Raw genomic sequence first — 64,951 nt, forward strand, 5'->3', positions numbered from 1 at the left:
CTGAGAGAAAACTCCGCCCCTCCTCAGCATGAAGCAGCTACAGAAGGAATTCAATGTCCATTTTCCCTAAAAGAATTCCGAGCCAGGATCCTTGAGGTAATATATTAGGCAGTTAGACAGATATGAGCAGAGCAAGGACGATGGGCCAACTAGCACTACCAGGTGTAATTAAGTCTTTCCATATCTAACTATGTGAGACAAGGGGACTCCCCAGAAGCAAGAGGGAACGAGGCTGCAGATGAAGTAGCCCGGGAGGCTGCCCTAAAACCAGGCCGATGCTCTAGCCCAGTGGTTCTCAACCTTTCTAATGCCGCGACCCTTTAATACAGTTCCTCATGTTGTGGTGATCCCCAACCATAAAATTATTTTTGTTGCTACTTTATAACTGTAATTTTGCTACTGTTACGAATCGTAATGTAAATATCTGTGTTTTCCGATGGTCTTAGGCTCTACAACAGCGGTTCTCAACCTGTGGGTCACTGCTGTAGAGCCTAAGACCATCAGAAAACACATATATTTACATTACGATTCATTAACAGTAGCAAAATTACAGTTAGAAAGTAGCAACGAAAATAATTTTATGTTTGGGGGTCACCACAACATGAGGAACTGTATTAAAGGGTCGCGGCATTAGAAAGGTTGAGAACCACTGCCTAGCCACAGAGCAAAACTGACCAGGGCAAAACTGTAGTTGTTTAAAATTTTCTATTGCTTTCAAGTGGCACAACTATATTTAAAGGTAAGGACTTAGATACTTTTTTAAGTCATTAATTCCTTACTACACTTTGTCCTATATACTCGCTGTTGTTGCTTGCTGAACGAATTTTCAAAAATAAATGTTTTTCAATCATTATGGGGATTTTAAGTTAAATATATCAACTCCAGAAATATTGCTAATCTAGAACAGGTAAGGTTCTCCATATTCAAGGTTCACAACCTTCCATTGACCCATGACAATAGCATGAGGTATCTCAAGATTTTTCTAATTCTCTGTTCTGGTTTTAAATTCATTCATTGTTTAATTAATGTTCTCTCACCATGTATTGTGTGTTAAGCTCTGTACTAGGCCCTAAGGATGCAACAATGAACCAAACAAAACCCCTGCTCTAGTTTATGTCTAGTTCATTAAAGAGCTTTCCAATGATGACTCTGGTTAACTGAACCATTGTATAGAATGACAACAATTTGGTACCTGGCACCTTAACCCCATGCCTTTGCTGACATCCTTCCTTTTGCTATAACACAGGGGTTGTCTTTCATACTGAGTGCCAAAGTTTCATCTTCTACAGTATTTAGTATACTGGCCTTCTGAGTGATTTCATTTATCTAGTTACTAGAGGCCCGATACATGAAATTTGTGCAAAAGTAGGCCTTCCTTCCCTCGGCTGCCAGCACCGGCTTCCCTCTGGCACCTGGGACCCAGGCTTCCCTCGCAGCCCCGGCTTCATCCGGAAGGTTGTCTGGAAGGATGTCCAGTCTAATTAGCATATTACGCTTTTATTATTATAGATTAGTGCATATTTTCTGATATCTACTCCACTGGGTACACTGATGAAACAGAGTTGTGAATCCCCAGGCACAGCTAACCCCGGAGCAGGTGGGTCTCCCCTCTAAAGGGAAGAGTATGTGCAAAGGCACAGGATTAAGAAACCCTTCTGTAATTAGATAATAATAAGTGAAGACAAGAGCAAGGAGGATGTTTTAAGCAGACAGTGATATGAACTAATTTACATGAAAAGTGTTTCCTCTGCATGTCAGGTGAAGACAGATTGGAGGGTAGCCAGAAGTGGAAATTTGAGAATTACTTAGGGTCTATTCCAGTAGTGAGAGACGAGAGGGGCTTCAAACAGGGGACTGTGAAGGTGGATATCAAGAGATGGATTTGAAATCTACTTGGAAGCAGCACTTAGCAGTAGATAAGTTGTGAAGGTTGAAAGGAAATGAATTATTAAGGTTTTCTTCCAGCTTTCTAGCAACTGAGTGAATGGATATGCTGCTGCTTTGATGGGAGGGCAGGTCTGGTGGGAAGGTGAGAGTTTAGTCATGAACACTGGGTCCTTCAGAAGGGAATTCCATGCAGGAAGTGGACATGTGGATCCAGACCTCAGAAGAGAGGTATAGGAGGAGTTATAAATGTGGTTGTCACATGAGTGAATGAGAGTCCCAGATGTGAAGCAAATGAAGAGAGGGTCTAGAGGAGAACCCAGAGGTCCCAACATTTAGGGCCAGCCAGTGATGAGGAACAACAAAGTAGGGCAAAGAGAAGGAGCCTACGATAACAAAGAACCAGGAGAGGGAGCAGTCAGTAGACACATGGAAGGAAGAGCTTAAAGGAGGAGGAACCAGATAAACTGCATCAAATTTTACTGAGAGGTCAAGTGAGGTGAGGACTAAACTGTCCTTTTGAGTTAGCAAGATGGGGGTCACTGAGGATCTTAGCAAGAGAATGTGTATGAAATGGTGACCATGGAAGCCAATGGAAGTGGCTCAAAGAGTAAGGGGCACAACTTTTGGTTGCAAGATTGTGGCAATAAAATAGCATAGATATTTTTCTTATTAATATACTTGTTGAAGCATAGTTTACATATAATCACCCATTTTCATCATAAAACAAAGAATTTTGACAAACATATATACTTATGAAACCACCACCTCAATCAAAAGATCATACATTTTTGACACCCCAGGAATCTGCTGATTTTTTTTATGTCACTATAGATTACTTTTGTCTGTTCTAAAATTTTATATAAATGGAATCAGGCAATATGTATTTTATGTGTTTGACTTTTTTTACTTAGCATGTTTTTGAGATTCATGCATGTTGTTACATGTATCAGTTCATTCCTTCTTAATGCCAAGTAGTATTTTATTGTTATAGATATACTACACTTTAGTTATCCACTCATCTTCTAAGAGACATAATTAAGTGGAATCTATGCTGTGAAGGCAAAACCAATTCAGCATTATTACCTGTGATATATAGAGAGAACTAAATCTATAGTAATTGAAACAGTGTGGCTCTGCCTCAGAAACAGACAAATAAGTCAATAGAATAAAACAGTGTTTAATAATAACTCTGTGAGAAAATATGGGAGTTGTATGATTCCTGTGATACCTCAAATAAGGAAAAGGGATGGACTAAATAGGTGTTGGGGTAACTAGCTGTCTTCTGGGGGAAAACATGTCTCTACTTCATACCCTGAACAAATTTCAGATAGATTAAAGGCTTAAACTTAAAAAAAAAGGTAAAAATAGTGGAAGAAAACATCAGAGAACATATTTTAAATCCCTGAGTAAGAAAGGACTTATTAAACAAGACACAAGATCCAGGAGCCACAAAGAAGAAGTTTACAGATTTGATTCTATAATTTTTTTTTCTACAGTAGAAAGTATTTGCAACATACAGTATATAACAAAGGCATAGTCTCTAAGGTGTATCCCAGGAGAGCCAGTCAGTCATTTATCCAGGTGTTAGGGACAAGGACTGGGTGGATGGCCTCTCAGGGGCCTTTGGCCCTATGGCCCTGTGATTCTACAGGGACTAGGAAGGTTCCTGACCAAGACCCAAATTCCAAGTCCTCTGTCTACCTCTTCACTCAGCAGGTGGAAATGTGCACCGAAGTGTGTGCTTCTCCTTGCCCTAGATGCTAAAGATGAAAAAATACATAAGAAAAGTGATTTTTTTAGAAGGTAACTATCTATTCAGGAAGACAAGTACCATAAACAAGTCACCACTATAGAGTGAGAAGGGCGAGGCAGAGGCATAGCACTTTCAAAGAGAGAGGGACAGATTTTGCCTTGGGGTGGGAGGGGTGGGTTAATTCTGGAACCCAGTGACTTAGTCACACATTGCCATTCAGTTCTCTTTTTTGCTTTTTTTATGTTAGTTTTGTTTAATCATTGCAACCATCAATCTTCCTAACTAGGGATTACCTTTGTTTAACTGTATAGGACTTATAAAGCTCTTTTCAAATGTCTATATTTTTATGACATCTGCTAAGAATTATCTAAAAGGTTGATGAAACTTGGAGACTCAACAAGGGCTGAGTCAATATGTAATCACCTGTTGGAATGGCTGAAAGGCACTTCCCCCAAACCTGAATAGGATGATTGTTTGCTGCCAGTCAGCTCAGGCCATCTTAATCTACATGTTATTGCCTCCTACTGGCCAGACACCTGAACAGCTGTAGGCTGTTCCCCAATCTGACAAAACTTCTGTACCCTACCCTTTGAAGTATATTATCTTCACCTTGCCTTAGGACACATTGTGTTAATAAAAAGCAAGTGTCCTGAGACAAGGAGAAACTTTTAGCTCCTTTAGCTGAAGCTCCTTTGACCCCCAATGCCTTTCAAAATTTTCTTTCGTCTCTGGACTCTTATTTAATCTATGCACAGCCTTTCTCCAGATTGCTGAACCCTTTGTAATGCTGGAATAAGAACCCCAGCAGTACCTCCAATGCTTTTAAGTAGTACAGCTCAAAATGTCTCATAAAATGAGCACACTCATGCATTTAGCACCCAGAGCGAGAAATAGAATTCTCCCAGCACCCTAGAAATCAGAGACCTTTGCCACCATACGCTCTCCTCTACTTTCTACAGACCTTAGAGGAGTTGTCTCCATATACTGATGGACTTACTGTTACATTTTGAGTGTAAATGTGTGTGGAGCCCATGATGAATTTATTTTAAATGACCCATTTACCTTGTGAGGAAAGCAACATCCTTTAAGACTAAAGCTCTGGCTCTGTGTGTACACACGCTAACAAAGGATTCTGGCTCCCTTTTTTTTTTTTTCTTTTTCTCACCTGTTCTTTTCTCTTGGATGTTAAGAAAGCCTTCTAAATATTGTTAGGTGTGATAAAATCATCGAATCAATATCTATTTCCCTGGGAAACTGACCTTTACACCACTTCACAGCCAACATTCTCTTTTACTTAGACCACATCCCATTTGCTAAGACCAGGACTTGTCCTGAATCCAGACCTGCCCAGAGAATTCCCCTCCAAAAAAACCCGCCTAGAGTCCTTTAAAATATCTGACTCTTTTTCTCTGGGTGCTGGCACCATTTGGGGCCTCAGCCCATCTGGTTTCCAGATAACTAATAAATTTATAATTCTTTACCACTTTCGACCTTGTGCGTTCCTCCTTCAGCGACCCTAACAAATATGAGCATCCTGTCACCAGGTAAGCAGGACCTTTCTCTTTCTGAGATATTCAGCCAGTTTTGTAACAACAATGAATAAAACTCTTGGCAAGGCTTCTTTGCTGCTACATTTAAGAAGAAATGAAAATAAATAAAAATCAGTGCTAACACAGGAAGTCCTAGAGGGAAAAAGCCAAACAATTTGGTAATTTACATTACTGAGAACCACTAACCTAGCAACCAAGGGGCTCACACAAGAGAGTGGAAACTTCAAGGAAAAGGAAAGGTGCTTCTCCTCCCCAAACCCTGCTCCCTGCCCACGGTGGGCATTCTGAGCAGAGCCCTTCCACGTTCTCAACTGCAACCCTGGCGAGATTGTGCTGTGACAGGGTCAACAATGATATTGACATAGATCAAACTCTGAAATGAAGATAATGCCTCATGCTACAATGTGCTTACATGATACTTTTCTAAATTTGCTATGAGCTTATTTACTCCTCTCAACAATCTGATGGTGTCAATATCTTCATTTTACAGATGACAAAACTGAGAAACAGAGATCTTACGCCAAGTTGTCAAAGGTCACAAAGAGCCAGGGTTCAAGCTAGACAGTCTGGCTCCAGAGTCTGTGCTCTCAGCCACCACACTGCACTCATTATAGTAGAGGTGTTGAGAGAGCTGCAAGAATGGCACCAGGTGTTAGACCAGTGGTATCAGACCAGACCTGAGTTCAGCAACCTCGGTACTTGAGTTCTGGCTATGAAAGAATTCAGAGCCAAGACTCAAACTATAAGAGAACATTTATTTGGAGAATCACAGAGGTAGAAGAAGTAATTTTTAGAAGAAATGGGCTTAGGAAACAAGTGATAGAGGTAAAGGAAGGTCCCTTGGAGCTTAAGAGTGAGGAAGGTAATGGTAAGGTGCCTGGGGGCTCAGCCCATCTGAGGCGGAATGGGGGAAGGGGAATGCCCGGGGTGCTCCCAGGAGGGGGAGGGCACTGGGTCCTCTGTCCGAAGGTGTTTTAAAGGGTGGAGGTGTTAGGTCCAGGGGAAGATCTCAGTAGAATATTCACAGCTTTCCAGGTGTGCTCTTTCAGGGTCGGGGTCTCCATGGATTGATTGGTCAGTGCTAGAGCAGGGGGTCATTATTGAATTCAGCTGGTCCTGAGGTCAGCCTTGTCACTTATCTGGTTTTGCTGCTTTTCTGGCCCTGGAGCTGAGATACAACTGAGGCCTAGATGCTATCCTAGGGAGGAAAGGTCAGGGGGTCCAAACCACATGACCAGCAATATGCTAGGGGAGGAAAGGTCACCCTGGTGGTGAGGTCTCACCCTACAATTGTCCTTTGCTAGGTCCTTTGCTTTTGGCCCTGGTGAACTTCTGTAACTGGCCCATTGTCCTTGCTGTGCTCATGTGTGTCTAACTGCCTACCACAGAGGGATGGGGATGTGTTCAAGACAACCTCTAGGCAAGATTTACTCCTTGTCTTGAAGACCACTGCTCAGGTTGATATACAAAGGTTCCTGTGTACCAATGTATTAATGTACATGGCAGTGGCTGAGGATGGCAAGTCTTTGTAGTCAGGGAGTCCTTTAATGGAAGAAAATGACAGGATGAGCTCAGCTGCAGAGGACTCTCAACATAAGGATCAGGTCCTATTTAGAACGGCAGACTCGAAGGGCAAAAAGAGATGGGCATTGGCATATCAATCATGGAAGCCACATTCCTCATGAGGGAAAAAGAAGAATGTGAGCTCAATGTTCTGCAAATTCCTTCAAACCCTAGCATCCTGCAGTCTTCGTGTTGGTCATGGTCTTGTTTATGAAGAGGACTCACTCGCTACATGTTGGTCATCAAGCTTGCAAAACTTTTCCAGGCTGCAAAACAACATATTTGGCACAATTTGGGTAATTCCTGTTACTGCAGTTCATTGTGCTAAGTAAAAATATTATGTAGAGCTGGGGTACAACCCTAAAAAAAAAAGCCATAAAATGTTCTAGTTAGCAAGGACACTACACTCCTCAAATATGCAGAAGCCCTTATATTTATAGTATGGTCCATATTTATGGAATGAAGTGGGAGAGCTGGATCCTTGAGTTCTTCAGAAAAATATTTGCCTTAACCCACTCATGACTCAAATATTTTCTAGCTCAGACAATTATGGGCTATTATCAAAGATTACTCAAAGGTTATTATCGAATACAGCTCTATCTCTTTGACAACCAAACATGTTGCCTGGCAACTATTTCCTTGTTGACTTCATATCTCTTCTTTACATTGTTTTTATAACTTCAGCAAAGCTTCCCAATTCTGTTCCTCCTGCACAGAATAAAGTCCTTTCATGTTCTTGAATTATCAGGCAGCAGATATGGTAACAGGTTCATCAGGCTTAATTATAAGCTAGGAAGTTGACATTCACTGACATTATTGCATTTCAACTTTGATTTGAATTTGAAGCATTATGGGACAAATTCCCATTGATTTTAAAAAATACTACCTGTGAGGCCTGTGGCAGAGCATGCATTTATACTGGGGGAAAGCAATGGTGACATTTCATGTTCAGGTTCAGGTTCATGTGCTTGCTGTAAGGAGTTTGGTCAGAACTGAATTTTTCTGAAGAGCAGGAAAAAATAAAGCAACAAGGCATGTTTTATATTTCTAGCAGTTATTAACATAAAAACATTGAAACCTGTAAAGAATTTTTGTGCATTTATTTGAGCCAAACTGTCGACAATTGCCAGGAAGCCGAATCTCGACAGATTGGGATGATGCTCCAGAGAATGGCGATTTCTCATCTATTTTTATACATTGCAATCAAAGGGGACATAGGTGAGATACATGAAATCCACTGGTGATAGATTAGAGAGGCAGGAGAAAGCAAAGCGGTGAGGGGTACCTCTGGGATTGGATAAAAAGTAAAATGATAGACACATAGTGTAGGATAGGTGGGTGCAGGATAGTCAACAGTCAACAACTAACATGATAACATTAACAATGAAGGACCCCAAGGGGTCTGGAAAAGGGGAAGTTACAAGTTACCCAGACATTTCAAGGATATGTTATCACTAGAGGCCCAGTGCATAAAATTTGTAGGGTTCTCAGCAGTTGCCAGCTGCCAGCCAAGGCCTCCCTTCCCCAGCTGCAGGCTGCTGGCTGCCAGCCTGAACCTCCCTTCATTACCCTGGTGGTCAGCTCATGTCATAGCGAGCAATCAAACTCTCGGTTGGTTGAATTCTGGAGGGGACACTTTGCATATTAAGTTTTTGTATATATAGATAGATGCAAAAAGACAAATAGGCTCAGTTAAGGTAAAGGTTGACCTTCTCAATGAAGATACCAGGCTTAGGATATAACTACCCACCATAACTGCTTTTAGTTAAAGTTTAATTTCAGACCATCCTTTGTGGTTACTTTAGGTCTCTGAGTTTGCAAGACTTCCATGCAGGCCTTCCCTGAACTTGTCAGGTTAGCATGTGGCCCCTTTCGTCCACACAGTAAAAATCTTGGAAGATTCTTAACTAGTTGCAGTGCAAATTTGGAGGACACTGAGCACCTACTGTACCTGAAACCAGGTTGGTCTGAGCCAGGTAGAAATGCTGATTGTCTGCAGTGGCTCCTGAGGATACCAGCTCCACCTCCTCCAGAGACTCTTCATCCCCTGGCCAATGCCTGAAACTCCATGGCTAACCTACATCTAAGACTTAAAACTTTGTCTTCTTTAAAATAATCATGCTTACTCAGAATAATAGTCCTTAGTTATCATTTATATCTTAGTGAAGACCAGTCACTTGATCTTTCTAGGACTAAGGATCTGAGAGCAAGACATGAGTGGAAGAAAGATCTTGAAATCCCTGGGCTCTGTGGAAATGACAAACAATGAGCCCTTAACACAGACTTTGAAAAAACACTGGCCGGAGGCTGGCCCTGAGTATGGTACTCTGGTCTGGTGACCTCCATAAATACCTGAATGCACAGACATCAGACAAGTACAGATTTATTTTCATTCTTCCTTCTATATCACCAGCACTCTCATCCTCACTTACCACACAGTTGTGAAGAATTATAGATTCCCCCCCACCAGATTCATTTCTGTTTATGCATATAACAGATCAAAAGACATTGAGCAAAACTGATAAAACTGAAAGGAGAAACAGATAAACCCACTATGATAGTTAGAGGTTTGAACATGTATCACTCAGTAAGTGATAGAACAGGTAGACAGAAGATCAGTGAGAATAGCGCGCCACTATAAATCAGACCAACCTAATTGACCTCTGCAGGACATTCACCCAACAAGAGAATACACACTCTCTTCAAGAGACACGTTCTTTTATGGCCCCAATATAGGCCATATTTGGAACCATACAAGTCTCAATATATTTAAAATGATATAATCATACAAAGTTTTTTCTTCTGACTTCAATAGAATTAAATTAAAAAGATATCTGAAAAAATCTCCAAATATTTAGAAAGTAAACAGTGCACTTGAAAGTAACTCACCAGCTCTAGTAAATATAAAAAGAGAAATAAAGAAGTATGTTGAACTGGATTTTATTTATTTCGGTAAATTTTATTTTTAAAATAAAAAATAACATTAAAATATGTGGTGTGCAATTAAAGTAGTGCTTAGATAGAAATTAAAAATAGAAAAAAAAGAGTCTCAAATTGATGACCTAAGCTTCTGTCCCAAGGAACAAGAAGAGGAATAGAAAAATGAGCCCAAATTAAGCAAAAGAAAATAAATATGCTGAAATCAATCAAATAAAAAACAGAATAAATAGAGAAAATTAAAAGCCAAGAACTAGTTTTCTGAGATATAAATAAAATCGATAAACCTCTAGCCAGACTGATCAGAATAAAAAGAAAATGTGCAAATTACAAATATCAAGAATGAAACAGAAGATATCACAATAAACTCTACAGATAAGAAAATATGGAAAACTTTAAATTAAAACATTCAACAACTTTGATGAGCTAAATATATTTATTGAAATATAAAACTAGTGAAGCTCATCAAGAATAACTTGATAACCTGACTATTCTATATAAGTCACAGGAGTTGAATTTGTAGTTAAACATCTTCCCACTGAGAAAACTAAAGGTCCAGATAGCTTTCATTGTTGAAGTTTATCAAATACTTAAGGAAGAAATAATAGTAATTCTATACAAGCTCTTTCAGACAGCAAAACTAGATAAAGACTTACTATTTTTGTTTGTTTGCTTATACTAAAGCACACCATTCATGCCTTTTCTCCCTTCTAGAATGCTGATATCTACTAGTACCATCTGTACTTGTTGAAGTACCACTTAGCCTTCAAGTCCTTTATCAAATATGCCTTCTCCACTTGAATAGATATTTTCTTTTTCTCAGCAGCGCTAGCTCTCACAGTGCAAACTTTGAGTCCCACTTGACCCTCTGAGATATCCTGGAATCCTAATTGTTAGAGCTATTCAAGTAGCAGGAAGGTGCATCCTTTCGTAAAGCGATATTTTCATTTGTATCCTTGATCTTATATTGCACTTTGCTCACACCTCCTTTAACAATTACCAGATATTTCTTTGTATTATCACTGGTGTCCCCATTTTAAAGCTGCTAAGAGATGATAAACTCTTTGAGGGTGAAACCCACTACTTACTTATTTTTGTAGCTTCTTCAGATCCTAGTAATTTAAATAAAATATAAAACAGACCATAAAAAGTGTAGAGAGCAGTTACAGCATTTGGACAGGTTCAAGCCTCAGACTGACTTATGGCAAAGCCACATACAAGTCCCAGCTTGGAGGGCAAAGCCCTCCCAGTACAATTATAGCCAAAGGGCTATGGTTGTAAGCTTGACCTTATAGTCCTACCCTGCAGTCCTAGGTAGCTAAAGGATGTGGGCTGTGGGGGGTGCAGCAAGAGGTGCCTAAACAAAGTTTGATAGCGTTCAGAGAATGGCAACAACAAGAAAGAAGCATGAAACTTGCAAGAACATTGTAAACATCTTGCCCTTGTTTTGCTTTGTGTGATCTGACTATAAAATAAAGACTCAGCTTACAGGCTGTGTCACTGTTTCCTCATCCAGGCACAGTGATCCACCTGGCCCCAACTGTATTCTCTTGTCTGTTTTCTTTAATCCTTCACCGCCCCTCCTCAGGTTCACCCCTGGCTGTGCAAGACACAGTTCAGAAAAGTACTATAATACAAAAGATTCTGTACCAGCCCTGTTGGAATATAAAGAAAAGAAAGATAAATTCTAATTAAGGGACTTTGCTTACGAGATGGCATTGAACCAATCCTGACTGTTATGACTAAGTGTATTATTTCAGCAACTCTTTTACAATTACATGTGAAAGTATTTTAATTATGTGTGTACTTATTCTGACAACTTAACTTAGAAGTTCTCTTACTGATTTTTATATTCTTGACACATACATTGAATCTTTGTTAAATAAGTGAGGGAGGAAACAAAAGAATGAATGAATGAATGGATGGATGGATGGATGGATGGATGGATGGATGGATATTATTTAGAACCAGGCCCAGTGACCAAATTGATCTAAATTGAGGGGTTGTACTAGGATGTAGAAATTCTAAATTGACATGCTGATCTCCCACTTCAATTTCTACACTCAATTCAAAGGAAACCTCTTAGACCTTTCTCCAGTGAACCCAGAATCATCATAGAAAGTCTGAGGGAAGTACATTATGTCGTGGGAATTTGATTAAGTGCACAGCGTTGTCAGAGGTGTTAACTTTGTCTGTAAATCACATAGTTAAGGGATGAAGCCATTTCCCAAGTAAAACTGTCTATAAACATAAGCTACTGTTATTTTTAGGGTGTTATTATTTTTGTTTGTTTGCAGACAGTATTATCAAGATTATTAAATTAGGGAATGGTGCTTACTAGGCATATTAATGGAAAACCTTATGATTAAACATATCTCTATCAAAATTACTGTGATTTTGATCTTTTCCTTTCCCACCCTGGTCAAGTTCTGTCACATGGGCAGCGGGTGATACCTGATTACTGTAGGAGCTGGATTCAGTGAGTCAGTCCTATGATACTATCTGAGACAACTTTGGTATCTATAAGTGACCTAATCTTAGTACTGGGACAGAGACAGTCACCCAGCACTAAGATTTACTTATTTATGTTTTAGCAACACAAGGAAAAGAACAGCCAGAAGTAAATCACAGAAGAAAAGTTTGGCACACCTGGCTTCACAGGTTAAAGGAAAAGTCACACCGTACTGGTCCCAGCACATTTGCTTATACTAAAGCACACCATTCATGCCTTTTCTCCCTTCTAGAATGCTGATATCTACTAGTACCATCTGTACCTGTTGAAGTACCACTTGGCCACTTCTGGAAATACCCAGGATTAGAAAGAAAAATCTTTAGAAATGGGTAATTCACAGGGGTCTTTCAAGATTTATAATGGAACATCTTCTGTGTGCTAAGCATTTTTATAATAACAATTTTGACTCCTCCCTGGAGCTACAAGTAAATGTCATTAGCTCAGTTTTAGCAGTGAAGAGGCTGAGGTTCAGTGTGGAGATGATGAACCAGCACTCAAACCAGTCTTGACTCCAAACCCATGCTCTCGTTGCCAGCTCTCTGCACCCCTCAGTGAGCCATTGAGGTATCAGGGAAAGGAGGGGAACAGATGGACAGGCCCCGCAGGGAAGAGGGACTGGTGTTAAGAGAGGAGGAGCAGCCACCACTGGCCACTTTTGATTGAGATCTCAAAAAATTATGGGGTTTAAGGTTGTTCCAGCTGACTTCTGCAGTTCTTGGAGACAAAGATCCTCTTTTTTGCCTGTTATTGGTCTAAAAGGGTCCATTTGCCTGCACACATAAAAGTCCAGTAAGACACAAACAGGAGTTTCCAGCAAAGGAACTAATTATTTAAGGAAATGGAACCAAACCTGGAGACACAGGTGAGTTGATGCTCTAAAAACTGGCTCTGAATGGCTACCAAGAAGGACCTGGTTATCTAGGGGGGAAGTCATTAACCAAGGTGACTAAGGGAGCTGGGGTCGTGGCCTCTACTGATTGACTGGGGCAAGGGTAGAGAGTAGTTAGTCATTGTATCAGGCCCTGAGGTTAGCCCTGGCATTGTTCTTAAGACTGCTTGATGCTGACCAGAATCTAACATCAAGTTCCTGTGAAGTTACATGCCTGCATTGCAAAATAAATTTGGAGCTTTTCCAATAGGAAATCTCAAATGATCAATAAACAATGGTATGAGGTTTTGATAGCCCCCCTCCACCTGCCTTTATTCTCTACACTCCAGCTGCTCTTAAGTCACAGCTGAATAATGGCCTCCACAGGCCCTATCCCTAATCTAGCCCTTGTTAGTTATAACTCTTGGTTGCAAGTTATAGAAACTGGATTTAAACTGGATTAAGTGGAAAGAAAGGGTAGGGTTACTGAAAGCGTGACACTACCACAGAAATGGTAGTGGGGTGGCTAGCCTCAGAACTCTTCACTAAGACCTCAGATAAGCCCAGGCTTCTCTCGCTGGTTTCCTTCCCAGGGTCGGCCTTATTTCATCACGCTGTTTTTCTTCACAAAGCAGGAAACGCATTATCACCATGATCACCATGACTAAGGAGGCTTGCTCTCTGTTCCAGAAAAGAACTCATCCCAAGGATCAGAGTCTGAGGTGGGGCACCAAACAAAGCCGACTGGATGAAGTTTCCCTCCCAGCCCAGGACTGGGCCAAGTGGACTAGAGAGAAGCTCACAGCTCCCCCTGGCAACATGCACTTAGAGGAGGGGGAACATAATGTCCCTGAAGAAAGGGGTTGTTGAAATGTGTACACAAAAGTCTGAACGTCCATTGTCACTGTCACAATCTCTGCAAGTACGTCCTGCACTGCGGGAGGAGAACATCGTTGGAGGTTCCGCCAGTGGCTCTCCTTACCCAAACGTAGTTATGCAAGGACTGCAGTCCAGTAAAGGACTCTCCATGAAGTTTATGTAAAAAATGTCATTTATTTAGAAGTTATAATCACTAGCGCACAAGCCTATTTTTAAGTCTTAACAAATACTTATTTAAAGGTATTTTTCTGATGTTGAAAAAAGGTAAAGTGATGACATCTACACAAATTTTGATATAAAGGAGGAAATCATTTGAAGAAACTGGGATGAATTAACTTGAAATTACAGTGACATCTGCTTTTAAAGTGAAAAACAGCTCCCACCCAACGGCAGGTTGAGAACTGGAAGAAAACATTCTGTTAGCTGGAGCCAGGCGATGACTGAAGCATGCACACACATTGGCTTTCAAGTGGATAGCTGCTTGGTTTGTATAAATTAGAGTGAATTCATCCCTGAGTGCTCACCCTCGCTTCCCTGGCCACCAATTGTCTTCTTGAGGCCCTTCAGCATGTGCTGGGCTGGGAGTTGTGCCACAGTGTGGTGCTCCTGTGAATGCCTCTGTGCTCTGCCCTGGCTGGGAGGCATGGGCTGAAGAGGGCAGAGGAGGGAAGGGAAGAGCAGTGCTAGTGAGGACACACTCATTCTTGTTTCTAACCCAGCCGTGGGCAAACTACGGCCCGCGGGCCGGATCCAGCCTGTTCGGCTGTTCTATCCGGCCCGCGGAGCCAAAAGAGCGGAGAGTTCTCTTGCTCTCCCCTCCGCTCCTTCACCAGCAGCAGTGTTAACATGGCAACGTCGGGAAACACGGCCGCAGCTCCTTCTTCTGAGTGGGCGGATTTATATCCACCCATTCAGTAGAAGGAACAACCTCTCAATCTTCCAGAGGCTCCTTGTAATGCCCGCGGACACGTCTCCCGACATCACCCTGGGAATGCGTAGACACGTTATCATGGTGATGTAGGGAGACACGCCCCTGGAGAGCACAGTATCAGAGCATTAGCTAAAAAGGAGACCAACAACACTGTTCCCACTGAAGTTGATGTTTTAAAGTCCAAAAACCTTTCAACCCAGTCTACATTGCCATCTACATCTACGTCCCGGGCATAATTTGGAAGTTGGACTAAAGAAAATGTTTAATTTACTGTTTATACATTTTGTTCTTTTCTATTTGTTTTAGTTTTAAATAATTTTATTATATTTAAGTTTAATTTGAAAGGCTTTTGTACCTTTCCTTTGTTAGGCAATTTTATTTTGCCTTTGCCATCTTCAATATAAGGTATGTTATTGTGCTATGATTCCTCCATTTTTTGAAGTTTCAAATTATAATAATTAGTGTTTACATTCTTCTTGTTAAAATGTTTGAAATGAATAAAACTATTGAAATAAATTAAAAAAAAGACCGTACCCTTTTATGTAATGATGTTTACTTTGAATTTATATTAGTTCACACAAACACTCCATCCATGCTTTTGTTCTGGCCCTCCGGTCCAGTTTAAGAACCCATTGTGGCCCTTGAGTCAAAAAGTTTGCCCACCCCTGTTCTAACCTAAGGTTCCAGGGACAGGATTTATCTATCTCTCCTCATCACTGGGGCCACTCCCTTCTCTCCCACCCTCACCAATTTAGGGAGCCTCAGGGGCTTCTTTCTCGTCTAGAATTCAAACTCTCAGGTAAAAGGAGCAGGGAATGGGTAACACAAGCTCTGGAAAGCTGCAGGAATGGATTTTGTGTTGAGCTTCTGGGCCACAGAGCCCTGGGCCAGCTTCCTCTTGCCATTCTTTTCCTCTGAGGCCTCAACTTCTCAGCACACCCCCACAGCTCTGGGGGCTGCTGCTGCTGCTGGGCTGGGAACCCCACGGAGTACCCTGCTCCAACTGGGCTCCCTCTGTGTCCTTGCAGACAGCATACTCCACCCCACCCTGCCTTGTGCAGCACGTGGAGTTGTCCCACACACTTCTTCCCTCTTCCAGGTCCCACTATGATCTTTACTCAGAAATCCAGAAGGAATGGGAGGGCCAAAAGTAAGGAACATAGCAGGCTGTGGACAAACAAACAACTGAGTGAGGTCAGATACCTCTCTGTTGAGAGACATCCAGCCTTGGGGTGTCCTGGACCTTCCTCACAGGAAGAGATTTGAAGCTCAGAAAGAGGGGGTGTTAGAAGGGAGTGGATTTGCTCTCTGGAGACCAGGTTTGTGACTGGTGGTTGGAGGCGGGCACTGGGCAGGCAAAGGAGATGTCTGCCTCCTCCTCCTTGGTCTTTAGGACATCCAGTGCTGCCCTGCTATCTCTCTGGAACAGTGGGAAGACAAGCAAGTCTTCCAGGTGAGAGAGAAGGGAAGTCCCTGTGAGGGTCCTGAGACAGAGAAGAATCGGGAACCTGAGCAGCTGTTTCATAATACCTGTTACTGAACCACAACCCATTTCCCTAGCACCAAAGTGTCATAGAATAACAGAACTTTGGTTCTTAAAATTTATTGGGGGCGCAAACCCCTCCAGACCTCATTAAAACCCAGATTCCTGGTTCAGTGGGCTGGGGCTTGGCCTCCCTGCTGCATCCCCACAGCTCTGGGGGCTGCTGCTGCTGCTGCTGCTGCTGGGCTGGGAACCCCACTGAGTACCCTGACTTAGAAGACAGAGTCGGTTGTCCTGCAGAATCCTAGGCAATTTGTTGTCCACCCTGGAGTCAGAAAACACTCCCACTTCAAACGGTGTTACCAAGCAAAAAAGATTCTTTTGCCTATGTTCATCAAAGCCCAATAAAATGTGAACAGGAGTTTGCAACGAAGAAAGTAGAGGTTTTTAAAGGAAATGGTGCCAAGCCTGGAGACACAGGTGGGCTAGTGCTCCATAACAGGGCTTCCTGGGGATGAGTTATTTAGGGAGGAATCATTAATCATGGTAACTAAGGGAGGTGGGATTGTGGGTTCTATTGATTGGTTGGGCCAGGGTAGGGAGTATTTGATCAATGTGTCACATCCTGTGTCAGCCATGACATTGTTCTGTCTGGTTTTGTGAGGGTGTGGTCCGTAGTCATTTCACTTTCATGGACCTGGGGCTGAAACACAGCTGAAGTCAAAATTGTTTTTTTAGCTTGACTGAAACTATGTTTCTGTGGTCAACAGACCTGATGCTTTGTACTCAAGACTGATGCTGACCAGAATCTGATATCTTGAGGGCTTAGTGATTAAGGAAGTGAGTGGACATGCAAGGAAGAGGCAGGCAGATGAATCATGGTGCTACTAGAGTGGACAAGGTCAGTTTAAATTCAGAGGAAAGAAAGAAGCAAAGGTCACATTAAAGAAATGAAACCACTTTAAAGAAATGAAGTTTTTGAGCGGTTACAATACAATGTGACTTGGGAAAAGGTTTGCAAAGATTTCCTAAGCCTGGATGTTGTAACACCTTCTGTAGTCTCTTCCCAGTTCTGTGCTTCATGTTGCTGTGACATTCACCAGACAGAAGAAATTAGAAAGGAGAACTGGCCTGAGGTGTTCTATCCTTTGATCTTTCATGATTTCAACACCATCCCGTTTCCTGTTCCAGGAATGGGGGCCTAGAGATAGACAGGCTTCCAGAGATCTGGCTAGTGGCCCCAGGCAAACATGAACAAAGAGCAGGGATAGTTTTAGTCATGGCTGCTCAAGGCTGCCCTCCCTCAGGGCTGCAGGGGAAAGGAAAAGAGCGGAGCAGTTTTCTTTCTTTTCTTTTGTTCTTTTTTTTTTTAAGAGTTAGAAACATCGATGAGAGAGAAATGTCGATCAGTTTTCCATTGGAATTCCTTCTATCCATGTGTGACTATCAAGCAAGCTAATGAAAGAATCTGAGGTCCATACCATTAATTCTTCTAAAACTGCTAATATTTCTTAACACTTCCATATATAAATGGGAAAAAAAAAAAGCTAGTCCCTTGCTTTTGGATGGCACTGGAGGGTTAATATTTTCACCTAGTTATCTTACTTGATTTTCATAAGAAACTTCCAGTGTAAAAGTGGGTGTGTCAGCCACTGTTATTCTAATTTTACAGCGGAAAAAATTGAGGTCTGAACAAGTTAACTGGATTGCCAGAGACTGAGCAATGGCTTTGTCTCAAATTGCAATTTCCTAACCTTGAAGAATGCTACTGAATGACTCACCAGCAAAATGGGGAGTTTCCTTTTAGTGGTTTTATGATGTGAGTAATAACCATGTATCTTCAAACTGCAATTGAATCCTTAGAGATTATTATAATCCAACTTCCTTCAAGAGATAAGGAGACTGAAGCTTAGAGGGCCTATTTAATCTTCTGGGATCCATCACAGAATTAAGCATGTAAATTATATAATTTTAACTCCATTACAACGTCATGGGAAGGCAAAGAAAACTGACTATACAATCAGGTTATTGCTTAAATAAAGGTATTGTAAACAGACCTGGACTCTGTTTTTAGTTCAGAAGTAGAATATTCATGTCAAATCCTATACTACACAGCCATTCCACTCATCCCACAAAAGCAAGAACAAGCCAGGCTGGAAAAATGATGTTAGGACATGACTGATCCAATGCCCTGGACCAGGGTAGGCAAGACTTGTACAAGCTGAGACGGGGAGATGTCTACTCTTAAATACCACCGTCTTCTCCAGCAAGTACTAGTAAAATCAACTCAACAACTGCTGGCTGAAACCTCCAGGTGCCAGGCATTGTGAGGTTGACATGAGTATTACCACGAGTGCCCCCAGGGTTATAATTCTGTAAGATCCAAAGAGAATCTGTGTACCATTAACGGCCAATGTGATGTGAGCAGAGGATGGTTAAGTGAATACTTCATATGTTTGACAGATCTTGGGGCAAGATAAAACAACAACAGATAATGGAGGAAATGTGGGGTTCCAACCAGATACTTAAACCAAGAGTGGTCACATGAAACAGTTGAGCTGCAGTTACATAACCTCACTGCACAGTGAAGAAACAGCCCACCCAGGGCTACAGCAGGCTGCTGAGCAGAGGGGCACGGGGACTCTGGCTATCTCAGAGCCCGGAGCACACCCTCCTGGGTAACCTTCCCCGATGCACTTGTGTCTCAAGCTCCTGAGGTTCATGGTGAGGTATGAGCAGATTCTCCAGGCTCTTGGCTCAAGAACAGAGTTTTTGTTTTCGCTGGACTTGTTTGCACTAACTGTGACAGTGAGGCAGTGGCTAGGCAGGTAGAGAATTGGCAGGCTGCAATATGGAGTTCATATATTTCATTCCTCAGTAAGGAGCTAAGTGATCAAAAGAGGTATTTTCAATGGAGTTGAAAGTTCATCAAAATAGGAAGAAGCACCAAGATCAATTTACTCGGCAACCTCTTTTCTGGGGGTGCAGCCAGCCTGGGTGCCTTTGTGAGAATAAGAAAAGATGCCTTTGCTCTGATTTCAGCAGACACACCCCTGGGTATGCCGGGCTGGCACACACCAACACCCTGTTCCCCTACTCCCTTATCAGTCTCAAGTGTGGATGGCTTAATCCAGCTACATGCGGACAGAACTAGCAGCTGCTATTTGAGATGCCCAGGGATAAAATGGGGCAAGAAAGGGAGGCAGGCCCAGGTAGCATGGGGACTTTGGACAGGCCTCATGGCTTCGTAAGTCACTGAATGTTTTTGCAGTGAGAAAGTAAAGATAAATAATGTACTCAGGCAGGGAGACAGTTGCGGGGAGTGGCGGTGGGGGGGGGGGCACGGGGGGAGTGGAGACACATCTTGCAGTTTCACCCTGGGTGTGTTGTATCGCAAATCAGCGAGCTGGACAAGACGCCTAATGAGCCAATTAGTTAGGAGTCATCTTTATTTCGCGCAGGTTCAGAGCAGATTATCTCTGTCAAATGCTGAACAAACACAGGAGGGAGTATTTCCTTTTTATATCCTTCTAGTTCTTTGTGTAAGACAGCTTGTAACCTTGAGTACATATTATATCTAATCAAACACCTGTAACCTTGGATGAACAAACACTTGGTGGAATATGTGAATTAATATAGTGTATCAGCCCCTTTAGTTGGCTAGCTTGCAAGGTCAGACAGTTAAGTTTATCTTTTCTATTCAAGCAAAAAACAAAGTTATTTTACAGTCTAAAAATAACAGAGTTGACCCACGGAATAAGAGACTGTCTAAGAATAACAGAGTAGTTCAAACAGCAGTTTTTCCAAAGGAGGGACTACTATGCTTCAGGTGCCACTGGAAACTTCTTTCTAGGGTGTTGCTGACAGGCCGCACAGTGGCTCTGTGAGTGTGGTCTACACAGACCAGCAGCAGCCCCTGGGAACTTACAAAAACACAAATTCTGAGGCCCCATCGCAGAATGACTGCTCTAGGAATTCTGGGGTTTTAATTCTGGGGCCTCCAGCTACCTCTGATGCACATGAGAGTCTGAGAACTGGGCAAGGTGGTGAGCAGGTCTGCATGGGTTCCAAGCCCAGCTCCATGACCCTGGGGAAGTCATTTAAGCACTCTGAGTGCCAAAGTCCTCTTCTACATCTAAAATAGATGAAACAACAGTACTATTTCAGAGTCGTTTTGGAAACTGAGAATATAACTGTTCTTTGTCAATAGGTAGAAGCAGCACATACATTTGCAGTTATTTGATGCCAGCATGAATTAAGCATCAGGAGTCCTTGCAAGACTGCATCCTCCCACTGTCCCAGGCTGACCCTCAGAGAGCAAATGAGAGAGGATGCAGGCTTGTCATGCCTCTTGTACCACACAGTCCGGAGGGACAGAGCAATACCCAGCCAATGACCTGTAGCCCTGGGGAACCCCAAATACTCATGGAGCTCAGAGCAGAAGTGCATGGGTGGTGGGAGCATATGCTGGGCTGGGTGCTTGGCTGGGTGGGGACCTAACTGGACCTGAGGGGTTCAGAGAAGGCTTCCCTAAGAAAGTTTTGTTTGAGCTGAGATCAGGAGAGTGAGTAATGGTCATGACTAACTCTTTAGGGACACTTCCTAGGTGCCAGGCATTATTTTCAGCGATTAGATACTTCAAATCAGGTAATCCCCATGGGATTAGGTAATATTTTGACTCCCATTTTTCAGATGGGGGGTGGGGCAGGAGATGATAACTTGATCAAGGCCGCGTGGTAGGGAAATGGCACAGGTAGGATTTGAATCCAAGCAGACAGATCCCTGGACCTGAGTGGTTCATTGCGCCTAGTTGACAGGAAGAGCTGAAAGAAACATGGTGGGGATGGGGGGTGGGGGGTAGAGGGCTGAAGGCCAGGGAGGGAGGAGAGTGGTGTGAAGTGATGCTGGAGAGGTGGTCGGGCCAGATCACGCAGGTCTCAGGACTAAACTATGGACTTCTGTTCTTACACTGAGAGCAGAATGTAAAACTCCACATGAGTAGTTTAAGCAGGGGAGGAGGGGCTGCTGGTATAGGATCAGACAGTTGTCCAGGTAAGAGATAAGGACAGTCCATCCAGGGGGCTGGAAAAGGAGATGGGAGAAGTCAGATGTCTTCCCTGTTTCTAATGTGCGTATGTGAAAATTGAAAACATGCAAAATTTGTCTCTTAATGTGTGACTTAGCCCCCGCCCTCCCCCACCAGTGGCTAAGTCACACATTAAGAGACAAATTTTGGGATGTAAGAAATCATGTGGTGACATGAGAAAAAGCAGCTGTAAAAGAGATAATGCATGTTTTCAATTTTCACATACACACATTAGAAAAATATGCAAAGGACATATGTAAAAATGGTCAGAGTTATTACCACTGAGAAAAAAATATTGAAGTTGATTTTTTTGCATCCCCTCCCTTTTTTTGCAATGATAGCATATTACTTTTGTAATCAAATAAATATGCTTCTTAAAAACGGCTTACTGGTCTATGAAGTTAATCACAAATACTGAAAATCTTGGCTGCGTGGCCATCTGTTTCAGGTGGAAGCTCTGGGGAGACTTAAATAGTGGCTCATTCTGTCACGGCTAAAGCCTGCCTCCTAGTGGACAGAAGCAGCAAGGACAGACCCATTTTAAGACATCTACATAAATATCAATGCATGCTTATTTATTCACTCATTTCACTCATTTTGTCATTCAATGAATGATCACATTCTACATGCTAAGCATAATGGAATATAAACACAAATTAATGTTTATAATAAATTATGTTTATAATAAAATCATGTTTAGGAATATAGATGATTTCTACTTTGCCCAGGTTTTCTTTTGATCTCAATATGGTAGTTTCTTCATGTAGGTCCTACTCCTCAGATAGTAAGTTTAATTCTAGGCTGTTACTGAGAATGGGATTTTTAAAAAATATTTTTTAATTGATTTCAGAGAGGTAGAGAGAGGGAGAGAGGGATAGAACTTGAAACCCAAGCATATACCCTGATCTGGAATCAAACTGTGACCTCCTTGTTCATGGGTCGATGCTCAATCATTGAGATACACTAGCCAGGTGAGAATGGGATATTTTTCTTGGTACATTTTTCTGATTACAAGTAGTCCAGAAGCTACAAATTTTCATATATTGTTTCCATCTGACTATTTTCCTGGGCTATATTATTACTTTTTTAGGTTATCCTCTTTGATTCTCAAGGTAGACAATCATTAAGAAAGAATTTTGTTTCTTTCAAATTATAGTAGATATACCTCTTATTTCAAGAGATCTGGCCATACTACATATTCTTCACTTACTCCTTTGAATCTAGTTCTCCATTCTTCTCGACCTGCTCTTTAGCCAGGAAGCTTATGTAGCTTCTGCTAATGGGAGGTACAAGATCAGAGGGTAGGAGAGAGGCAGGTAGAGATAGGTAGATTTCAAGCCATCCATTTCCTTTCCTACGCCTTACTCCTCCTGCCAAGTGTGCACTGGTTGCTGAGATCATCTACCTGTACTTGAGGCCACAGTTCTTGTTGGGCCACTCATCTATTGCAGTCCCCGAGTTCCCTCTCAGCTCCATCCCCTTATCTCTCCAGGCCTCGAGGTGGAACTGCTTCCTGTGGTTGTGAGCTGTTAATATCTGCATTATCTTAAATTAAGTATCTTAAATATTAGTATAAGTGATGGATTGAACCCACATCTAATTTCATCTCCTACCAAGCCCCACCAAAACTACAGTAAAGGAGCCCTGACTGGTTTGGCTCAGTGGATAGAGCGTCGGCCTGCGGACACTAGGGTCCCAGGTTCGATTCCGGTCAAGGGCATGTACCTTGGTTGCGGGCACATCCCCAGTAGGAGGTGTGCAAGAGGCAGCTGATCGATGTTTCTCTCCCATCGATGTTTCTAACTCTCTATCCCTCTTCCTTCCTCTCTGTAACAAATCAATAAAATATATATATATAAAAAAAAAAACTACAGTAAAGGAATCTTTAAAAGCCATCAACGCTTAAGGTGGCGAGAACAAGTGAGGTAATGGCAACACAATGCTGAAGACTGGGGAGGTGATGGGCATGTGGTAACTGACTTGGCAGATCCCAGTGGGGAAAGCCAAGGACCCACCTGATCTATGTGGCAGACATCTCCAAGGCTGGGCCAGGGGCAGGTACCCTCTCCTACCCCAGGCTAGTGGAGGATCTCTGGCCCCAGTCAGAACTGGGGGCCTGGCACCATTTTATAAGAAATCAAGGGGACACACTCACTGATTCCTGTATGCTGACTGCCCTCCTTCCCTACGTGACACCCAGGATGTGGGGAGCCAGGCGTACCACCTACTTGGCAGGAGAAGAGAAGTTACTTCTGAGGCTCTCACCAGCCAAGAGGAAAGCAAAATCATGGACTTTCAGGGTTTCCAACAAATGGCTCAGCAAGGATCACAGTCCACCCCCAGACTCCCAGGCCCAAAGCTTCCACTTCGTTTTTCAGTTCTTTGTGCTTAAACACAAGCATGTCACCCAGGGTTACTGGACATCTGAGGAATAAATGACATGTAAGGTAGAGACCAAAATGAATAGAAAAAACAATTAGAGGAAAGAAGAGTATGTAGGGAGAAAATGAAAAACAAATGTATTGTCAGGGAGATAAGCAGTCACAAAATAAATAAGTAAACACAAACAACAACAAAGGAAACATTAAGAGAAAAGTGAATTCTTGGAAATTTAAAACATGATGATGGCAAAATTAAGTAATGAAATATAATGTTGAGGAAATTTCCCAGAAAGTGGAACAAAAAGACAAAAGAATGGGAAACATATACAGAGACCAGTTTGAGGAGGGCCAACCTCAGTACTGAGTTACAAAAAGAAGGACCAGAGAGGTAAGAAGAATCCATAGGTGAGAACGTGGGCTCCACATCAGATGGCCTACCTTCAAACCTCAGCTGGCTGGGCGATCCTGAGCAAAGATTAAACCTTTCTGTGCCCCAATGTCCTTACCCTAAAAATGTAAATAATAGCATTTTGCTTATTAGGTTATTGAGGATTCAAATTAGTCCATGCCAAAGCTGTTACTTGTTACATTCTCAGTAAGTGGCAGCCATCATTAAGTCCTCTTTCTTGTACTACATACAACCTGTCACCAAGTTTTACTGTATCAAACCATGTCTTACAATCTCCACTACCAGCACTTGTCCTCCATCACCTCCCTCAATACAGGAAATTCTCATTTCCCATCTCCCACCTCTGCCCTCCCTACCATCTTATCTCAACATGGCAGCAATGGTGACACTTATAAAATTCAAGTCCCATTGTGGCACTCTTTTGCTAGAAATCTGAGTAAAAGCCAAACATTTTCCCATGAACAAAATGGTTCCACATAATCCAAACCCCCATCATTTCCTGACCCCCCTCCCATGACTGGTCTCCTTACTGGACACTGTCTGCCAGGTGCCTTCCTCCCAGGGCTTTGTGCTTGTTGCTCCCTCTGCCTGGAATGACCTTCTAGATATCTGAATGGCACACTCACGTTTTCTAATTCTTGACTCAAATAACCACCTTCCTGATGAGGCCTGTCTAGGCTACTCTAATAAAACTGCAACCACACCACCTCCTGACCTTTTCTATTGCTATCCTGATTATTTTTTCCTTAGCACTTAATATTAACTGACATATTAAAATACTATTTATCCTGTTGTTTCATGAGCATAGGATTTGTCTCTTTTGTTCACTGATACATTCCCAACAAGAGTGAGCAGCATAAGGCAGACACTTAATATTATTGAATTAAAAAGAATCTATTCACCTGGCTGGTATGGCTCAGTGGTTGAGCATGAACTAGAGGCCATGGTTGGATTCCCAGTCAAAGCACATGCCCGAGTTTCAGGTTTGATCTCCAGTATGGGGCATGCAGGAGGCAGCCAATCAATATTCTCTCTCATCATTGATGTTTCCCTCCCCCTCTCTCTCTCCCTTCCTCTCTGAAATCAATAAAAACATTTAAAAGAAAAAAGAAAAAGAAACTGTCCTAGAACTAGGCACGAATTTCCAGATTGAAAGGGCCACTAAATGACCAGTAAAATTACTCCAAACTTTCCAAACATGAGGAACAGAAAGAGGATTCTATAAGCTTGCAGAAGTCATAAAATAGAATGTCTTCTAACTTGTCAACAGCAATGTGGGGAAGAGACAGACAACTGACAAATAATTTCTGACCTAGAACTTATACCCAAATTATCAGATGAGTCTGAAGATTTTGACACTCAAAAGTCTAAAAATATTTTGCCTCCCATGCCTTAAAGCTGCTATCAGGATGCGCATCACCTAAGCAGGAAGGAAAGCACAAGATCCTGCAATCAGATGTGGTACAGGTCGAACCAAAGGGTATTTCCAGGATGACAGCAAGGGGACAAGTGGGTACTAAAGCATGGCCAGTCCAGACTGAAGAGGGAGGTTCACACACAGGGCCTGGGGAGTGCCATCACACTGCCCTCCAGCCTGGTAAAGGAGAAGGCAGAGGAAGTCCCAGGACATAGCTGTGCAACATTCTAGACAGACGGAAGTGGCATGCCCAGGAGGGATCACACCCAGGGTGGAAAGAGAACCAATGGGTTACTGATGGGGCCATCTCTGTGGAAATGTGTGCAAAATAGCTATTAAGGAGTTTGAAGAGAATTAGCGTAGACACAAAGAAAACTAAGTTCTCTATGTCAGACATTTAACTTTAGGAAACACAAAAGTGAAATTCCTATATTATTTAGAAACACAGAACTGCAAGAAGAAACTGGAGGAAGCAGGGAGAAATGGAACAAACAACTGGATTTTTATAAGCAATTTAAAATTATATGTATTCCTTTAAGAAATTAAAATTTAAAAAAATACAAAGCTTTTCAATTTCACCTATGATAATTTTTCTTTTACAGTATTTACCCACAATGTGATGGTAACAAGACGTTGGAACCTAGGTATCCAAGGTGAGAAAAACAGGAGCGAACTGAAGACTACTTTGAAATAGTTTTATTGGCTCATAAGACCTTTGCATATAAAAAAAATACCCCAGAACACTATGCAGTATTAAATCACAATTACATTTTTTTACCAATTAAAACTACCCAGAATATACATTTTTTAAAGGGAAAAAAAATCCTACAGAACTGAATTCTGAAATGACATTATGATTTAAATACTATGACAAAATAGATAATTCCTTATAACATTAATTCATTGCACAAAGCTGCCAGACACTTCCATACGCATAACCATTGCAGAGTGCAAATGAACACAGTTAGCATTACACACTTAGCTGAAGTAGCTGTGCCTCCACTTAAGAAACTCTCAAATTTCTGGCACAAAAAGTTGGGCTGTTTTAACTTTTACCAGGAAACCAACTTCACAATCCATTTACTCTCTTTCTGGCCATTCCTATTAAAAAAAAGAAGAAGAAGAAGAAGAAAAAAGAAAGTAACATCCTTCTGCTGTCAGCCTCAAAGAGTCAGCATCGCCTCTGCTTGAAGAAATCCACTCCTCTCAATTCTTCGGGCAGGTATTCCTGGTCCACAGGCTCGCTGAACATGGGGTTGTATTTGTAGCCCTTGCCATAGCCTAGGTCCTTCATGAGTCGGGTTGGTGCATTCCTCAGGTGCAGTGGGACGGGGGGCAGAGGCCCCTGGTGGTTTCGCAGGCAGGCTTTGACGTTATTATAGGCGCTGTACACCTCAATAGACTTTGGGGCTCTGGCAAAATAGACTACACACTGGGCCAGAAGCACCTAGATGAAAAGGAAACATTTTGTTATTAAGGTACCAGAAAGTTTGTTTTGCAGAATACTCTATGATGCCATAAGTTAATTCTGAGAAGATTCCCACCACACTTTTATCACTCCTCTTTGTGCCTCTAGTCTGGACAACCACCTATGACAGAAAGAAGAAATTCCTACATGAGGAGAGAGGTTGAACCAGACCTGTGGTTTTCTTTTTTTAAACTGAAGAACTTTTTATTAAATGAAGTTTTTCTTAAAACCCCAATACATAAAACATAACTACGAAGCTGGTGTGTTTGTGGGTGAACTTGCACAGACCTCCTGTTCAGCTTCAACACTTCTGCCCCCAGGAATCTCTGAGCACTTCCTCTGAACCTCAGGCAACTGGAAGTAGTTTGAAACCATGACCTGTCAACACCCAAGATCCCCTCTCTCTCGAGTCTAAGCTTATAAAATGGGAGTTAAATAAGAAGCTTCTTCAGTGCGCCCACACATTAACTAATGGTGAAGGCAGAAGATAAAGGGTGTCCCCCCAAAATGTATACACACTTTGAATGATTATAAAGTCAGTGTCTATTAACATACAGTTCATTTTCAAAATTTAAAAGAATCTATAGAAATGAAGATGCCTGTTTTCAAACTAATGACTGCTGTGGTCCAGGCCCTGATGATAACATTAAGAATAATTTCGTTCAGTATTTGTATACCCTCAATTTGTTGACTGTTGCTGGTTTTATACTGTAAACTTAGTATTTTATGTATCTCCATTAAAAAAAAAAAGTCTAGTGGCACTTTAGGATAACTTTTCTTTGTTCAAAGATTAGTCTGACTTCACCAATTATTTCAAAGCAGTTAAACATACAAAGGAGTGAAAATTAAGTGAGTTATCAAGTGTTAAAATGTGTATACATTTTGGGATACCCTATATATGTAAATCCACAAGGGGACACAGTACAAGAGAAAGGAGCTGATCTGCACAGAGCTGAGCTGAAGATGTTACCTCACATTCAGGCATGCCTATGAAGTGACAGCCCTGGTAGGCAGCCACTGCTTGTGGTAATGCAGATGGGTCTGCCAGACCTGCACACAGAGAGAAAGGGAGATGTAAGTCACAATGCACACCCACCCTGATCTGTCTCCGTGCTGCCGAGACCTGAGACTGTCACTGCTTGTAGACTGCGGACCAAAAAAATCCCACTTAGCAGAATGGACAGACTTTTCTCTGATCTCATTAGCTCATTCAAGACATAGTTACTGAATGGTTACTGTGTGGTGTCAAAAATTGTTTCCTCAGGGATAAAATCTCCATTCTATCTAGTAGGAAAAATAATACATAAGGAGTGGAGACCATGAAGACAGTCACAAGGATGGATACATTAAAAATAAAAGTTACACCCTAGCTGGTTTGGCTCAGTGAATAGAGCATCAACCCACAGACTGAAGGGTCCAGGTTTGTTTCTGATCAAGGGCACATACCTCAGTTGCAGGCTCAATCACCACCTCTGGTTGGGGTGCCTGTGGGAGGCAACCAATCGATATGTCTCTCTCACATCAATGCTTCTCTCTGTCTCTTCCCCTCCCTTCAACTCTCTCTAAAAAAAAAAAAAGTCAATGGAAAAATATCCTTCAGTGAGAATTAACAACAAAAAAAGTAAAATAAAATTAAACCTTTACTAACATCAAGGAAACGTTTTTCTGATCTTTTTCTTTAAACAGTGCCCAGAATCTTCCATTTCTCTCAGCAGCAATCCAATAAAAACCTGAACACTTGACTGAAAAGCAAATTTAAAATATTTCTTAGATTTCAATACTCATGTAATAAAAATCACCAATGAAGAGGGAACAGAATGGTGACTTTAGGAACACAGACACTCAAAAGCTCACACACACATCAAGGAATACACCGAGTTCATACTTCACTCTTTTCTTACCTGTCCCACATGGTACAAACAGTACCACTTCCTCCCTCCATCCACCCTGCCCTCATGGGCTCCAGGCTCTGGGCCATCCTATCACACTCACCTATGTCTTCACTGGCAAACCTCACCAGCCTCCTTGCCACATACAGCGGGTCCTCCCCTCCTTCGAGCATGCGTGCCAGCCAGTAGAGGGAGGCGCTCGGGTCTGAGCCCCGCATCGACTTATGAAGAGCAGAGATGCAGTTGTAGTGCTCTTCTCCTGGACACCACAGAAAGCACCTGCTCAGTTACTGGCAGAAAGAGGGACTCCTCAGGGCTCAGAGGAGGGTCCACCAAGCCCTATGTTGCTCTTACTGGCTGACTTAGGAAAGCCTAAACTCCCACAGTGCCTAGGAAAGCTGAGGAGCATGTGTGGGAGGCTGTTCCGCATTGCTCAGTGAGAGGGCACATGCCACTAGTGTGGGAGTTGGAGCAGGCCTGTGCAGTAACCTGGGTAGCCCAGCCCGTCAGAGCAGGAGGCTGCTGGACACCTGTGGTTGTTCACATTGAATGGGACCCCACACTAAGCAAAGGGAGGGACATTCACTGTGAAAGGTGGTCCTCACAGACCTTGGTGGATGTGCCAGAGCCATGAGTGGGAAGAGGGTGATTGCGATGTTCTGGCTTCTTGTGCCCCACTGGCAACTGGAGGAGAACTGACCCTGGGCCTGGATGTAGCCCATAAAAAGAAGAGCCAAGTGGCAAGAACAGCTGTTACAGCCCATTTGTTCCTCAGTGTCATGTCCAGTTGCCTTTCTGATATCTGAAGCCTGTGGTCATTGAATCTGGTGTGGGACACATGTGCATGTGGCAGGATCCCAGGACTGACACGGGGACTAACAGCTCTCACCCTGAAAGCATGCAGCCCTTCTCCCTCACCACTTGGTTTTACCCATTATTTTACCCAGGACAACAAATCAGTCAAATGTGCTTTAGGAAAACATATTTAAGAAGAGAAAATTATGGCTAAACATTTACAACTGCACACATTTCACTATTTTCTAACCATCATCTCTTCCCTAAATTTGAGAAGAGGGCATGCTGCTCCTGAGAGAGAAGTGTTATTCTTATTAGAAACAGTCCTTCCAGAGAAGTATCTGGTCTGTGCTCCGCTCCTCAAGCCAAGGCGAACAAGACCATGACCTGCTCTATACAGCATCTGGGCCCAGGGAAGTCCGGGCCACGGACTCTGCTGATAAAGTGACAGCCTTCAGTTGAAGAGCACAGGACAACGAGAAAGACCTGTGAGGCCGAACGGGGGTTTAGGGGGATGACCGAACCCCTCCCACTTTTCAGAGGAGCACCGAGACAGATCCACGTTTCAGCAGAGCTGCCAGACTTCTGTGGACAAACTGAGTTGTTGCCTGTCCCAGGGCTTCCTCAACTAGGTCACAGTGGCACAGAGACTGGCTGGAAAAGTGTCCTAGTGAAACCCACATGGTTCTGCCCACCTCCTTCACAGTCCTGGACGCTGGCTCTGTGCTGAGCCTGGACATGGCAAGGGGCCAGACAGTGCATGACTCATGGACACGGAGAAGGCAGCAGCCACCTCTACTTCACTCCCTGTCAGATGTAAATAAGGAGCTGGCAATGACCCTCCCTGCCACAGAGGTTATTCACTTTCTTATATCTTTACTGAGGGTCAGCAACAAAAGGCAAGATGGTTAAGACCTGGGTTCTGGAGCCAAGCTGCCTGAGTTTGAACACCAAACGTATTAGCTATGTAACTAGGCAAGTGATTGACCCTCTATACCTCCTGGGGTTTCTCATCTGTAAAACGGGTATTATAAGACGAGCTAGCTCACAGGGTTGTGAGTATTAAATAATGAATGCCTGGTATGGAGTAAGCACTATAGAAACATGTGTTAGATCATTATTCTATGCTAGCTTCATTTTTGCTTTTAGTATATACTGCTTTATAAATTAAAATTTCATATTATTTATGCAGAACTCTGACCTTAATGCATGGCAGAGAATGTGTTCTCACTTGGAAATTTCTTCATTCTGATGCAAAATTATCTGAGCTAGTTATTGGGTCCAACAATAATAGAAGACAGTAAAAGAAATAATTATAATCCTGGGGGTAAGGGTCTTTGTTTCACCTGAGTTAAAAAAGACCCCAAAGTATAAGCCAGAAGACTTCCAGGGCAGTGCTTCAATCACCCTACTGATGGGGCAGCCTGATGCTCTAGGATCTGAATGGTGTAAGTCTCTGAATACACTGTGGAGCAGACCGTCTATACACAGTGATTTCGCATGGGGCAGGTTGGGGTGTAAGACTTGTGGATTGTGTGGGTTCTCAAGACAGGGCTCCCAGTGGCTTCCATGGGTCCAGCTCTTCCTAGGGCAGCAAAGAGCTATAGAGAAGGTGATCCCCAAGGAGCAGGACCCGAGGACTGGACATGTCTAGCATCCATTGTGTGTGTGTCCATGAGTAGGTATGTGTGAATGTGCATGAGTGTGAGCAGCATGAGTGACCTGCTCCAGCAGTGAAACTGGTGACTGTGGGGAGGGACTGACATGGAGGCAGCACTGCCAGTGGGGAAGGACATAGTCCTCCTAACCAGTCAGACCTGGAGTTGAGGATGAATTTAACCATTTGCTTTGTGAATTCAGGCAAGTTTTGCCATCTGTAAAATGAGGATATTAAGTTATCTCCTAAAGTTATCTTAAGAATTAAAACAAAGACAATGTATATAAAATACTGAGATTCAATATTAGCTAATGTTATGTTAAATGATAGCTTTCCGTTTTTTACGTGACGGACTGATAAAATATAACAATATTAGCTAATGTTATGTTAAATGGTAGCTTTCTGCTTTTTAAGTGACGGACTGAAAGAACAGTTCTAGTTGGTCTAATCAAAATAAAGTCGCTTTTATGACACCTCCAAGTAGAGAAAAAGACCACTGTTGCTGGGACCCCCAAGAAACAATGGAGAGTCCAGCATGTGGAACTATTTTTACCTCTTAAAATTTTTAATTTTGTTCACATCTCCAATGCGAAATTCTACATCCAGAATACTTTACTTTTCAGATTTTCCAAGCATTCATGACATTCAAGGCCTTTGGAGACCTTCGGGACATGAGAGAAGTACCTGGTGAGAGGCACATTCACATCATGAAGTAAAGAGGACTGTTGTTAAAGGCCTCTGATGTGTCCCACCTGCTTGTCAGCCACCCCATCCCCATTTCACCCCATTGTCCCCAATGGCTGAGGAGCTTCAGTCACTTCCCCAAGGTCACAGGTTGCTCACTCACCAGGAGGCAGTGCCTAGAACCAAAGTCCTTCTTAAACTCCCCCACCCTTCTCTACCAAATAAGAAGTCCTCTCCAACATCAAAAGGCATTTGGAAATACTACTAAAGACATGGTGCAGCCTCCATGATCTCTGGAATGTTCAATCATCAGCTCCCTTTCCAGCAGAGCTTTCCAAGGTGTGGAAATTCTATTCCTGTTACTGCAATATCCAGAATCGCACAGATACTCAAGCCTGAAACATCCAGGCTAATCTACAGTGTGCTATCTTCCTCACCCACATCTTCTATAAAAAGATACAAATGTGCTGTGCTTATGATATTTAATATTGCCAACTCACGGATTTAATAAGAGCTGGTATCAAAATTGATATCTGTAAATGTGGTTCTACAAAAACAGGTAACTGTACAAAGCAAAATTAAATTTTTTAAAAAGCTATTTCAAAATAAAAGCATCAAGATCCAAATAAAACCTAATGTTTAGTTCAGACACTAGAAATTAAGAATTTTAATTCTCATTAAATAAAATAAGTCACTTATTTCAAGAGTCCTGCTGTTATTTAATGCCATTATAAATTATCTCAAGAATTACTGTTAATTGAATGTATAGGTTTTAAAAATGCTTGTCTTCTAAAAGGTGCCATCAGCGAATAATGGAAAAATAACTACCTTAAAAGATAAGTTTGAAGCCTGCAATTTCAAACCCCAAAAGCCCTCTCAGTTCTCATCAGGACAGCTTCTGCTCTGCAACTCTCTTGAGAACGCTCAGGAAGCTGGATCTTTGAAATCAGACTCTGAGTGTAAGGTTTAGGTCTATGACCAACCTGGAGATCCCATTGAGAAACACATTCATGCTTTGGATCCAGATGAAGGTCAGAGGCCTGGAAGTGAGGGTGTGTGCACACAACTTATTTCATTCAAGTTTCATTTTTTCCACACTTCAGAGTTATTTACCTGCTCGGTCATATAAAATGTGAGACTTCTGGAGGCCTTCCTTCACATCATTCTCAGTGATCAGAACTCTATTGGGAGAATAGGCTTGCCCACTCTTTTTACAAAACATCTTCCTGGAGCTTAATCTGGCCAGCACCGCCAACTGCAGTCCATTCAGTCCAATTCGGGCATCCCCATCACTGAGATAAGCCAGAGTGTCTACCGCTTTATCCTCTATGAATACGGAGGGCCTGCAACACAACCAGCGTTAGTTTTGGTCACACTGGTATGACAGAACTTTCATTCTATAGCACTTCCTAGCAAACTCTTAGCAAGGTCACTAAAAGCTATCTTATGTTCAAGATACCTGCTCTATTTTGAACTTACATTGTTAACATGGTTAAATACTATTGATACTGAAAACTGACCTGACTTTGAGTCATGAAGGTAAGTCACTGGATAAGCACATACACAGAAGCATGTATAAAGACACAGAAGTTTTAGAAAGTTGCCGTGGACATGTGGTCTCCATGGTTCTATCCTACAGAACAGTGAAAACTACAAAAACACTAGTGCCTCATTATGATGTACAGAAAACATGCCGCACACAGGCCACATCCTGACAACATGGGCATACTCAGACCACTCCCCACACAGGGGAGAGGTGGCAACACATCAGAAAGTTAGTTCTGAAAGGCTCCAGATCACAGCTCAATTCTCTCATTTTATAAAAAACAAACCAGGTATCCAGTTATGCTGGGCTGAGCAGCACCTGGAAGCAGGTCTCTGGGATTCTGGCCTGCGGTGCACTTCCAGGTGGGTATTAATCACCTTAAGTGTGTAGAGTAGTAGAGGTCACAAAAGATTCTCCCAGGCCCTGACTGGTTTGGCTCAGTGGATAGAGCGTCGGCCTGCGGACTGAAAGGTCCCAGGTTCGATTCCAGTCAAGGGCATGTACCTTGGTTGTGGGCACATCCCCAGTGGGGGAGAGGGGGTGTGCAGGAGGCAGCTGATCAATGTTTCTCTCTCATCGATGTTTCTAAAAGAACAGGCATTCAATATCTGCACAATAATGAATAGACTAATTTTCCCACAATTTTAGAGTAAAACATTTATTTCCTTTTAAATTACAATATAGAAAGTATAGCTCCTCTCTCCCCCCAATCTATTATCTCTTCCACCTAGAGATAACAATAGCTACTATGGCCTTTGTTGAATTTCATTTTTGATCCATCCACCCCTTCAACCATAAACCTTACATCTAATTTAAAACAAATTGGGATCATACAATGTATAGTTTGCATCCTTAACAATTAAATAAATTTTTGAAAAACAATGTACTCAGAACTCTAAATATTACTTATTTATAAAATGTACATTATATTAAACTAGAGGCCTGATGCATGAAGATTTGTGCAAGAATGGGACTTCCTTCCCCTGGCTGCCGGCACCGCCTTCACTCTGGCCGGAGCCACCTTTTTGCTCCTGTCCGGAGCTGCCTTTCCGCCTCCCCACACTGCCAAGAGGCTTGGAGCGGCAGGGGCGGTGCAAAACGCCTGTGTCCTGTCCCGCCCACGGCCACTCGGCACCTGCGTACACAAATTAACCCGCCATCTTTGTTGGGTTAATCTGCATACTCACTCCTGATTAGCTGGTGGGCATCGCGAAGGTACGGTCAATTTGCATCTTACTCTTTTATTAGTGTAGACTAGAGGCCTGGTGCACAAAATTCACGCACGGGGGGGGGGGGGGGGTGTCCCTCAGCCCAGCCTGCACCCTCTCCAATCTGGGACATCCCTCTCACAATCCAGGACTGCTGGCTCCCAATAGCTCACCTGCCTGATTGCCCCTAACCACTTCTGCCTGCCAGCCTGATTGACACCTAACTGCTCCCCTGCCAGCCCAATTGCCCCCAACTGCCCTCCCCTGCTGGCCCAGTCACCCCTAACTTCTCTCCCTTGCCAGCCTGGTTGCCCCTAACTGCTCTCCCCTGCTGGCCTGGTCACCTCCAACTGCCCTCCCCTGCAGAACTGGTCGCCCCTAATTGTCTTCCCCTGCAGGCCTGGTCCCCCCCAACTGCCCTGGTCCCCCCCAACTGCCCTCCCTTGCAGGCCTGGTCCCTCCCAACTGCCCTCCCCTACTGGCCCGATCGCCCACAACTGCCCGCCCCTGCCAGCCATTGTGTCCACATGGGGGCAGCTATCTTGTGTGTTGGAGTGATGATCAATTTGTGTATTACTCTTTTATTAGATAGGACTAGAGGCCCAGTGCATGAGTTTGTGCACAGGTGGGGTCCAGCCTGCCCGCCCCAATCGGGGCAGATGGGGCCACAGGCCGAGGGGAGGGGGGGCAATTAGGGGCAGGGCCACTGAGGGGAGGGGGCTGCCAGCAGTTGGCCGGCTGGCCCTGCCCCCTGGTCAAATTTCCAGTTGAATGGTTGAGGGGACAATTTGCATATTAGCCTTTTATTATATATGATTATATAGGATTTTAAAAACAGGGGTAAAAGTCACTTCTTGCTGTATTACCTTAACATTAGTATTTTGGTAGAAATCTTTCTATGAATTTGGCCTTTGTATAGAGACAAGAATGCTCGTGGGACAGAGAAAAAAATGTGAGGCCTTTAATACTCTAGTGTCTACTATCCTGCCCCGTTTCCATGGAGTCCCCTTATAGAACCAGTGAGCAGGCCCTATTACTTATGAGAGAAGACAACTCATAGACTGTTTCATAGATTTATAGATAGCACACAATGAATAAGCCTTTGAGAATGCGCATGTATTATATGTGGCTGGAAAATAGGATGCTTCCTTCAATTTTTAAACTCTTAACCGAAGTCCACCTTTGTGAATCAGGTTTGAAGTCATGGAGAATGAGAGTGCTGCCACAATAAAGCCAGAGCTGAGTGCTTCCACCTAAGCTCCCACTCCATTCATTCCTCCTCCCTTCAATATGAACCACACTCCAAATTTCACCCAACGTTCAAAATGAGTTAGTTTAAAAAAAAAAAAAATACACAAATGAATCTTCCAGAAGTTCTGGTCAAATAATAAAAGCGATTACTGATGGCTCTCACGATGGTCAAACAAATCCCCGAGTGAAAATGTGCTACTAAGAACACTGTATAGGATGTTCAAAGGGTTCTACCTACCACCCAGTGTTTCCTGAGCCCTAGTTCATACTACCTAGGTTCTGAGGAGTAATAAAATGTATGAAAATACCTTGAGGTTTTAGGAGAGGGAGCAGATGAGAGGACTTAGGCCAAGAATGATGAAATAAGGGATATTTGTATTTATATTTGCAAAACTCCTCAGCAAACAGTAACTACTGCACAAAATATCTTGAAAGAGTGCTCCTATTCTAGAGAATTTAACATGATTTTCAAATTTAAGCATAAACTTTTAAAATGTTTTCCATTTGGAATGAACTTTTCAAAGTTACCATAGGATTAAATGAGGCACAATTTACTTTGGGGCTAGAGTGCCTGCAATCCCATAGCAAAATATAGAGAAAGAAATGAGATAGTAAATTATATTGTTATAATGTGATTAAAAAACAAACAAACCTCACCAAATCCTCAAGTGTTCCACAATAAGAAGAAAAAAAAAAGGTTGAAATAAATGCTTTGGAAAAGATCATATTTCTAGTTAGTAAGACCTAGAAATAAAGACAGCCTACTTTCTCCAACTGAAGCGAAATGCTTTGGACTTAGCAGGAATATGGGAAGCATGCTGTACATGCTGTAAAGACAGCTCTTTCCTTTCTTTTTTTCTTTCAAGGGTGTGAATCTTTCTGCCCATTGTTTTTCTGGTAAATAACATGGGATCTGAAGGCTTCTATTGAGATGGCTGGATATTTAAGGTGAAGGAGTGAGATTCTAAAAACGTACCTGTTGTTTCAAGGCAAAACAAAAGACTCAGTTAAACTCTCCCTAAATTACAAAACAATATTCTGTGAATCTCTTTCACTAAAGTAAAACATTCCATGGATAGGGTAACAACTGCTATGCAGTGGTCCTCTACCAGGAATGTGCATCAGATTACAGAGAACCTTCCCCAAGTACAGCCCGTGTATCTTACCACACATGTACTGATTCTGAAATCTCCAGGGACAGACCCTGAGCACGTCTTGTCAAGATGCATCCCTGGTCATTGTGATGTGTAGATCTGGTTAAGAGGCACTCCTGCTAAATTACAGCTGGAAATATTGCAGTCCCTAATACTTTACAAATTAATACAGTGTTGCACTTACACAAAGAAACAGAAAAAGGTTAGAATATTAATACTAACTAGCAGCAGTTTTAACTTATATTAAATAGTAAGTAACCCTTTTAACTTCATACCCTTTTAACTTCATACCCTTTTAACATCTGAGATAGTTTAGTAGTTAAACATGACTTCAAAACCTGGTTCTATTCTCTTCAAGCTGGGTGACAATGACAAATGTCTTTATAAAAAAACAGTAAAAGGGAGTATAGTGGTACACAGAGGAGGCCATGTGAAGATGGAGGCAGAGATTGGAGCAATCCTGCCACAAACCAAGGAATGCCACAAGTCACCAGAATTTGAAAGGAAGGACTCTCTCCTAGAGTCTCTGAAGAAAATGTGAACCTGCCAACAGCCTGATTTCAGATTTCAAGCCTCCCTAACTGTGAGAAAAGAAATTTCTATTCTTTTAAGGTACACTTTGTGGTAATTTGGCACAACAACCACAGGAAGAGAATACAAGGTCCCCAAGATCTCTTTCTAGTTGCCAGTGTTTTTATGTCATCATTTAATAATGTATATTAATGTAACATTTTTCTTTATATCAAAACATTTTTAAGAAAAATTATTAAAATCCACAACTCCTTCTGACCAGTACCTTTTATGCTTGTGTTGCTCTACCGTTCTTTCTATTCAATGTTAGAAAAGATTATTTTTAAAGGGCAGGCAGAATAGTTCAAACTTTTATTAAAAACAAAAAGAACCAAGAAACAATCTCACAGCCACCTTGTTTTGGGCCACCTCATTTTGGGGCCACCTTGTCTGGGATCTCCTCTCAAGATCATCAGAGAAAAGCCCCCATCTCAAAGTCAAGCCAGCACACCTTCCCTTCAGGACAGAAGCCACTTCACCTCTTTCAACCATCTCTTGGAACTCTGCCTAGTTAGACAGTAATACGGCAATTACAGACTTCCATATCACTCTCTTCATGTCCACAAACTTATGGGCTATTATCTGGCCTACAAACAATTGATTCTTTATGGGTGTTTTTGAATATGCACGTGTCCTATGATCTGGAATTTACAATCCTTCAAAACAGCAAGTAAACATTAGTTTACCGTCTCATTTTCAACAGTGCAAGCTCATCAGACAATAGACCATGGATTTTTTTCTTGGCCTCCAAAATTAACTCAAAGCACAGATAGCATGCTTTACTGTACCAAATGACAAAAATGTTTAGAGAGCAAATACATGAAAACTGATTACTCATACAAACCAAAGGCACTATGGGATAGATAATTCAACATAAATTACCACTTATCTCCATCGTTCTCTTCATAACCAAAACACAACTGAGTATACATAGAGTACTATTTTGCAGATGTCACACTAAAGCTGGAGGGTAAGCGGGAGGTGATATGCTATTTTTTGGCCACTCTTCTTTCCTGTTGTCTGGAGTGCAAATATAACAGCTAGATTTCCAGTAACCAGTTACCTTGGGGCTTGAGGTAGAAGCCCTGTGCTTAAATGGTAGAGCAGAAAGATGAGCCCATGTCCCTAAAAATACTGTGAAAGATAACTGGCTAGGAGCTGCATTTTTTACACATTCAGACAAAATATAGGAGGGAAACAGAAAAAAGAACACTTTCATCTTATGCTAATGAGAATTTATATTATACAGGTATATACTGCATAAGAATTCACAATTCCTCAAGTAAAATCAAGAATGGGCCCGGCCAGCGTGGCTTAGTGTTTGAGTGTTGACCTATGAATGAGGAGGTCATGGTTCAATTCCCAGTCAGGGCACAAGCCTGGGTTGTGGGCTTGATCCCCACTGGGGGAAGTGCAGGAGGCAGCCAATCATGATTCTCATCATTGATGTTTCTCTCTCCCCCTCTCCCTTCCTTTCTGAAATCAAACTACACTAATAAAAGAGTAAGATGCAAATTGACTGTACCACGACGCCCACTGGCCAATCAGGAGTGAGTATGCAAATTAACCCAACAAAGATGGCAAGTTAATTTGCATATGCAGGCACCAAGCAGCCAGGGGCGGGGCGGGACGCAGGAGTTCCACACCACCCCAGCAGCTCTGAGACTCTGGGCAGTGTGGGAAGGCAGAAAGGCGGCTCCGGGCAGGAGCGAAGGCGGTGCTGGCAGCCAGGGTAAGGAAGGCCCATTCTTGCATGAATCCTCATGCATCGGGCCTCTAGTCCTATCTAATAAAAGAGTAATATGCAAATTTACCATCACTCTGCTACACCCACAAGCCAATCAGGAGCGAATATGCAAATAAACCCAACCAAGATGGCTACAGCCAGAGAGCAGGAGGGAGGCTTGGGTTTCCCTGGCGATAGAGGAAGCCAAGCTTTCCACCTGCCCCTGCCGGCCTAGGCCTCCACTCAAGGCTACAAAGTTTCAATGATAGAAGATACATGAACCCAAACAGAAATGGCGGCAGCCACAGAGCTGGAAAGAGCAGGAGGCTAGGGTTGCCCCAGGTGATGGAGGAAGCCAAGCTTTCCACACACCCTGGCCGGCCCAGGGCTCTGCTTAAGGCTACAAAGTTTCAATTATAGAAGATACATAAATCCCCAAAAACATGGCTGCTGCCTCAGAGCAAGCAGAAGGCTTGGCTCCGCTCCAGGCTACAAAGTTTCAATTGTAGAAGATAAATAAACCCCAGATACCAGGGCCTCCGCTTGGGTCGCCAGGGGGTGTGGCCGGCCTGCAAACCACCACAGGCCCCTCGCCCAGGCCACCTCACGCCCCAAGGGAACCCCCACCCTGATCCGGGACACCCTTCAGGGCAAACCAGCTGGCCCCCACCCATGCACCAGGCCTCTATCCTATCTAATAAAAGTAATATGCAGATTGACCATCACTCCAACACACAAAATGGCTGCCCCCATGTGGTCAAAGATCCTGCCCCCATGTGGACACAAGATGGACACCACAAGATGGCCATCAAGGGAGGGCAGTTGGGGGCAATCAAGCCTGCAGGGGAGGGCAGTTGTGGGCGATCAGGCCAGCAGGGGAGGGAAGTTGGGAGGGACCAGGCCTACAGGGAAAGGCAGTCGAGAGGGACCCAGGCCTGCAGGGAAAGGCAGTTGGGGGCGATCAAGCCCGTAGGGGAGGGCAGTTAGGGGTGACCAAGCCGGCAGAGGAGGGAAGTTGGGGGCAACCAGGCCTGCAGGGAAAGGCAGTTGGGAGGGACCCAGGCCTGCAGGGGAGGGCAATTGGGGGAGGACCAGGCCTGCAGGGGAGAGCAGTTGGGGGGTACCAGGCCTGCAGGGGAGGGCAGTTAGGGGTGACCAGGCCTGCAGGGGAGGGCAGTTAGGTGCAAACAGGCTGGCAGGGGAGCAGTTAGGCATCAATCAGGCTGGCAGGGGAGTGGTTAGGGGGTGGGTGATCAGGCTGGCAGGCAGAAGCGGTTAGGGGCAATCAGGAAGGCAGGAAGGCAAGCAGTTGGGAGCCAGCAGTCCTGGATTGTGAGAGGGATGTCCGACTGCCCGTTTAGGCCCGATCCCCACCAGGATCGGGCTTAAACGGGCAGTCGGACATCCCTCGAGGGGTCCCAGATTGGAGAGGGTTAAGGCTGGGCTGAGGGACACCCCCCTCCCCCATGCACGAATTTCGTGCACCAGGCCTCTAGTCTATATATATAAAAGCCTAAGCAACTGGCCAATCGGCCAGTAGGTATGACATGCACTGATCACCAGGGGGCAGATGCTCAATGCAGGAGCTGCAGTGACTTGGGTGACACACCCAGAACCAGAAAGGAGGGAGCCTGATTCTGAGGTGCGTCACCCAAGAACTGCCCTCTCACAATCCAGGACCCCTTGGGGGATGTTGGAGAGCCGGTTTCAGCCCGATCTCCGCAGGCCAGGCCGAGGGACCCCACTGGTGCACAAATCCGTGCATTGGGCCTCTAGTAAAAATATGTTTTAAAAAATGGATGGTGTAAGCATCAGCTTGATTACTTTCCAGATTTGGTACCTGCTCAGCTCCTCTCAAGCACAACCTTAAATAGTCTGGGATTTCTCTGAAAATGTAGATGTTATCTGGGACACCAAAATATAAGAATACAAATGTACTCTCATAGCTTTCCAGAGAGAGAGTAATTATTTGGGGTCAAAAGTCTTTTCTTCCCACTAGTTTTAGTGTAACCAAATCTAACTTATGTCTACAATACTGTATATATAGTTAATGTCAGTTAGCAGGGATTTGAAAGTAAAATTTTACCTAAAACTTAAAGAGAACACAATCCACTATTAACGATCCATGGCAACTGAGGTGGCCAGGTACTTCTATTAGGAACTCACTAGTAATGGAATAATTCTTCCTATGGCCTATGACATCTCCCAACTTAACTTCTTGTCAGAATTTCTAACAAGCAAACCAATAAATTAAGCTTAATAATATTTAATTTCATTCTGCTTGCTGCTAGTTTGCTTGGACAGTAGTATTAAAGGGTTCTTGATACCTGGGCAATGGGGCAATTATCCCTTATGCTGGATTATACAAAAAGCAACAACAACAAAAAACCCATTAAACTATTTCTCTCATATTAAAAGGTACGATTTATTTATTCATTCACAAACCATTTATTAAACATGTATTATATGCTGTGCTGTGCTGGGTGCTGGGGATATGAACAAGAAGGAAAAGTTCCTGTCCTCCTAGCCTTCTCAGGAAGGTAAAGGATATAAGAAAGTAAACAGGAGAATGAAAAGAATTCATAGTTAGGATCAATTCTAAATGAGTGGTAATGGAGCAGTAAACGATCTACTGGAGAGAGAAGGTGTTTTCTGACTGGAAGCAATTTTAACAGATTAAGATTCACTGGCTTGCCCAGCTAGTGTGGCTTGGTGGTTGCAAACTGACCTATGAACCAGGAGGTCATGGTTCGATTCCCAGGCAGGGCACATGTCCAGGTTGCAGGGCTCCATCCCCAGTAGGGGGTGTGCAGGAGGCAACGATTCTCTTTCATTATTGATGTTTCTATATCTCCCTCTCCCTTCCTCTCTAAAATCAATAAAAAAATAGTTTTTTAAAGAAAAGGATCACCGGCTCACTTTTGTATACAGTTCTTAGTTTCACTTGCTCCTCTCAGATTTTAGTGTGCATGCAAGTGACGTGGGATTGTTAAAACACAGAAATCCTTTTTAAGATGAGCTCCATGGCTCTTTGTCCTCATTTCATTAAATATCGGCATGGCAGTGATTGGGAGAGGGAAAAACAAGTGCCCAGCATACAAAGGGCTCCTAAGTCTGAGTACACCTGACTGATACCAGCAGTTCCATATATCTTCTTGGTCACAATTCTGATGGCTATCCCATCACTATACTCTAAAATGATGTGATTTTGTTCCACTTGGAGGTCCTTGGCCACATTTTAGGTCTTTCATGAGATATAGCATAATTCTTCTCATATCTAAGACAGGAGCAAATGGGAGAGGCCAGACATATAGGGAGAGACTGCTGAAATCTAAACCCTGAGCCTATGTCTTGTACTTAATCCTCACAGAAGAGTGGCTCCAGAACTTGGCCCCAGGGCAGGCATCAGCAGCTGTGGGGTCCCCAGCATGAAGAGGCAGGCATTAGCCTCTCATCACACCAGATTAAGTTCCACTGCAATATTTCAACTGACACATGAATCAGGGACATCTGAAGAATACAGTCTAAAATTAAGAAATGAAAATCTGTAACTGAAGTAATCTAATTGATTATCCATGATATAGACCTGTGAATTAAGGACCTCATGTAGCACTCATATACAACTATAGATTACCGAGAAGAAAGGAATAGCCTCTAATGTGTCTTTTCAGTTAAAATCACTTTACTTCCATGAAATTGAGTCTGACTTTAGAGAATGCAAAAACCATTCTAAAATGATTTAAGTGATTTTATGGTACCATTTACATTAATTTTTACTTAATATTTTTAAAAGAAGTAAACTGCAAGAAAAAAATCGGAATCTGATTATAAATCTTTAAAGAATTATAAATTAAATCTATTCCATAAAAGAAAATAATCAATAAGGCTTCCCATAGTTTTCCAAGACTTTTAAAAGAAGTGTGCTAGGTAAAGAACCAAATCTCTAAGCACAAAAGCAAACACCCAAAAACTAAAATAATGGGCAAAGCAATGTTAAAGCTCGAAGAATTATAGATACAGCCATTATAAACTACAAAACATCTTAAAAGAAAGAAAATATTTGCAGAGATATACTTGCACTGCCTTCTCTTCTGTTTTCATTACTTGATCAACATTTCTTCTCTGTCCCCACTCTCTCCCTAGTGCGGTCCAGCCCTTTCTGGACCCCTGCCAGGGGATTCTCTGGGAGGTGCGTTACTCCAGGATATTGCACAGTCAACTTACTCAGAACTGCTGTTGCTGCTGTGGCTCAGAGGGTCTGTGGGACGGCTGGAATCCAGGACGTGGATGCCCAGTGAGTTGATTGCTCGCATTAAAATAGTCACCATTGCCTCTACTGGAAGCTTCTCAAGAACAATAACCCTACAGCGACTCAGAAGAGCAGCATTGACTTGGAAAGAAGGGTTTTCCGTGGTTGCCCCAATTAGAGTGATTGTCCCACATTCCACGTGAGGAAGGAACGTATCCTAATCATGGGAGGAAAACAGAAGACATTGGTTCCAGTCAGCGACAACCTTCAGAGTCCTATGTAAGTTGGCCAACCATTCCTTCCTTTTCCTAATTTTGATTTCAGGAATAGCAGCTTTACAGTCATTGAATATTGAATATGGATGCAATAGCAAGAGAACACAACTAATGCTTTTTTAAGCCTAAAACACATCTTCTGGAATACCAATGCCCAAGTCCAGTCTCTTGCTGGTAGAATAACAGCTCAAAGTAGAATTCTACTCTAGTTTCAATATAAATGATTTATTTACTTAGAAAAGTATCTTCTATCCCAAGGCCAAACTAAAATAGCTTAAATATAGCAGCTATGTAATTACAGAAGTCTAAGAGAACATAAAAACAGTATTTCCAAAATCTTCTTCCACTGCAAGTACTCAAGACATATTGTTATTCTTCCTAATAAACTTAGTAAATACACATATTATATATATATCAGTGAATACGTAACCATCAGATGCTGCTAATGGGAAATGCCAAGGTGAGTCAATGATCCAATATGAAATCTGTAGGGCTAACATCCAGTGATAACTCTAAGGGTCTATTTAGTGATAGAGTAAAATCAGGTAAAAAAGTTTAGCTAAAGAGATGGGTTGGCAACCTGTGCTTCTTTGTAGACAATTAATAATGATAACAACAGTCACTAGCATTTGTATAGTGCTTAATGCTTTTCAAAGTGATCTCACATACTTTATATTCTATTTAATTAATGTTTACAATGACCAAAAGGTAGAAAAGTTAATATACCTGCTGAGATTTATTGAACCGATGAATCTCATCGATAAAAAGTATGGTTTTCCTTTTGAAAAAGCTCTTTTCATTTTGAGCTTGTTTTATGACATCTCGTACATCATTTGTCTTGGCATTTGTTGCAGATAATGTCACAAATCTTATGCTATGTTTCTTGCTGTTGTTGGCTATGATGTGAGCCAACGTGGTCTAGAAAAGATGACACACACAGTTTGAAAAGCTGATCAGACACAGAGAAAAAAGCACCCATGGGTACAAACACAATCAACATTAAGCATATACCAAGCAACCTGACCTCTGAAAAATGATTAGCAGCAAAGACACAATCTGAAATACCACAGCACATTATCAGAAATTTAAAAAGTCATGGATCAAACAGGAAAGTAGCTAAACCTTAGGCTAATCCTGATTTTTCCTCCTTTGTACCTAACCCCATTTGATTCCTTTTTTTTTTGGGGGGGGGGGGAAGAGTCTAAGATCTTTGGAAGCCTAGCAAAAAGAACAGCTGTTTTGATTTAGTAGAGCCTGGGTGACAGCTGTGATCTCTTCCAGCCAAGAAAACATTACTGCTGAAGGACTAGGTGTGCAACTGAAGTGCAGGGACCACAGACTCCATCAATTCCACAACTGGAACCTTTTGCAGCTTAGGAGAGGAGAGTTAGCCTTTGCATTGAGATCAATGACAACTAGCTAGCATTTAATATGACTGCATGAGACTTCTGAATGTCTACTTTGGAAGGAGGTGAAACAGCACTCTGAGCATGTCAGTACTTACCAGAAAACAATGGAGATCCAAGGAAAATACTGCTCAGTGCCTGGCACTTAACGGTGCTCTACAAATTTGCATATGCTTATTAACATTATTGTTAGAAATACAGTAATATGGATGGGGATAAAGCAAAAGAGAAGATTGTTTAACCTGAGAGTCAAATTTGGCCCTGAATGGAAAGGTGGCACTTTAATTTCTAAAAAGTTGTATAGCACCAATAGATACGAGGCTGCTTCTTCAGCAAATTCCAGCCTACTGGCTCCCAAGCCACATATATATGGGCTTGTGACTAATCACCAACCACTACGTTGAGGAAAATAGCCTGCTAAATGTTTTGTCTTGAATCTTCTGAGTTCACCCTACTCATCATCTCCCTGGGGATGTTTCTTGTCATATGAGACCATCAACAGCTGATCAGCCATTCTCATGATGTTAAGACTCAAGGACAATTAATAAAATTGCTACTGCTCAGTCCCCTAAATGGAGTAACAACTAAATCCACCACCATGGTAATACATAATTTGGGTTACATCTAATTTATACCTGGCCAAAGGGAAAGTATGAATGCAAACAAGGCAACAAAAGGAACATGCATTTCAGGAACTGGGGTAAAGGGAGATGCGATTAAGTTGTGGGAGATGAAGCTGGAAAGAAAAACTGGAGAAAAATCATAGAAGTTCTGGTGTACTAAGGAGTCTGAACATGAAAGCTCTGAGAGCCCCTTTACTCTGAAACTAAATGTTACCTTTCATTCACTGGTGCTCATTCATCTCCCTCTTCCTATGGATCTTTTTTTTATTTAATCACATATTTAAACACCCAGCCTACTCCCCCCCGCCCCCTCCCCCATCTTAACACTCCACTATTTTTCAAGCACTCTTCCAATGACATGTTTTCTAGACACCAATATCCTAACTGTCCTCCTTTGGACTTGTGGTAATTCCTAACAAGGTATATAGAACTGGACACCAAAATACAGCACCGTTTTTTCTCTAAAATTCATGGCATTACGAAGGCAGTTATGGAAATTCTAAATGAAAATGACTTGCACAGGGCAAAGTGTTCATACTAGTTTTGTTAAATAGTTTCAAAGATAAATACAAATCAGTCTGATAAAATAAATTAACAGCTAGATGGAAGGGAAGGAAGCACAATAGGAATTAAAATTTTAAACACTGATTCCGTATACCTAAAAATGTAACATACAAATGAGCCTCTGCAATTTGAAGCATGCTGTTTCCTTAAGAATTTGGTCATTAATGTGGTGTTGGAACACAAAAGTAGATTAAATCTAACAGTCCATATATTCTTGTAAATTTATGAATTCACCCAATTCTCATTTTGAAAACGACAGAAAACGTGTCTTATGAATCTGGGTGGGTGTGCCTTTTTCACATCCATCACAACACGTGTGGGGCAGGCACCGCCTGGGCTCAGAGGCTACCTGACGCCCTGCGCTCTCAGGCCTCAAAGTCCAAAGACAGGCGGTTCTTCGGGGCCGGCCGACGCCGCGGCTCTCTGGCCGTTAGATCTACACCCGCCGTGGAGATCCAGGGTCGAAACCTTTCCGGCAAGGCGGCACTCACCTTGCCGCAGCCCGGCGGCCCCCACAGGATGAGCGAGGGGATTTCATTCGTCTCCAAGAGAGACCTGAGCAGGGTCTCCTGCCCCACAGCTCTGCTCTGCCCGATGTAGTCCTGCAGCGTGTCGGGGCGCATCTTGTCGGCCAGCGGCTTGCCCTCCAGCATCTGCCGGATCTCCTCGGCCGCCAGCGCCCTGGGGTGCGCGCGGCCCCCGCCGCTGGCCCCGAAGGCGGCGGCGTCTGCTTCCCAGTGGCCTGGGTCGTCCTCGCCTTCGGCATCCGCGTCCCCATCGCCATCTCCCACCGCTTCTTCCTCCTCCGGCGCCTCCGCCTCGTCCCAGCTTCGCGGAGACGCGCTCCCCGCCACGGCGGCCGCAGCGGCCGGCCTCTTCCCTGAGCCTTTCCTCGCCGGGCTGCTGGAGCGGGCCACCGGGAAGTCGGGGATGAGGCGGGCGCCGCTGGGCGTGGGCGGCGCATCGTAGCTCTCCCGGCTCTCGGTCTCGCCGCCGTCGTCGCCCTCCTCGCCCTCGCCCTCGCTGCTCTCGGCCGCCGTCGGGGTGGCCGGCTGCTTCAGCGCCGAGCTCTCGGAGAGCCGCCGCCTCTTGGTGCCGGGAGGCGAGAGCCCCTTGGGCCGCTCCCCGGGTCCATGCGGCCCGGCCGCAGGCTCCGCGTGCCCCGCGGGATTGAGCAGCAGACAACGGTCCAGGTGTGAGTTGATGTGCGCGGCGGGCATCATTTGCTGGCACACGGGGCACTGCACCTGGTGCAGCTGCGACAGGAAAGGGTCGTCTTCCGGCCCGCTCACCTCCATGGCGGCTGCTGCCCTAGCTGGCGCGCTCGCAGCGCCCCTACGCACGCCGAAGGCTCGCGATGCCCGCCTCTAGGCCCTGCACCGCGCGACCCGGGCTCGGGGAGGCGGCAGGAAGCGAGCCAGCCAAGGGAGGGCGCCGCTCATGCTTCGCGCCCGAGGCTGCCCGGGGCGGCCCGCCCTCAGCCGGCCTCCAGCGGCGTCTCGCGCTTCGCGTCGCGAAGAATCCTCCGCATCCGTTTTTCCGCAGCTGCAAGCGAGATACGTGTCCCGTTGCCTGTCGGGAATTGTAGTCTGCGCACCCACTTCTGGCCGGCCTGCGAGCCTCCTGTGAGGTCAACGAGGCCTGCGGACTGTGTGTGCACTCCAGCGCGTGGTGGACAAATCGGCACCTTTCCGCGCATCTTCGAGGCCCATGAAACCTGAGCGGTGTCCCTTGAAATGCCCCTAGATTGTGCCCTGGGAAGCGGTTTTCCACACCCGGAGCTGAGCTGGCCTGTGGGGAGGGCAGAGGAATGGGAAGAGCCCAGAGCTTATAATTAAACATCCTCACCAACACTTGTCATTTGTTGATGGTAGCCATTCTGACAGGTGTGAGATAGTACCTCATTTTAGTTTTGCAGGAAGGTAAATATATAAGGAAACTAAGGAAAGATACAGGCTAGTTTGTTATGTAGATTCCTCTGGGTTAAAAGGATTTGGAGTTGTTTCTGGCCTTTCCAGTAGAGAGGGGAGTGAGGGTGGGCACCTTTACAATGTATGTCCTGCTTTTAAGTAAATTGGGAGAGAGTAAAGAACTGTATCTGCTGCTTCTGAACTGCCTTCAACTCAAAATAACCCTTATACTAAAGTGGCATTTTGGTGTGGCCTATTCCACTGTCCTTTATGTTCTAAGGCTGCTCTCCAAACAGATTGTGAAGTATTACTAAATATGGAAATGTAATATACATTATTTTAAACATTAATAGAAATATATTGACATTTGGTCATCATGAACACAAGCAAAATACGTTAAAGTGATGACAATAATTGAGACAATTGTGAAATTTGTTGAATGTCTTTTCTCTTAATAAATGTAAGGCTTACATTTTTTTTTCTTTAGAAATGATACATGCTTATTATGGAAAATCTACTCAGAGACCATCATTGTTAATATTTTAGCACCCTATTTCAGTCTTTTTAAATGTATTTAAATATTATACTGTGTACTTACATATATATAAATATGATTCTATGTTTTTATTGTTACCTAATATGTATTTTCAAAAATATATATACTACTAGTGCACGGGTGCATGGATTCGTGCACATTGAAAGGAAATTGGGAGCCTGTGTCTGCGTGCCAAGGGAGTTTACACATTCCCTGAGCCTCCGGGAGGTTGCATGGGGAGTCTGTCCTCCTCTCTGCAGCTTCCTGAAAAAATATTTCCAAATGTCCCTTCTGCGGCCAGGGTCACGCCTTGCCAGCCAGGAGGTTCCCAGTGAACACCTTGGGCCGTGCTGAATGCTTTCCACTGCTCAGAGCCAGGTAGGAGATGCTCGGAGGTGAACAATACAAAGTTGGGGATCTTGGAGGGAGGGGGTGCTCTCTCTCCCAGGCTCCGGCCCTTCAGATCCATCTCTCTGACTTTTACCCAGATTTTTAGTCGCCACCTTGTGGCCATTTTTATATTGCTGCCTCCCTCTGTAGCTCTGGGGCAATCAGTAAGGGATGAGATTTTATCTGTATGCCCGAGGCAGAGTTCTAGGAGCCTGGCAGTGATATCAGGCTCATCCTGGTTACTCTTGAGTGTCTGCACTTCATCTGTTCCCCAGAGATTGTACCTATAGGCTTGCCTCTCAGCAAGTTCTGGCTGACCAGTGGGCGACCCTGGGCCGGGTACCAGCACCGCAAGACTGTGTGTGTGTGGGGGGGGCTGGAGGGGCAGGAGGTGAGGTAGCCATCCACACCACAGGAGCTGCCATCTGTAGGCCTGCCCGCCTGTAGGAGCCACCAGGGATCTGTGGGGAACGTGGGAGCCCAGAGGGAGCCCGGATGCAGGCCAGGCCCGGGAAGGGTGCAATGGACTCCACTGCAGACACGCGTGGGAGACCCACTCATCAGATTGGGATTTTCTCACTTTTTCCAGGACTCTCTCTGGAGGGGAGGTGGGGACTAGTCTGGCTTGGAAGTGGCAGCTGAGGGTGGTAGGAAGTAAGGAGGGAGAGGTGGATCACGGTCCCGGGTAAGGTCTGTTCTTAAATTTCAGTTCCACATCTGAAGGAACACGGCAATAGCTAAGGGGTGGAACATGGCCCTGATGCCTGAGGGGGCGTTCCAGGGGGCCAGCGTCACGCGCAAATGTTCCATGCTGCATTTGTTCGCAGTAGATTGTACCAGCAGAGTATAAGGGGTGATTTTTCCATGCAACTCCCAGCCCAAGTGTGGGGATGCCTGAACAGAGCAGGTCAGGCCAGCACCTACCGGTGCCCCTCCACCCACCGGAGCTGACCAGTGCTTTGCAGAGGTCCAGGAGCGGGTATTTGGTGCCAGTTTGTGGACCTTTCCGGGAGATGGGGCCGGGTGGTAGGTGGAAGTTGCGAAGGGCTCGCCTGCAGACACACATGGGTGTTGGTCATTGGGCTGGATTTCACCAGCACTTGCTCTTGAGATGGGGGCCGTCCCAGGCAGTACGTTTGTGAAGCGCTTCTGTGGGTTTTTCCCGAGCCCGCATCCGGAGACCCAGAGGGTGCGGTAAGGGTGCGGTGCAGCCACATGGTCTGAAGGGAGAGTTCCAGGGGCCGGAGAAGGCTGATCTGTGGTCATTCCAGCTATACCCACACGACCCAGGCATTGGGATTGCAGTCTGTTTGCTGGAGATTGTGCCTGCCAGAGGCTGAGTGGCACTCCCGCTGTGGGAGCGCACTGACCACCAGGGGGCAGCTCCTGCATTGAGCATCTACCCCAGGGGTGGGCAAACTTTTTGACTCGAGAGCCACAATGGGTTCTTAAACTGGACCGGAGGGCCAGAACAAAAGCATGGATGGAGTGTTTGTGTGAACTAATATAAATTCAAAGTAAAGGAGCGGAGGGGAGAGCAAGAGAACCCTCCGCTCTTTCGGCTCCGCGGGCCGGATAGAACAGCCGAACGGGCCAGATCCGGCCCTGCGGGCCGTAGTTTGCCCACGGCTGGTCTACCCCCTGATGGTCAGTGCTCTACCAGTCGTTCGTTCTTTCTGGTATAACTCTGGCTTTTTATATATATAGACTAGTGTGTGGGAACCCCTTTCACGTCCCATGTGGTTCAGGGTTCCGGTTCAGGGTTCGGGTTCTGGAGAAGGCCGCACACAAATGAAAAAAGACTAGAAAAATATTAATTTGGGAAATGGGGGCCAGGCGGAAGCCCAACTCTAGTGGGAGGACTACCCTTTGCTTTGACCTTGCCATCCCTTTTATTCAGGTTTGGGATACACCCATTGCCCTTAGGCAGGTAATTCCAGTAACAGGCAGATTATCTTATCAGTAAGGATTTACATGATTATTTGGTGGGGAAGTTGCTTCAGCTACCATTGTCTCAATTAGATAGGGAGTGGTTGGCTCTGACCTTTCAGAGCTTCAAGGTTGACCAGCCTTTCAAGGTTCCTTGTCCACACCTTTCTAATTAGTGAGACAATGATCGGTTTCCGGCACTAGTGACCCGGTGCACAAAATTCATGCACATTAAAAGGGAATTAATTAGAGGAAATATTTTAAAGCTGTTTGCCCTTTCTCTATAATAGAAGTATCTGAGATGAAAGAAAATTAGTAAAATGTATATGAAAATCTTCCTCCTGTCAGAGTCTGGGGCGCACCATGGGAACCAGAGTCAAGTCCCCACCCACACACGTGGGCCTCAAAATCATGCAAGACCCAGACCCCGCTGGCCCCACACCCATTGGGCTAGATCCAGACCCAGCTGGCCCCACCCCTATCAAGCCCTGCCGGGTGGGGGGTGCGGCCTCAGGTCGCCTGGCCTGATGCTGGGGAGGGGGTCATGGCCTGAAGTCCCCTGTCAAGCTCCGCCAGGCGGAGGTTGCAGCCTGAGGTCCCCCATCAAGCCCTGCTGGGCAGGGGGTGCAGTCTAAGCTTCCTCAGCCTGGCACTGGGGCAGGGAGCGTGGCCTGAGGTCCCTTGTCAAGCCCCACCAGGTGGGGGGCGCAGCCTCAGGTCCCCTGCCCTGGCCCAGCACCACACAGCCTCAGGTCCCTGCTGATTGCTTGTTAAGGCTCATTACAGGAACTCGGCTTCCGCTGTGGGCACAACCATCTTGTGTTATGGGATCCCCACCTCTGCTGTGGACACAGCCATCTTGATAGGGCGTGACAGTCAATTTGCATATTCCCTCTTCATTAGATAGGATGAGGTCAAAATAGCACTAGGCTTGGACTTCAACAATCTGGGTTTGAGTTGGCTACAGAGAGACCTTGGGCAAGATTCTTAATTCTTTAGGCTCAGTTTCCAAATCTAAAAAAGTAAATTAAATGACCTTATATATGCAAATGTTTTTGGTATAGTGCCCTCGATTATCATTTTATTTGCGAGTCCTAGCTCATTTTGCCTATAGTTCAAAGTTCCCTCCACTAGATGGTGATGGTAGAAAAAAAATGAATAAACCATACCAGCTTTTCTAACCAAATTTAAACTTCCTTTTAAAATGAGCAAATACAAATAAACTTAAACTCCATTATAAGGTCACAGGAAATTAGGTCAAAGTAAAGCAGTAAAACCTACTTAAATTTTCTCCTTTAATACCTCACTGCTTAATTGTTTTCAGCTGACCTTGGCAGGTTGCTTTGGGTGGTGTAACCATCTTCTCTATCATCCTTCCCTAGACTCAGAATAGGGATGATGTATTCAGTGGGAGTCTCAATAAGCCCTTTGTTCAGTGGCCACAATAAAAGTCTCAGCCTGGCTTCAATGCTTAAGTGTGGCAGTTAGATAGGCAGTTAGATAGACATGAGTTGAGCCGAGCAAGGACCATCAGCCAGGTATAGAAAATCACCAGGGTAGAAAGCCCCAGGTACATAGCAATGGGCAAAACTGGGCTGGGACCTTGCTCCCAGGGTGACATTTCCTACCCTAGCATATCGATGGTCATGTGGTTTAGATGCCCCTGACCTTTCATATCACTGGCCATGCAGTTTGGACCCTCCCCTGATCTTTCCTCCCCTGGTATGTTGCTAGTCCTGGGGGTTGGAACCTCTTAGACGGGAAAGAACAAGGGGCCCAGAGAATAGCCCTTAAGCAGTAAGTCCCCAGGACAATGCCCCACTTCCCCAGGCACGATTTCCTTACCTTTCACATGCATCAAGGCCTCAGTTGCGTTTCAGCTCCAGGCCCAGAAAAGCAACAAAACCAGACAAGTGAAGGCATGGCTGACCTCAGGACCAGCTACAATGCCTAATGAGCCCCCTGATGCTGACTAATCAACAGAGATCCTGACCCTGAAAGAACACATTTGGAAAGCTGATGAATATTCTATTGGGATCCTCCCCTGAGACCTACAAATAAATACCCTCAAGAGGAAGGACCCTGTGTAGCCCTCTCTATGGAGCATACCCACACCTTTCCCCAGGCATGTTTTCCTTGCCTCTTTTTCCTAAGCTCTAAGGGCCCTCTCTTGCCTTGTAACTTGTTTCCTGAGCCCATTTCTTCTAAGGCTCATTTCTTCTACCTCTGTGACATTAAAAATAAACTTTCTCTAGTTTGAATCTTGGCTCTGAATTCATTCTTAGAACTCAAGTACCCAGGTTGTTGAACCGAGGTCCTGTCTACCTCCACTAGTCTAACACCTGGTGCCAACGGGTATATAATTTCTCCTGGGATTATCAAACTTCCAGGCATCATCTTGTACCCTCATATTCATACCCAAGGTATGTTGGAATATATTGGACAATTTGAGTCCAGTTAGTCCCACCATAATGCACATCCCTGACATGTTTAGTCATCATCGTAAAAGTTAGCCCTATGGTCATCTGTTCTTCCTGCTTTGTGATTTCTCTCTCCTAACCCAACCTCCTGCTCCTTTCTCTTCCTGACTCCCCCCCCCCGTGTCCTCTGGAATCTGTGGCACATTATTCTAGTAAACTGTATACATTTCCTTGTTATTGGAATAAGACCTTTTAATTGTTCTATTTTCTTACTGGTTTTATTGGTTTAAAATAAATGCATTAATTTTTATTAATCTACACTAATAAAAGAGAAACATGCAAATTGACCATCCCTCTGCTATGCCCACCAGCCAATCAGGAGTTACTATGCAAATTAACCCAACAAAGATGGCGGTGGCCATGGAGCTGGAGCGAGCAGGAGGCTTGGGTTGCCCCTGGTGACGGAGGAAGCCAAGCTTCCCACCCACCCTGGCCGCCACTAAAGGAGTGGCTGGTGGCCTGGGTTGCCAGGGGGTGTGGCCAGCCTGAAAACAGCCATCTGCCCCTCACCCAGGCTGTCCAGGCACCCCAGTGGTAACCCTCACCCTGAAGGGGGTGTGGCCAGCTTGAAAATAGCCCTCAGCTCCTCACCCAGGCTGGCCACGCCCCCCCCAACAGGGACCCTCACCCCATGGGGGTGTGGCCAGCCTGCAAACCACCACAGGCCCCTCACCCAGGCCGCCCCATACCCCAAGGGAACCCCCACCCTGATCCAGGACACCCTTCAAGGCAAACCAGCCAGCCCCCTCCCGTGCACCAGGTCTCTATCTATACTAATAAAAGGGTAATATGCTAATTAGACTGGGAGACCTTTCAGGAGACCTTCCAGACATTCTTCTGGACAAAGCCATGGTGGTCAGGCCAAGGTAGAGGTGGTTAGAGGCCAAGAGGGGAGGGCAGTTGTGGGTGATCAGGTCAGGATGGGATGGCAGTTGTGGGTGATCAGGCCGGTGTGTGGGGGGGGCATTGGGGGTGATCAGGCCGGCGGTGGGGGGCTGTTGGGGGTGAGCAGGTCGTCAGTGAGGGTCAGTTGGGGGTGATCAAGACAGCAGGGGGGGCAGTTTGGAGTGAGCAGGCCAGCAGGGGGGCAGTTGGGGGAAAGCAGGCTAGTGGGGAGGGAAGGTGGGGGCGAGCACACTGGCACGGGGGGCAGTTGGGGGCGAGCAGGCAGGCAGGCAGAGTGGTTAGGGGCAATCAGGCAGGCAGGCAGGTGAGCAGTTAGGAGCCAGCAGTCCCGGATTGCGAGAGGGATGTCCGCCTGCCAGTTTAGGCCCGATCCCTGTAAACTGGCGGTAGGACATCCTTCAAGGGGTCCCAGATTGGAGAGGTTGCAGGCCGGGCTGAGGGACACCCCCCCTCATGCATGAATTTCATGCATCAGGCCACTAGTTTTTTAATATTTCACCTTTCTGGGAACACTTTTAATAGTTTTAGGTGATTTTCAATTGATACCTGTTATATAAAGGAACATATCTGAACTTTTCTCTGGTTCTTGACCCAGAGTTAAAAACCCTTGGAATTTCCTGAGTAATAGAAGAGTCTTTGCCCTAACCGGTTTGGCTCAGTGGATAGAGCGTCGGCCTGCGGACTGAAAGGTCCCAGGTTCGATTCCATACAAGGGCATGTACCTTGGTTGCGGGCACATCCCCAGTAGGAGGTGTGCAGGAGGCAGCTGATCGATGTTTCTCTCTTATCGATGTTTCTAGCTCTCTATCCCTCTCCCTTCCTCTCTGTAGAAATAAAAAATAATAATAATAAAAAGAAGAGTCTTTATTATGCCAATGAGGTTACTCCTAGTTAGTTCCTGGATAGCTTCAGAATGGGGGCTGATCACCAGAAAGAACAACCACATAATTAGAGGGTTGGAACATCAGGCCAGCCATCTCTGGGGAGTAAAAGAGGGGGTTGAAGTTTGAGTTCCATCACATATCCAGTGATTTAACCTATCTGCCTACTTAGTGAAGCCCCAATAAAAACACTAAGCTTGGTGAAGCTTCTTGGTTGGTGAACACATGTGTGAAGGGAGGGTGATGAGCCTTGTCTTCAGGGGAGAGGGCTTGGCAGCTCTGTGTCTGGGACCCTCCCAGATGTTATGTGTATCCATTATTTAAAAACTAATCATAACTAGTGTGCTTTCAGTGATTTCTGTGATTAATTCTAGTGAATTATCAAACTTTAGGAGATTTTAGGAACCCCCAAATTCGTAGCCAGTTGATCAGGAGTGCACCAGACTTGAGGCTGGTGTCTGATGTGAGGGCAGTCTTATGAGGGACTTTGCCCTTAATCTGTGAAGTATGACACTAACTTCAGTTAGTTAATGTCAGAAATTAATTGAGTTGCAGGCCACTCAGTTGGTGTCAGAACACTTTTGTTGCTTCCTCTTCAATTCCTTTATTATTTTTGCCAGGGCTGACCAGCAGCCCCTGAACAATGGATGAACAAATTACTCTGACACAGTTTCACTATGGGGGAGAGGACTAAGGGAAGGCCTGGCTGAAGAAGCCAGGCAGCCTCAATTGCCTGCCTCGTTGGGCTTTTATTGGAATTTTTTATCTTTAGATATAATCAGTAGGGTGAGTAATCTTGGGAGGACACAAGTGTTTACATTGTCCTCTAGGCAAGGACATCCAAGAATTAAGCATAAGGATTCCAGTAAATACCCAGGGATCTGCATGTGCACAGACTTGTTTGGAAAGGTCAAGGAATAATTAGGGGTACTGCCTTCGACACTCCCCTAAGTCTCCCCTAAGTCAGAATTCTGATAAACAGGTCAGGCAGCCTTCCACACACTTCCCTTTTCTCAGAATGTCCACCTTACAACTTTCCAATCAAGTCCCGTGTGCTCCCAACATCTTCCCCTTTTTTGTTTTGTGAATGTAGAAGACATTTCTGCTTTGGAATGTAGGGGTCCGCAAAGCACATTTACTGCTCCAGTTCTGATTTTACAGACTATTAGAAAAACAAAAAGAGCAATGGTTAGTTATCTGGAATGCGTGGAGTGTTAGTATGCTCCAATAATTGCTCAACCTCTGCCATCAGCTTCATCATCAGTCCCCAGGTTATTTCGGGGGCCATCTGGGTCCAGGGAAGGTGCAATGTTCGGTGCTACAGAGTTCCCAGGCTCAGATTCTTCATTTCTGGAAGAGGGTTGGTCCTGTACCATGCCATGATAGGGTTTAATTTGGTGAGCTGGAACCCACAATGGCCCTGTGGGGGTAGAAACACGTGCATATCCTCTCCCTCATGTTAATAATTCATTGGGTCCCATCCAGTTATTAGTGTCCTCATTTCACCACAAGACTTGTGGTTTCTGAGGTGGGGTTATTGAGGTAAATAACTGTTCTACAGAGGATTGAAAATGACCATTCAGATTTTAAAAATTAAGGGTAAAGTGTGCTTTAGATAGTATTATAGAAGAATCCTTGAGTCCCATATTCCCCCCCCTTTTTTGTTTTACTAGCATACCCTTCAGGTTAGCAGGGTAGTATGATGGCCTGCCTTTGTGGATTGTAAGGGATTCCCGTGGAATGCTGGATGGACCAAGTTCTGCAAAATGTGGTGAAGCCATGGCTGCTATAAGCAGGCACATTATCAGTTTATCTTGATTAATATAGCTATAATTGGAAACAGGTCTTATTGAATTCATGCAAAAAAGGTATTGCCACTTATTAAGAATTGCCAAATACTGGAGGGACAGGTGGAGAGAATATATATAATTTACCAAGTTTGCATTAAAAATGCTTCCTGAAAAACAGAAAGTTTAAGAATCAGCAATACTTGCAAATGACATGGAATCTTGTCTTTTTTGCAAAACACAATTTTCCAGAATAACAATTAGAGCTATAAATGAAAGCATAATATGGTTATTATTATTTGACAAAGCTTCCCATGTACCTTAAGCAGAAAATTTTTCTTCATGAAAGAGAAAACAAATACTTGAGGCATTCCATCCAGAGTGGAATGATCTAAAGTCAATTTCAGGTGAAGAAAAAGTTTCTTAAAATTCAAACCTTGGAAGGATTGTCAAATTTATTTTGCCAAAAGATGATATATCAAAGAGTATTAGACACAAACATGAGCTAGTAAACTTCAATTCCATGATTAAAAGATTTTTTTTTTGTAAAAAATACCTGATTAATATGAAACATAACCATTTTAATAATTTATAGAACTTTTGCTTCCTGGGTAGAAAAACAGAAAAGATCTTTCCCCTTTTAATAGACTAGAAAAGGACTAATCAAAATTAGGTTTATTCTCTAACTGAATTTGTCCTTGGGTGTGGTCAGTAAATGACACTAATTGGATTTCTGCTATCAGTCTCCCTGAGTACATTGATATAAGCTATTTACCATCTGGTTATACACTCTGGTTAGGGAGGCAAAATGCAAATCATTTATTCTTAAGTGTCCTTGGTTTAGGGAAGATAGGCTTTACTAGATGGCTTTACTGTTTACTATCTAAGTGGAAACATGTATTTTTATTTTATATAGAATACATCATTCATATGAATTAAAAATAAGAACTTTGTTTTTCTTTTTTGAAAAGCAAGAGAGCACCAGGGGTTGGTGTTAAAGTGGGGAGTGGAGGAATCAGCAAAGGCTCCAAAAAAAGAGGGGAAAATCACCAGGACCTTGAGAAACTGTAGGATTATCTGTATTACTTGTTGTATTTTCTAAGCAATCCAGGTTTTAAATAAAGCTAGGAATGCACTACTGTTAAAATCAGACAGGCAGGGTATTTGGCTGGATTTTCTTTTCTTGGCCTGTGATGGAAAACTCGGGGGAAATGCGTAGTATTGCCTGTTCCTGTTCTTTGTAACTCCCTGGATGCCTGCACTTTCAACCTTTCCCTAGAGTTGCAAACATTTGGAGATATAGCAAATAATTTTAAGGATTAAAAAATTAAAACTGGCTAAATGCTTTCAGAAGATCTCTCCTATTCTAGTTGGACATGTTCACAGGGTAAGATGGGTAAACAAAGGTGTCTGTGGGGTTCTCCTGGCTGAGAATGAGCAGTTATATAATCATGAGTCTAAAAGAGGCAGAATATCTGGACGTATGATCATCAAAGACAAATGCAGTTTTATAATTCTGAGCATGTTGCCACACTGATGAGAGGGAAAGGTGAAGGTGATATTTTATCCACTGCTTCCAGTCTGTCCTTTCCTTACCTGACCTCTGAAATGGAGCCATTGGCCTAAAAAGCCTGGTGTCTAAAATTAATATACTTCCCCATCTGACTAAGAAGGCAACAGCTGAGTAACATGAGATCAAGGACCATATTAGTTTAAACAGGGGCTCAAAGTGGCGTTAGAGAGAGAGCATACTTATTTTCATAGTGGAGGCTGTCTTTTTGGAAGGTTTATGCTGACTGACAGTGAAGGCTTATACCAGAAAACCATATAGTCATTTTGAACTCTGAAAAACTTCCCTTTACCTGCTGGAACTCATACTCTACACTTGGAGTGCTCAAAACCTTAGATATCCTCCTATAAATTGTAATTACTCTATTTAAAAAAAACTTATTACAGCCTCTCAAATCTCTTTTCTTTCTCTCCATGTTGTCTTAAATAACAAGTTGTACCAAACTCCAGGTAGAGATTAACATTTAATTTTTTTTCAAAATTATTATACCTTGGACTTAAGCTTTTAAAAAAATTTACCTTTATTGTTGAAAGTATTACAGATGTCCTTTTTTTCTTTTGTTTTCATATGTTAATTTTTTGTGTGTTTCTGACTCATTTTGAGTAACATTTGCAATTACCTATTATATTTTAGTCATAATTTACCTTAGAAATAGTCATGTATTTCTCTCCTCATTTTAATAATGAGATTTTTTCAGGGCAATTTGAAAGAATTCTAATAGTGGTCTATAACATATCTTATAGAGTTGTGGTTGCTACTGTTTATATTTTAGTGTGTCTGTATGTAAGATCTTCACGTGGCTAAGTTGAAAATTGTAGAGCACTGTATTTTAAATAATTTGAAACTCAAAGTATAATTTTACTATATGAGTTAAGAAAATGAAAGATGAAGTTTTGTGGAGATAAAAACAGATTATTTTAAATTGACAAAAAGCTGGAAGAAGAAATTTTCAGAAAATCTCCAGCAAGGGCCTCAGAAGTTGGTGTTGGGAACTTGCCACCAATTCAAATCACACCCTTCCCGACCATATAATTAAGGGATGTGTAGATGCATGCATGCATACATACATGTAGATCTCTAATATCGAAGCAGTATTATGTGTAGGACCTAATTTGTAAGGAAAATATTTTAAGGAAAACATAAGGATTTGAACTCCTTGGTACCGAGCTGTTAATGAAGATGAAAAGAAAGATATGTGGGCAGATATCTTATCTACATGGGAGGGCTAGAAGGAAACGAATTTATTTTAAAAAATAAACACCGAACATTTTAAAGTGTAGGCAGAGAAGGGCTCTGGAAAGTATGCATTTGGTGGAGACCACTCCCCAGAGGGGGCTAAATTCCCAGGGGAAGCATGTGAGACCTTCCCACAGGAAGCCCTTCCTACTGTGGCTGGGAGAAGCAAAACCTTCAATCCCAATGAAATACAAAGACACTTTGTATTCTGTATTTAAACTGGCCACTTGATATAAATATCATTTTATGCAGTGAGGGAAATACTGTTGCCCAGTGAAACTTAAGGTTGCTTCTTACTGTTTGCTTTGGTAGGAAAATGTGGTGAAAAAACTTCTTTCTTTTAAAGTTCCATCATTTGAAACTCAATACTAATATTAGCATTTTTCTTCCAATTTTGTATCCTCCCTCCAGTTTAAACAGAAGAGACTTCAAAATTTTCTCTGTCATTTTCTCAAAAGTCAAATAAGTGAATAAGTGACTAGAACTCTGCTTCCTTTCTTTGCAGTCAGGAGGAAGGTGCGATCAAAAGTCACAATTGCATCTTGATTTACAAATCAGGGACAGAGGGAGATGAACACAGCACTCCAGACAGTCACTTCATCGGACTCACCACCAAGATGTTAAAAGTGAAGAGGCTGGAGGAAATCACCACGTGTTACAACAGCAACGGTCTGGAGAAAGCGACCTTTTTTCAGTGCATGGAAAAGGTTGAGAAGATGAAGTGTTTTCTAGGAGAAAGTTCTAGTGAACAGGATTCAAGATCTGGAAATAATGAGGTAATTGTGTGCTAATTTAGTCTCCTGAAAAGTCTTAGTTCTACCTTATCTTTTCTTACATACATCAATAAAGATAGCCATTCATCAGACCTCTTTCAAGTTCTATTTTGTCACTTGAGTGTAGAATTAGAGAACATTTATAAATAGGAAAGCTTTCATTTTGTTTCACTGAGGACTATGCATTTGTAAATTAAACAACTGAGTTTGGGAAGTACTTAGGAGGCCTTTGATTATGCATCTCTACCCACAGGCTACATTATAGTTAGTGGCTTTGAAGTTTTGAAAGCGAATTTATGGAAACACATATTTCTTAATATGAAAATACACATTTCTTAAGAAGGATCATTTAAAAGCATGAAGTTGGACATGAAATTTTGAGAAGCACTGCAATGGGTACAATTGCTGTGCAGAAGTTGCCAATTTCCTCAAGACATTAATCTCCCAAGATAGGTGGTAGAGCTGTTGACACTGATGATCAGCGGCAGGGATAAGCAGGCCTTGCCCAATGGCACGCTTTGTCCTCATCTGTGCAGTACATGGGCCCTGGGCCCACTGTGGCTGCTTGATCTTCGGCAAGTTACTAAACTCCACCTTATCTGGGTAATGGGATGATAATGGTTGTGGAAATTAAGTGTGATAATGGATAAAAAGCACTTAGCATACTATCTGCCACCATGCTACTAAGCATTTACTACATGTTAGCTAGCAACAATCCCATCCTTTAGCTTAGCTCAGTTAGTTCCCAGTCATCCATCCATAGACAGGCAGTTCCTGGCCCAGCATGGGCCTCACAGCGTGTTGCCTATGCCTTTATTCCAGCACAAACAATTGTTCTGAATGTGTTTGTCACCTTTCTCTAGTGTCACTCCTCAAGGTGGGGAACTCATATCACTTTGCATTCTCAAGTGCTTTCCCAGTAACTGGCACATAATAGGCACCAAAAAATGTTTGTGGGAAGAAGAGATCTATTTAAGTGCAATCCGCTTTCTGGCTGAGGTTCTAGAAGTTATTCTTAAAAATCAGAGCAACTGACTCTTATTAAGCAGGTTTGGGAAACCTCTTTCTTTGTCCAGGTACTTTCTGCAAAACACTATTCAGACAGGAAGGGCATTTTTAATGAGCAACAGAATGAAATAGATCTGTTAGGTATAAAGGGCAGAGGAGTCTTTACTGTAAGTGAATACAGAATGGTAAAATGTACTGGAGAGAAGAAGTGAGTGAGGTCAAAACTTAGGTTTTCTGAGATCTCTACTTGCCCTATGAGCTCATGTCTTATTCAGTATACACCAAGAAAAAATTTCCATAGGTGAAATTTCAGTCAAATGCGAAGGGCTTCCTTGTGAGAGCTGTTTACAGCCAAACAAACAGAAGGATTTCTTTCTCTGTTCATTCATTTCTGTAGACAGAGCAGACAAAATATTCTTCTCAGATAACTTTGAAATTACCAACTGTCTTAGTAATTTATATGAATTTAATTACTTTTACAGTACTGTTTTTTTCCACATTCTGATATAATTTCTATCAGTAGGCAATGTCTTCAGAGGGAGATGGTGCTAAGTTAAAACATGAACATTTTAAGGAAGAATTGTTTTGTGATGAAATTCTTCAGAATATTAGAAATGAAATGATTTGGTAGTCAAATACTCCAAATATACATATTTACTCCTCACCCAAGGGCATGTTTTTATTGATTTGAGAGAGCAAGGGAGAGAGAGAAAAACATTGATATGATAGAGAAACATTGATTGGTTGCCTCCCGAATGCGCTCTAACTGGGAATCAAACCTGCAATCTAGGTATGTGTCCTGAGTGGACACCTGCCACCTTTTGGTGCACAGGATGATGCTCCAACCAACTAAGCCACCTGGCTAGGGCTATGATATTTTTGAGGGAAAGACTAAGAATGTCATTCCTCAGAAACCCTGAGAGAACATCCTTCACAATTAATCTGATGTCCTTTGTGTAACCTGGGCCTCCTGCTGGGTCCTGCAGTCAGTGCTGTGCAGAAGGTGTGGAGGAATGGCTAGTGGCTCCATATGTCCCATTCAGCTTCTTTGTAAATGGCGAGGGGCCCAGAAATGTCAGCAGTAAATTTCCCTGTCTCTCTTGCCTGGTGGAGGACAGATGGGCACACGAATGTGAGGCTCAGAGCTTTTCTCCTTTCTGTGGCTGCCAAGGCCCCTGTGCTGGAGGCTCCTGCCTCCTGAGCCAGTGGGTGCCAGGGTAGCCAGAGGCCTTGGCAGTGGGTGGATGGAGAAGGGCATTCCAGCAGCTCAGATGTCTTTGGGTATGTAGACAGAGCTAGACTGACATGTTTCCATATTCTGCTGGGGTCACAGTAAAGAACACTCTTTTCTCTCCAGGGATTATTTTTTTTTTTAAGCCATAATTTTCTCCACTTATTCTCCTTTCTCTTTTATCACTTCTCTCTTTGAGAAGATTAGCACTGCTAATCATAGTAAAAACCTTCACCGTGGTGCACTGGAAAGAATGTACTCTGGCTTTCAGACACTGATGTGGAAGCTGTGTTTTGGAAAGTTGGGAGTACAATTCTTTCTAGAAAAGTCTTTACTCTCCAGTCCCAATAGAGCAAATTATCTGTAAATTTAACAACTTATATTTGTTAACATGGTTTGGTAAAGTTCAGATTATTTTTCTTTTCCTGCTCTTAACCAGGTTTTTCTATTTCATTTATATTTCCTCCACTGGATTTATTTTAAACTATCTTCTTTCAATTCCTCTATGTTTTGTTGAATTTATTAAATACTACATATTCTCCTTTATAGCATGTTTTGTTCATTTTATTTTTCTATGTTCCTTTTTATCCTGTTTTCTAATGACTTTTCTCATTCTATGATATTTAAAGGGTGTTCAAAGTCACCTAAATAGTGTAGAATTTTAAAAGATTTTAACAGATATGCCATAATAAACTAGATCTAAATGTACAATCAAGTAAAACCTAAAAGAAATTAATCTGCCACATATGAGTGATGAGTTTCATAGCTGTGTGTATATACCATCCTATCTAATAAAAGAGTAATATGCAAATTGACCATACCTCTGGTATACCCACCAGCCACACCCACCAGCCAATCAGGAGGGAATATGCAAATAAACTCAACCAAGATGGCTGCAGCCACAAAAAGTAGGAGGGAGGCTTGGGTTTCCCCGGCAATGGAGGGAGCCAAGCTTTCCGCCTGCCCTTGCCGGGCCAGGCCTCCACTTAATGCTACAAAGTTTCAATTATAGAAGATAAATAATTCCCAACAGAAATGGCTGCCGCCATGGAGCGAGCAGAAGGCTTGGCTCCACTCCAGGTTACAAAGTTTCAATTGTAGAAGATAAATAAATCCCAGATCCCAGGGCCTCTGCTTGGGTCACCGGGGGGCGTGGCCGGCCTGCGAAACCACCACAGGCCCCTCACCCAGGCCGCCCCACGCCCCAAGGGAACCCCCACCCTGATCCAGGACACCCTTCAGGGCAAACCAGCTGGCCCCCACCCATGCACCAGGCCTCTATCCTATCTAATAAAAGAGTAATATGCATACTGACCATAACTCCAATACACAAGATGGCTACCCCCATGTGGACACAAGATGGCCACCACAAGATGGCCAGCAGGGGAGGGCAGTTGGAAGGGACCAGGCCTGCAAGGGAGGGCAGTTGGGGGCAATCAAGCCTGCTGGGGAGGGCAGTTAGGGGTGACCAGGCCAGCAGAGGAGGGAAGTTGGGGGTGACTGGGTCTGCAGGGAAGGGCAGTTGGGGGGCACTCAGGCCTGCAGGGGAGAGCAGTTGGGGGGGACCAGGCCTGCAGGGGAGAGCAGTTGGGGG

The 64,951-nt window shown here is 43.6% G+C and overlaps 1 protein-coding gene across 1 annotated transcript; it reads right to left on the reverse strand.

Moving 5' to 3' along the window:
* Window positions 1–26,135: 26,135 nt before the first annotated feature.
* Window positions 26,136–48,245, reverse strand: WRNIP1 (WRN helicase interacting protein 1). The gene is made up of 7 exons (XM_080655909.1): window positions 47,213–48,245; window positions 44,855–45,046; window positions 43,829–44,070; window positions 33,263–33,492; window positions 29,117–29,272; window positions 28,095–28,174; window positions 26,136–27,103 (listed from the first exon to the last, which is right to left on the reverse strand). Exons 1-7 carry the CDS (start codon window positions 48,017–48,019, stop codon window positions 26,828–26,830), a joined length of 1,983 nt encoding a protein of 660 aa, XP_080512035.1. The 5' UTR covers window positions 48,020–48,245; the 3' UTR covers window positions 26,136–26,827.
* Window positions 48,246–64,951: the final 16,706 nt, after the last annotated feature.

This window comes from Plecotus auritus, assembly GCF_963455305.1.
Source record: "Plecotus auritus genome assembly, chromosome: 2".
In the NCBI taxonomy this organism is placed as follows: Eukaryota; Metazoa; Chordata; class Mammalia; order Chiroptera; family Vespertilionidae; genus Plecotus; species Plecotus auritus.

Coding starts and splice junctions, on each gene's coding strand:
- WRNIP1 (XM_080655909.1), bottom strand. CDS start 48,019: ATGGAGGTGAGCGGGCCGGAAGACGACCCTTTCCTGTCGCAGCTGCAC. Junction 29,273..33,262: donor CATTTTATATGACCGAGCAG/GTAAATAACTCT, acceptor TGTGGTGTCCAG/GAGAAGAGCACTACAACTGC. Junction 28,175..29,116: donor GTTTGCCAGTGAAGACATAG/GTGAGTGTGATA, acceptor CTCTGTGTGCAG/GTCTGGCAGACCCATCTGCA.